Source organism: Lolium perenne, chromosome 4 (genome assembly GCF_019359855.2).
Source record: "Lolium perenne isolate Kyuss_39 chromosome 4, Kyuss_2.0, whole genome shotgun sequence".
In the NCBI taxonomy this organism is placed as follows: Eukaryota; Viridiplantae; Streptophyta; class Magnoliopsida; order Poales; family Poaceae; genus Lolium; species Lolium perenne.
In genome coordinates this window covers 68,084,770-68,156,858 of record NC_067247.2, presented here as the reverse complement: position 1 = coordinate 68,156,858, position 72,089 = coordinate 68,084,770, and the positions used below count along the sequence as shown (strand labels likewise).

Here is a 72,089-nt window from a genome sequence, read left to right as displayed (position 1 = left end):
CCGCCGAAGCGGTGCCCTCGGTGCAGACTCGCTACCAGGCGGGCCTGGTGGAGACGCGAGCGGACACTTTGCGCGTCCGCGCAGCGTCCGCCGAGACGCAAACCTGGCCCACATATTTGGGCCAGGTTTGCGTCTCCGCGGACGGCCCGGTAACTTTGCGTCGCGCCGCTGGAGAGGGTGACAGACGCATTTTCGGTCAAAGCGGACGCAAACTGTCGCTCAGCGTCCATTTGCGTCGCGCCGCTGGAGATGCCCAGCGGCGCGACGCATTTCGGACGTCCGAAATGTCCGTTTGCGTCGGCCCGCGGACGCGTTGTGGCCCAGGGTGACCGTTTGCGTCGGGGGTAGCTCCAGCGGTGCGGACGCATATTTTATCCGGGGACAGCGTCAAGGTCGCTAATGGCGTTTTACGTCCCGTCGAGGACTGCCGCCGGCGATTAACTGTTCCCGCGCGACGACGATCGTTCCCGCGCGCGCCCAATACATTCGCAAGTTTCGCCGGTGTTTCGCGCGCGCGGGAAACACCCTGCGCGCCAACGCCGTTTCCCGCCCCGCCGTGGCTATATACGGTGGACACCGCCGGGTGCGACGGGCACACCTCACACTACCATCCATCCATGGCGGACCACATGAGTTGGGAGCAAGTTGTTGACATTTGCCGCCAGCTCCACCCGGAGGAGGAGGAGGACGAGGTAGCTGCCGCCGGCGTTGAGGCCCAGCAGCTGGACCTGGAGGTCGCGGAGGCGGAGGCGGAGGTCCCGGAGGCGGAGGCGGCAGAGCGCGCGGAAGGGCGCCTCGCGGCGACCAGGGCGGAGATCGCCAACGCCATGGCCGAGCTCGCCGACGCCAGGGCCGAGCTCGCGGAGGCGCGGGCGGCCCTCGCGGCCCCTCTGGCCGACGCCGTCATCCACGACATCGCGGACGACGACCCCCCCGTGCCCAGGCGCTTCGAGTTCGCCGGTGACCAGCGGGTTCTGCTCGCGTCCTTCGAGTCCAGGGGACGCCCAGCGCCGCCAGGCTTTGGTGGCGGAGGAGGAAGCCGCCAGCTATGCGACGGCCATGGCTAGGGGGTTAATGTGCTCCGACCTGGACTCGCTCCAGCGTAGGGGCCGTTCTCCCGCGCGGGTCGAGCAGGAGAACCGGGAGCTGGAGGTCGCCATCGCCGCCATGGACGAAGCTGTGGCGGTGGCGGCTAGGGACAGGGCCCGCTTCGTCGCCGACGTGGTGGCGATCCAGGCGGCGGTCCAGGCGGAGGAGGACGCGGCGGCGGCGGAGGAGGAGGCCCGGGCGGCGGCGGCGGTCCAGGCGGTGTGTCAACACCCGGATTTTTAAGTCCAGATGCCTATTATGCCATTCATCGCAATCCCAGGAATATTGTTTTTGCGAGACATAATAGATTAATATCACAACACATCATTTATTACAACATCGTACTTGTCTTACAATAAGGGATCACATGATCCAGTCTCATTACAATAGCTGATGATCTATTGATCAAATACAAAACACATAGCGGAAGCGAAGTAGCGTAGTAGTAGTGGTCACGGTCCATCTGTTCCACAGGCAACTGTTGACGTCAGGAGTGATCCTAGTTGTCGTAGACGTCCTGCTGTCCTTCTTCCGGGTTCTGGTACTCCTCTTCATAGTCTGGCCATTTGAATAGCCAGGGACAAAGCCATGAGTACTTTAAAGTACTCGCAAACTAATACTAAGGTAAACACTATCAACTATAGAAGGGGAGGCTAAGCTCTAGTTTCATTTGCAGAAAGCCAGTTTTATTTCATAAACATTTTAAAAATCAAAAACCTTCATTTGCTCAACTAACTCAAGTGGGAACATTTGTGTCATTCCCACAACTCAGTTGTGATTCAAAGTCAAGTTCACCATTCACCTTTCAAGTTCAAAACTCAAGTCACCCTTCACATGTCACATTTTGAAAATGGTCTGATGACGGAACAGTATGGCCTTTCCAACCGTCCATAACCGTGGACGCGGCTATTCGAATAGATCTACACTCTGCAGAGGTCGTACACTTGTGCCACAACATTTGCAATAATCCGTCGTGGTTAATCGGCCCTGATTTACCACACTCCGTGTGCGGACTACCAACCATAACCTTTCACTTACATATCCTAGTATAGGCATCTCTCCCCATGAGCTTGGCCTCCCGGTGAAAACCAACTGTTAACCCGGGAACTGCACAGGGCTTGGGCCGGACATTCACCTCATATTCACGTCATATCATATCACTTCACTTTTGTAGAGGCAGCCTCCAGCATAACCCCGATGACGCTTGTTTAGAGGGAACCCATACTAAGATACATAAACTTCTAGTTAAGCCCTACCCATATCAGGTATTGTGGGGGTACTTGCAAAATTGGAATGGTATCGCATCCAAACCCAACCATCAGTTTTTGGTAAAATTCACCAAGTCATTCACCAGTCACATTCACCTTCAAAATCTTTCAATAGAATGACTCATCATTCCAAGGTTTTCAAAGTCATTTCAATCCACAAGTTCCCATCTAGAGTAGCCACTTTTGATATCGAGCACTAGCAACTAATCATGAGGGGTGCTAACTAGCTTATAGCCTTCTAGGCTAAGTTTGATACTCTTGTAGTATTCTATCTCTAGACCAAAGTTAACTATAAAAGCAAGTTATAAATCAATAAAAACAAAAACTTGTAAGAGTAAAACTGGGAGATAGGCTCATAGGCATAAAGTAAATTGGTGAGGGTGCCTTGCTCTAGTAGAGCTTTGCACTTGGGTAGTCTTGCAAGAATAATTGCTGGCCATAATATGGTTGGCAAGGATGTTAGCTTGCATTGGTAAATAGCATGCAAGATTGTTAGCTTGCCTTGAGTGGTGTACTGATCAAAGTGGTCTTCTTCTCCTTCTTCTTGGTAGAATACCTCTTCTTCTTGATAGTCTCCGGTACTAGCGTCTATAAACGAATACGAGGATACAATCACCAAACAATTCATTGGCTATTCCAAACATCACATATATTCACACAAACTATTCTATTCACACTATTAATACAATTTGGTGCCCTTGGTGGTATTGCTTTGAGGAAAAATAATTTCCTCTTATTTTATATGTCAAGATAGTTTCCATATAGTTCTTGAGGAATAATTTCCTCTCATTGAATCTTCTTTAAGATTTAATTTCTCAAATCATCACACATGAATTTATGTTGACCTAAGTCAACCATTCATCATCATCATTTGAGAAAATGATTTAAATGAGGTAGGAATACCTCATACCATTTAATAAGGCCTATTATGATTTAAAATCTCCAAGTATTTCATGTGAGAGTATTTGACCAGGGGTTCAAACTTCATATGAAAATACTTGGGACAAGATTTAAATGAAGCGAAACACTTCATATAATTTACACAAGTAAACTAGCATCACTCATTACTATTAAGTGGGTAAAGGTGTTGTTTTCTTATTTAGGAAAAAAATTTCCTCTCATTATCTTATTAAGATTTAATTTCTTTTATGCATAATATGTGACCTAGGTTGACCAAAGTCAACCTCTTCACACTTATCATTCAAGAAAAAGATTTAAATGAGGTTCCATACCTCAGGCTATTTAATTCCTATTAATAACCTCAAGAGAGCATATATGAGACCAAACCAAAGGATCATCACATTACTTTAGGCCACTTGGTAAGCTGATTTAAATGAGGTGCTACACCTCATAGATTTGAATCCTAAATTTGAACATAAATTAAATGAGGTGGTGCACCTCATGCATTTTAATAACACAAAGTAAAGATTTAACATCATCAACTAATTCAATATGAGATTTAACAAACCAAGGTATCTACCTCAGGTTGAATTAGTTGAGACAAGATTTAAATGAGAGGGAAACTCTCATACAATTTAAATACTATTTTTGAAAAAGTTTAAATGAGCTAGAAATGGCCAGATAGCCATTATTTGAGTTTAGCCCATGATCATATGAAACAACTATAGTATTTTATTACATAATAAATTAGACAACATCAAATGTGATTTTTGAGAGGTGGAACCACCTCAAAATAGTTTATGGTTGATTTTTAAGATTTATTTGAAATTTGAAAAGTTACTGATTTGTTATTTTTACTATTCAAATTCTATAACATATTTTGATTTGAATCCAGTGGGGTTGGAAGGGGCCTTTCATGAGCTTTCTAAAAATATAAAATTTGTCGAAATTTTGCTCAGTAGATTTTGATCTATTGAATTTTGAAACTAGCATCAGATTGCAAAATAACTGAAAAAGAAATAAACCAGTTTGAATTCAAACGGGGGCGGGAAACTAGATTGGGCCGGCCCAGCTACGCTGGCGATGCGAGCGGGCCGCCTGACAGTGGGGTCCACTGTCAGGGCGTTTTAAAAACGCCGAAGCGGTACGCTAATGGAGGCCGTGGGATTAGAAGAGATCGGGCGGCTGAGGTTTGTCCTCATCGTCGAAGAGCTCCGGCGAGACTGGGCGTCGGCGGCGTTCGAAGTTGTCGAGGACGGCGAGTCGAACGGTGGTCGAGGGGGAGCTTGAGGAGGACGCAATCGACGGCGAGCCTCTCAGCACCTCCGCGGCTCCGGTGATCAAATTGACTGGCTATGGTGGTGAATCGAGCAAGAGGTGAGGTCGAGGAGCTTGAGGAGAGGAAGGAGAGCAAGTTTGATGTGGAGGGTGAAGCACGAGGAGGTCTCCTTTTATAGCGTCTGGAGGTGGCCGAAGTGCTGCGACGGTGGTGGTCATGGTGATGGTGCTACAGCGGTTCTGGGGCTCTGGCGCTGACGCTCCTGGCTCGGCGACGTCACGGCGGAGACGTGGGGCTTGAAGGCGATGAAAAAGAGGCAGAAACGAGGACGAGCGCGTGCGGTCTCTGTCGCGGGTACCGGCGCACGTCGTCGACGGTGGTGTCACGTACAGGGTTCCCGCGGCGAGATGGCGTTGTCTGGGAGGTTGCAGGGTCCACGGTGAGTGCGTAGGAGAGAGGGAGAGGACGGGAGGAGGTCAGCACGACGGGGCACAGCGGCGTCCTGTCGCGTCCAGGGTGGCCAGCGTGCGCGTCCTGGCGCGCGTGGACGTTGCTGGGCGCGTCTGGGCACGGCTCGGGCCGGTCAATGCCGACGGCGTCTTGGTCAGGGGCGTGCAGGGTCAACATCAGGAGGGTCAGGGGAAGCTAGGGGACATGTTGATGTGGCCTGGATGGGAGAGGAGAGGGGTGAGCATGGTGAGGTGACAAGAGGCCGGCATGGTCTAGGTTTTTGGTCATGGTGACCAAAGCAAGGGCAGGCAAGTGGTGGCTCTGGTGCTGCAGGGTAGGGATGGTCTCCAGAAGTGCAGAGGTGGCCAGAGTTGGACTTGGTCCAAGGTAAAATGGAGGTATGGGCAACATTCCACACCCTGCCTGCAAGGTGTTTGTGGTAATGCCCGAAAGAGAAAAGTTTTCGAAATTTGAAAATTCCTTTGGTGGGTCTCAACCATATAATCATAGAAAAGGAAATGTGGTGGTGGTGGTCAATTTGGTGAAGAATTGCAAAATGGCAAAAGTGAGATGATCTTCTCTTTAATCCAAAGTCTCCACTTGGCAACACTATACTGGTCAACCTGGTCAACCTGAGGTGGGGTGGTCAACATGAAAGTTGTTGACCTTGACATGGTCTTGGATGACATGGTCAGAGTTGACCAAGTTTGGTTTGGGAAGGGTCAAAGCCAGGGGTGCAAAGTAGGGAAGAAGTTATAGAAGTGGCATATGACCATTATCATATGTGAGAGGGTTTTGAGATTTCCTTTGATTGGATCCTTGTTTCTTTGATGCAATTGTGTTTGTTTGTCATATATAAGTATTCTACAAGCAAGAGATCAAGCCATGGTGGCCTTGCTTGAAGATTTGCAAATTTGGCTCTATGTGTATTTGAGTGAAAATGGGATTTTCTCACCAATTGATTTCTCTCCATTTGTTTTGACTTTTGTTGACTCTAAAGTGATTCTTATTGGTTTTGAAACATTTTCAAACCATTGAATCCATTTCGAAAGGTCTTGGTCAAAGATTTGCAAAATTGGCCATAACACATAAGAGGTGATGTGTTAAGTTTTATTATTTTTGAAAAGGGTTCACCTTGCTTCACTTGGACATGGGTTAGGGTCAATTTAGGGTTATATTAAGTTTGGAGAAGGTTTCACACCATTTGGTCAAGGTAGAAAAGCATAGGTCAAGGTTTGGTGAAAAGGGCTATGTGTCTCATATGCTTCTATGCATATGTTGTATTGATTTTTGATTTGAGTGTTCTTGGCCCAATTGATGTTGTTGAGTATTGAAATGGTATTTGGAAGTGATCCAACCATTCACAACAAGTCCTAGGGTCAAACTTCTCAAATTCACAAATTTGCATTTTTCTCTCATATGCCTCTATGGCATTTTTAGTTTCTTTTTAAATTCTTTGGAAACCACTTGGGTTTGGTTTGATAAGTACTAGGTAAGGTGTGTGAAGGTTTTTTCCAAACCTCTAAGCAAAGTAGCAAAGCTTAGGGTAAAGTTTTATAAAAATAGCCATAGGCACATATACCTTTTTCTTATTTAATTTCTTTTTATTTCAATTTATCTAGTAGTGGTGAAAAGAGGGGTGAGGTCTAGGGTTTAGTGGGGTTCACAAAGGTTCACCACCATTTAGCAAAATTAAAAAAGATAGGGTTCAAGATTTACCTATTAGGGTTATAAGTTCCCATAGGTCTTTTATTTTATTTTGGGTTTCTCAAAATAGATCCAGAAGGATTCTGGAAAGGATTAGGGTTTAAGGTTCTTCTTATTTGATTTCTTTCTCCTTGGTTTTATTGGGTTGGTGATCTTCACTTGATCACTTTAGGGTTTTAGCTCACTTCAAATACTAATAACAAGCAAACATGGCAATAGCACAAGTATCAAGCAAGATCACTATGTATCAAGCTAATTTTAATAAAAGTTTTTGTTGGTTCCAAAATTTGGAACTAGGGAAATTCATTTTGTTTGTTTTGAAATTTTTGGGTTGTTACAAACCCTTCCCCCTTAAACAAATCTCGTCCCGAGATTTTAAGAAAAGTTAGGTTCCTAAGAGAGATTGAGTATTTTCTTAATAGGAAGACATACTTGGCATGGTCTGGGGTGCTTCCTGAGCTTCGGTGGCAGTCATGTGGTAGAGACGGCCGTTGTGGTTGTTCTGGTTCCTTCTTCCTGCAAAGCGGCGTTGTTGCTGAGCAGGTGCTGCTGTATTGGCGGCAATCCTGGCAAGCTTTTTGGGGCACTCGTTGGAAAAGTGACCCACAACTCCACATTCGTAGCAGTTGACGGTGGACTTGTCTTTGGGGTTGACGGGGGTAGCATTGCTTCCAGTCCTTGGGGCAGTATTGGGGTTGTTGTTGTTTCCATTGTTGTTGCTGTTGTTGGGGCGGTTGTTGTTGTTGTTGTTCCCTCCGGGCTTCGGGGGTCCTCCGTTGTTGTTGGTGTAGTTGGGGCGATAATTCTGGGCAGGGGGCTTGTTGTATCTTGGGGTGAATCCTCCAGAGGAGTTGTTGCGATACTTCTGATTATGGTGGGGTCCATTCTGGTTCATCATCCTGCGCTTGCGGTTCTCATTGGCCTGATGCAGCTTTCCTTCCATCTGTATGGCTGAGTCCACGAGGGCTTCTAAGTCAGCGAACGGAATGTTCACTAACACAGTCTGCATCTCGTCGTGCAGTCCGTTCAGAAATCTTTCCTTTCTCTTCTCATTGGTGTCGGTCTCATCCGGGGCGTACCTTGACAGAGTAAGAAACCTGTCGCGGTATTCCACCACGGACATCCTTCCTTGTTTGAGTTCACGGAACTCATCTCTCATCTTCTTGATCAGTCCTTGGGGCACATGGTACTTGCTAAATTTCAGCTTGAAGTCTTCCCAGGTCATCATCTGTCCTGCATTCATGGCACGGGTGCTGGTCCACCAAGCTCTGGCTGGTCCTGCTAAGTAGTGCGTGGCAAACAGCACTTTCTCTGCGGCTTCAACTTGCGCAACTTCTAGGTTGTTCTCCATTGTCTGGAGCCAGTCATCAGCGTCTAGGGGTTCTTCAGTCTTGTTGAACATCGGAGGGTTGGTGTGCTGAAAGTTCTTCAGCCTTGATCCAGGGTGATCGTGGTTTCCATGGCCTTGGTTGTTCTGAGCTATCTGTTGCAGTGCGGTAATGTTGGCTTGGCGTTCAGCTCTCTCGACTTCTCGGTCTGCCATCATCGTCTGCAGCAGTTGCATCATGGCATCCTGGGTGGTGTTGCGGGTTGGTGGGGCCATCTGAACATTGAGGTAGATGATAAGATAAGAGGGAAATTTCTATGGTTTGTTTTGTTAAATTTTTAAAAGTTCACAAATTGAAAATTTTGAGTAGTGTTGCGGGGGTAAAAACCAACAACACTTTTTCATTCATACCAAGCATCATACATTACAAGGCTAACACACCGTTGGTTTGAAGAACCATTCATCGTTCTACGATACAAGGGGGGATCCTGATACAACTCACACCTACTTAAGTGCTTGGGTGATACTATTCTTCAGGGTGGATTCTTCTTCTTCACGGGTGAGGTGCTTGGCGAGAGGCGAGGGCGTTGTCCAAATCCCTGCGGGTTTTGTACTGCCTGAAGTCCTGAGGCGCTGCATAGGGGTTCATCTTTGGTTGTGGTGGGGGCATGGTCATCGGTCTTCCCATGGAGTCATGTCTTGGGTAGTAGATGAAGCGAGTGTTCTTGATCTTGTCCTCATTTTGTCCACACAGACGGGAAATTGCTTCTTGCATAGCTTTGTCTAGTCCTTCCTTCCAAGTGTTTCCCGTTACAGAAAACCATATGGTTTCCCATACTGGGGCATCAAGCTTCCTTCGTAGATCAGTAGAAACGTCCCACCGAGGTGGTTCTCCTAACTGAGCCTTGAGGGGTATTCCGAAGAACTCGGGATACGGGTGTCCTAGATAGTCTACCAGTTGCTTCAACTCCTTCTCGAAACTTTTGTCGTCTCCGGATCCAAGCTTATAGGACTCCCATTGGTACTTCATCTGTGAGCAAAGAGGAGGAGTGAATTAAAGAAGTAGTCAAGTGTGCAAAATTTTAGATAGTGCTACAACGAAAGCAGAGTATGAATTTCTCATTTCGAAAAAGATTTCAAGGATAAGGGTGAGAATAAGTTTTTCACAATTATTCACTTCTTTGGTTTTGAAACTAAGTTTTTCAGACGTCCATTCTAACTAGGGTCTCCTAAGGTCAACAATGGCTCTGATACCAACTTGTCAACACCCGGATTTTTAAGTCCAGATGCCTATTATGCCATTCATCGCAATCCCAGGAATATTGTTTTTGCGAGACATAATAGATTAATATCACAACACATCATTTATTACAACATCGTACTTGTCTTACAATAAGGGATCACATGATCCAGTCTCATTACAATAGCTGATGATCTATTGATCAAATACAAAACACATAGCGGAAGCGAAGTAGCGTAGTAGTAGTGGTCACGGTCCATCTGTTCCACAGCAATCGTTGACGTCGGGAGTGATCCTAGTTGTCGTAGACGTCCTGCTGTCCTTCTTCCGGGTTCTGGTACTCCTCTTCATAGTCTGGCCATTTGAATAGCCAGGGACAAAGCCATGAGTACTTTAAAGTACTCGCAAACTAATACTAAGGTAAACACTATCAACTATAGAAGGGGAGGCTAAGCTCTAGTTTCATTTGCAGAAAGCCAGTTTTATTTCATAAACATTTTAAAAATCAAAAACCTTCATTTGCTCAACTAACTCAAGTGGGAACATTTGTGTCATTCCCACAACTCAGTTGTGATTCAAAGTCAAGTTCACCATTCACCTTTCAAGTTCAAAACTCAAGTCACCCTTCACATGTCACATTTTGAAAATGGTCTGATGACGGAACAGTATGGCCTTTCCAACCGTCCATAACCGTGGACGCGGCTATTCGAATAGATCTACACTCTGCAGAGGTCGTACACTTGTGCCACAACATTTGCAATAATCCGTCAGGGTTAACTGGCCCTGATTTACCACACTCCGTGTGCGGACTACCAACCATAACCTTTCACTTACATATCCTAGTATAGGCATCTCTCCCCATGAGCTTGGCCTCCCGGTGAAAACCAACTGTTAACCCGGGAACTGCACAGGGCTTGGGCCGGACATTCACCTCATATTCACGTCATATCATATCACTTCACTTTTGTAGAGGCAGCCTCCAGCATAACCCCGATGACGCTTGTTTAGAGGGAACCCATACTAAGATACATAAACTTCTAGTTAAGCCCTACCCATATCAGGTATTGTGGGGGTACTTGCAAAATTGGAATGGTATCGCATCCAAACCCAACCATCAGTTTTTGGTAAAATTCACCAAGTCATTCACCAGTCACATTCACCTTCAAAATCTTTCAATAGAATGACTCATCATTCCAAGGTTTTCAAAGTCATTTCAATCCACAAGTTCCCATCTAGAGTAGCCACTTTTGATATCGAGCACTAGCAACTAATCATGAGGGGTGCTAACTAGCTTATAGCCTTCTAGGCTAAGTTTGATACTCTTGTAGTATTCTATCTCTAGACCAAAGTTAACTATAAAAGCAAGTTATAAATCAATAAAAACAAAAACTTGTAAGAGTAAAACTGGGAGATAGGCTCATAGGCATAAAGTAAATTGGTGAGGGTGCCTTGCTCTAGTAGAGCTTTGCACTTGGGTAGTCTTGCAAGAATAATTGCTGGCCATAATATGGTTGGCAAGGATGTTAGCTTGCATTGGTAAATAGCATGCAAGATTGTTAGCTTGCCTTGAGTGGTGTACTGATCAAAGTGGTCTTCTTCTCCTTCTTCTTGGTAGAATACCTCTTCTTCTTGATAGTCTCCGGTACTAGCGTCTATAAACGAATACGAGGATACAATCACCAAACAATTCATTGGCTATTCCAAACATCACATATATTCACACAAACTATTCTATTCACACTATTAATACAATTTGGTGCCCTTGGTGGTATTGCTTTGAGGAAAAATAATTTCCTCTTATTTTATATGTCAAGATAGTTTCCATATAGTTCTTGAGGAATAATTTCCTCTCATTGAATCTTCTTTAAGATTTAATTTCTCAAATCATCACACATGAATTTATGTTGACCTAAGTCAACCATTCATCATCATCATTTGAGAAAATGATTTAAATGAGGTAGGAATACCTCATACCATTTAATAAGGCCTATTATGATTTAAAATCTCCAAGTATTTCATGTGAGAGTATTTGACCAGGGGTTCAAACTTCATATGAAAATACTTGGGACAAGATTTAAATGAAGCGAAACACTTCATATAATTTACACAAGTAAACTAGCATCACTCATTACTATTAAGTGGGTAAAGGTGTTGTTTTCTTATTTAGGAAAAAAATTTCCTCTCATTATCTTATTAAGATTTAATTTCTTTTATGCATAATATGTGACCTAGGTTGACCAAAGTCAACCTCTTCACACTTATCATTCAAGAAAAAGATTTAAATGAGGTTCCATACCTCAGGCTATTTAATTCCTATTAATAACCTCAAGAGAGCATATATGAGACCAAACCAAAGGATCATCACATTACTTTAGGCCACTTGGTAAGCTGATTTAAATGAGGTGCTACACCTCATAGATTTGAATCCTAAATTTGAACATAAATTAAATGAGGTGGTGCACCTCATGCATTTTAATAACACAAAGTAAAGATTTAACATCATCAACTAATTCAATATGAGATTTAACAAACCAAGGTATCTACCTCAGGTTGAATTAGTTGAGACAAGATTTAAATGAGAGGGAAACTCTCATACAATTTAAATACTATTTTTGAAAAAGTTTAAATGAGCTAGAAATGGCCAGATAGCCATTATTTGAGTTTAGCCCATGATCATATGAAACAACTATAGTATTTTATTACATAATAAATTAGACAACATCAAATGTGATTTTTGAGAGGTGGAACCACCTCAAAATAGTTTATGGTTGATTTTTAAGATTTATTTGAAATTTGAAAAGTTACTGATTTGTTATTTTTACTATTCAAATTCTATAACATATTTTGATTTGAATCCAGTGGGGTTGGAAGGGGCCTTTCATGAGCTTTCTAAAAATATAAAATTTGTCGAAATTTTGCTCAGTAGATTTTGATCTATTGAATTTTGAAACTAGCATCAGATTGCAAAATAACTGAAAAAGAAATAAACCAGTTTGAATTCAAACGGGGGCGGGAAACTAGATTGGGCCGGCCCAGCTACGCTGGCGATGCGAGCGGGCCGCCTGACAGTGGGGTCCACTGTCAGGGCGTTTTAAAAACGCCGAAGCGGTACGCTAATGGAGGCCGTGGGATTAGAAGAGATCGGGCGGCTGAGGTTTGTCCTCATCGTCGAAGAGCTCCGGCGAGACTGGGCGTCGGCGGCGTTCGAAGTTGTCGAGGACGGCGAGTCGAACGGTGGTCGAGGGGGAGCTTGAGGAGGACGCAATCGACGGCGAGCCTCTCAGCACCTCCGCGGCTCCGGTGATCAAATTGACTGGCTATGGTGGTGAATCGAGCAAGAGGTGAGGTCGAGGAGCTTGAGGAGAGGAAGGAGAGCAAGTTTGATGTGGAGGGTGAAGCACGAGGAGGTCTCCTTTTATAGCGGCCCGGAGGTGGCCGAAGTGCTGCGACGGTGGTGGTCATGGTGATGGTGCTACAGCGGTTCTGGGGCTCTGGCGCTGACGCTCCTGGCTCGGCGACGTCACGGCGGAGACGTGGGGCTTGAAGGCGATGAAAAAGAGGCAGAAACGAGGACGAGCGCGTGCGGTCTCTGTCGCGGGTACCGGCGCACGTCGTCGACGGTGGTGTCACGTACAGGGTTCCCGCGGCGAGATGGCGTTGTCTGGGAGGTTGCAGGGTCCACGGTGAGTGCGTAGGAGAGAGGGAGAGGACGGGAGGAGGTCAGCACGACGGGGCACAGCGGCGTCCTGTCGCGTCCAGGGTGGCCAGCGTGCGCGTCCTGGCGCGCGTGGACGTTGCTGGGCGCGTCTGGGCACGGCTCGGGCCGGTCAATGCCGACGGCGTCTTGGTCGGGGGGCGGTGGTCAACATCGGGAGGGTCGGGGAAGCTAGGGGACATGTTGATGTGGCCTGGATGGGAGAGGAGAGGGGTGAGCATGGTGAGGTGACAAGAGGCCGGCATGGTCTAGGTTTTTGGTCATGGTGACCAAAGCAAGGGCAGGCAAGTGGTGGCTCTGGTGCTGCAGGGTAGGGATGGTCTCCAGAAGTGCAGAGGTGGCCAGAGTTGGACTTGGTCCAAGGTAAAATGGAGGTATGGGCAACATTCCACACCCTGCCTGCAAGGTGTTTGTGGTAATGCCCGAAAGAGAAAAGTTTTCGAAATTTGAAAATTCCTTTGGTGGGTCTCAACCATATAATCATAGAAAAGGAAATGTGGTGGTGGTGGTCAATTTGGTGAAGAATTGCAAAATGGCAAAAGTGAGATGATCTTCTCTTTAATCCAAAGTCTCCACTTGGCAACACTATACTGGTCAACCTGGTCAACCTGAGGTGGGGTGGTCAACATGAAAGTTGTTGACCTTGACATGGTCTTGGATGACATGGTCAGAGTTGACCAAGTTTGGTTTGGGAAGGGTCAAAGCCAGGGGTGCAAAGTAGGGAAGAAGTTATAGAAGTGGCATATGACCATTATCATATGTGAGAGGGTTTTGAGATTTCCTTTGATTGGATCCTTGTTTCTTTGATGCAATTGTGTTTGTTTGTCATATATAAGTATTCTACAAGCAAGAGATCAAGCCATGGTGGCCTTGCTTGAAGATTTGCAAATTTGGCTCTATGTGTATTTGAGTGAAAATGGGATTTTCTCACCAATTGATTTCTCTCCATTTGTTTTGACTTTTGTTGACTCTAAAGTGATTCTTATTGGTTTTGAAACATTTTCAAACCATTGAATCCATTTCGAAAGGTCTTGGTCAAAGATTTGCAAAATTGGCCATAACACATAAGAGGTGATGTGTTAAGTTTTATTATTTTTGAAAAGGGTTCACCTTGCTTCACTTGGACATGGGTTAGGGTCAATTTAGGGTTATATTAAGTTTGGAGAAGGTTTCACACCATTTGGTCAAGGTAGAAAAGCATAGGTCAAGGTTTGGTGAAAAGGGCTATGTGTCTCATATGCTTCTATGCATATGTTGTATTGATTTTTGATTTGAGTGTTCTTGGCCCAATTGATGTTGTTGAGTATTGAAATGGTATTTGGAAGTGATCCAACCATTCACAACAAGTCCTAGGGTCAAACTTCTCAAATTCACAAATTTGCATTTTTCTCTCATATGCCTCTATGGCATTTTTAGTTTCTTTTTAAATTCTTTGGAAACCACTTGGGTTTGGTTTGATAAGTACTAGGTAAGGTGTGTGAAGGTTTTTTCCAAACCTCTAAGCAAAGTAGCAAAGCTTAGGGTAAAGTTTTATAAAAATAGCCATAGGCACATATACCTTTTTCTTATTTAATTTCTTTTTATTTCAATTTATCTAGTAGTGGTGAAAAGAGGGGTGAGGTCTAGGGTTTAGTGGGGTTCACAAAGGTTCACCACCATTTAGCAAAATTAAAAAAGATAGGGTTCAAGATTTACCTATTAGGGTTATAAGTTCCCATAGGTCTTTTATTTTATTTTGGGTTTCTCAAAATAGATCCAGAAGGATTCTGGAAAGGATTAGGGTTTAAGGTTCTTCTTATTTGATTTCTTTCTCCTTGGTTTTATTGGGTTGGTGATCTTCACTTGATCACTTTAGGGTTTTAGCTCACTTCAAATACTAATAACAAGCAAACATGGCAATAGCACAAGTATCAAGCAAGATCACTATGTATCAAGCTAATTTTAATAAAAGTTTTTGTTGGTTCCAAAATTTGGAACTAGGGAAATTCATTTTGTTTGTTTTGAAATTTTTGGGTTGTTACACGGTGACGGCCCTGTGGGACAGCTCCCTGGCCGAGGCCCTCGAACGCCGCAGGCGGCAGGACGAGATGTCCGTTCGCCGCGCGGAGTGCAAGAAGCGCTCCCGCTTCGACGACGGCGCCGGCCCATCCGGCGGCCAGTAGTAGGGCGCGCGACTGCGAGTAACCGAGGCCGGTGTAGGCCGCGCGACGGCGAGTAGATACGGCCGTTGTAGTTTTAGGTTAACTCGACTAACCATCTCTGTAAAGATGGTCCTTTTGGCCAATCAATAGTAATGAAAAAATATTTTGCTTATCTAGTCACTGCCGACCGGGCCTGGATGTACCCAACGCGGACATTTTCCGCGACCGCCGAGCCTCCGCGGAGACGCAAACCTGGCGCATATTTGGGCCAGGTTTGCGTCTTCGCGGACGGGCCGGTCACTTTGCGTCGCCCCGCTGGAGCAGAGCCCAGACACATTTCCGGTCACGGCGGACGAAAACGGTCGCTCAGCGACCATTTGCGTCGCGCCGCTGGAGATGCCCTAAGACGAAAAGAGTTGCCCTTCTCAAACGTCATATGGAGAATATACATCCATTCGCCATAACAGAAAAGCTTTTACTCTGCCGGCTGTAGCAACAGCCCCTCCGCAACGGTCCGAGTATTTCTAAAAAAAATCAGCTAAAAGAAAAAGAATCGCAGATTATCACCCCAATTAACATGACGGAGAAAATATTTAAACTCTTTTGATTCATAGGATAGAAAATATATAGGAATAGGAAAAAACTTATGATTGAAATATCATGCCTACTTGTATCCCATGGAAAGATGAAGTGTGTTTGATGGTAGCAATTTTTTTTCATGAGGTATATATAACCTAATGTTTTTTATAGGATTTACAATACAAGATTTCTGTAGGATTAGTTCCTATAGAAGATATATAAGTTTCTATAAATCAAACAAATTATGTAGGATTATTTTCATAAAATCCAAATCCAACATAATTCCTATACAAATTATATGAATCATAGGAGGTAACTTGTGAACCTTATCAGCCTTCCTTACATGCTGATTGGGAAGAAGAAAAAGAAAAGGAGATTCAATCCAGATTGGTCTGTTGCTTATGGGGAGCGGATTTTTGTAGCCAAAGCTACATGCAGCTCGTTTTTTTTTTTTGCAAAATTCGAAAATTGGATTTTAATGTTTCAAAAAAATGTTGATGTAGACAATGATGTGGTATACCAATATGTAAAATTTTAACACGAGATACCTTATATTTGAGGCTCCACAAAAATAACAAATCTGACAGATTTAGAGATTTTGAAATCTTACACTGTTCACTAGTATAAATATTAGAATTTGTCATTTTTGCACAGCCCCAAATGTAAGGTACCACGAATTGAAATTTTCCATATTTGTAGACGCGGTATTATCACTATGTAGATTAAATTTCATTTTTTTTGAAACTTTGAAAAAATCATTTAAAAAAAAGTACAAGCTACGTGTAGCTCGAGCTACGCTTGTGGTTTTCGATTGCTTATGTTGCTACTTATTTAGGGACAACATTAACTACTTGTGGTTTAGCGACGCTGCTGGTCCGCTTCGCTTCCGGTGGCCTTGGGTCTTGGAGGTGTGGTGGACCACGGCCTCTCATTGGCGGGAGTTTTTCCGTTCTTTGTTCAGTCAATTTTCAGTGTCTTGTTCGTGATGTTGAGGCGGCGCCTACCTACCGAAGTCAGAATAAGATCTACCCCGCTTTGTCCTCGCTCTAGTGGTGCATCTAGCACCGCTGGAGGGCGCGTGGAATCGTATGTCCGGCGGATCTCACATGATCTAGCCATTTTTCGTGCTCGTTTGTGTGTTTTCAGATTAGTCTCTTCAATCTACGGTTATCATTAATGGTGATGGTTGATGCTCTGGTGCGCTGGTCGTTTGTTATCATTAATGGTGATGGTTGATGCTCTGGTGCGCTGGTCGTTTGTGGCCTTAACTCGACGAGTTCCCGTCTGTCTGTTAGAACAAGTTCTACTACGACAAGTTTTTTCCGGCTCCAACGATGGAGGGGCGAGGACGGCTTCGGCTCATGCTAGTGATTGTAGTCGTCGTTAGTGATCCAAAGATCTATTTATAATTTCTATTACTTTTGGGCTTCGCTGTACTACTACTGTTGATGTCTTTTAATAGATTGGTGGAATTTCGCAAAAAAAATCATTAAAAATAGCCACCATGTGCATTTTATTTACATATTATGGTAATATTAGCTTCAACAAATGAACTATTAAAAACCTTGCAGGAAAAGGGATAAAGACATTACAAATACTACTATTTCAGATGTGGAATCAAATAAGGAGTTGCAAAAGCTTAGAAAGTACATTATTTCTGTGAGATGTATGGCATTTCAGTAGCCGACATGAAATACGGAAATTCAATTTGGCTCCCGGGTGCGTATGCTCCCTATACCGAAAAATCATATTTCGAAATGTCGAAAAAATTGGACAAAAAATTCTACATATACATCTCCATAATATACGTGCGTTCGTCAAATTTCACGAAAAACCAATATTTTGTGTGGTCTATATAAAAAAGAGAAAGTTTATCCTGTGAAAAGCATTATTTTTAGTACTGAATTTTGTCTTTTTTACACACGTTACATGATAAGTCGATTTTTTATGAAACGACTTTGTGAGCACGTAGGACGTGAAGATGTACGTGCGAATTTTTAGTTTTAATTTTTAAAAAACTTTAAAATGTATGTAAGATGTATTTTGAAATATAGGAGTATAACACCGCTCCAAAATATGAAAATTCAATTCGGCTCCCATTTCGAAATATAGGAGCATATGCACCCATGTTCCAAAACACCACTCCCAAATAAATATGTTTATATGAATCCAAAGAAGCCAAGATAGGAGATTGGGGTTAACAACGATGTGGATTGTTTGTTTGCTGTTTTGGATTTATTACGACAAGATTTCAATGACAGATTTAACGAGGTGTTGCTTCTATGTATATCTGCTTTGAGACCACGTGATTTATTTTTTCGTTTTGACAGGTTGTGGAGTTAGCTAACTTTTACCCCGGTGACTTTGATCACAGAGATATGGTAACTCTTGAGCATGAACTTGGCCTAAAACACTCGTGTTATTGCTTCCACTGCTGGTTTCACGTATATTACAGAGAAGAGACGACTAGACGGGTAGACACCATTTTATTCGTACAAACCGAGAGAACCGCTGCGTGCTCTGCTCCCTCAGACGTTCGCTCGCTGTGCAGCTCTAGATAGAGAGAGGGCGCTACGCGTCTACGCCTACGGGCGCTCCTGGTTGAGCCGCGCCGCCGTGGTCACCGCGTCCGCCACGCCGCCTGGGGTTGTCGCCATGTTCAGCTTGTTCCTTATCTCCGCCGACACGACCCTCTCGGCGTCCTCCCTTGTCGCTCCCTTGTCCGCCGGCAGCTTGCTCCTCGCATCCTGGTTGCCATGGAGTCATTGATGAATCATGAACAGATAAATCACCAAGATGAAGAGTATATAGCAACACAATGAGCGGCAGAGTTTGGTGGAGCGAGCGCACCGAGAGGACATCCCGGAGCTTGACCTTGTCCTCCTCGCGCATGATACGCTCGTTCTGGTCCGCAGCCGCTTGGGCTGCCGCGGCGACGCCGCCCGGGACGGTGAGGTTCTTCCCCGTGGCGCGCATCTCGGCGGCCTGGACGGCCGCCGCGTCGCTCTGGTCCACCACCTTTCCGCCCGCGCCGGCCGCCGCCGCGGCCTCCAGCGCGCGGCCGATGGTCACGGCGTCCTGCTCCAGCGCGCCCGACGGCTCCTTGGCCGCCACGGGCGGGGGCGCGACGAACCGTCCCACGACCTGGCCCGCGACGGACTCGGTGACGACGCGGTGGCTCGGGAACTCGGTCTCCGTGACGGCGACCCCCGCGTCGGCGACTGGGCCGGAGAGCTGGGCGCGGCCCACGTGGCCGGCGCGCGCGTTGAGGGTGGCGGCGGACTGCATGACCGCCGCGGGACCGCCCTTCTGGGTCTGTCCCAGCCCCTGCACGGTGTCCTCGGCGGACTGCAGCAGCGCGGCGTCCCTGGGCGCCACGGGCTGCGCCGCCAGGTCGCCGGAGACGTCGAACACGTCGCCGTACTTGATTGGTCGGTCTTGCTGCTGCAGGGCCGCATCGCCCTCGGGCCTCCTCGGCTGCCCCTGGCTCATGACGGATTAGTTCTTCTGCTGTCGCTCGCGCACAGAACGTACTTCTTCTGTTTTGGGCTTGTTGTATGAGCGAGTGGCGGCGCGCTGTGGCCTGTGCTGAGCTTTTATCGGGGCTGCGTAGGCGGCGCGGCGGAGGAGAAGCGGGCACGTACGTGAGGACGAGAGGTGCACGTGGAGTGGTGGTCGAGTTACACCTGATCGAGCGTGACCATGGTTGCCAGCATGCTATCGTTTCGATCGGCGCGCGTCGGCAGATACTTTTTATTGCGAATGAGGGTCGATTTCCATAAATTTGATCTTTTTTCAAAAGTTCAGCATATCTTTATCCTATTTTGAAAAATATTCAAAATCTGACTCTTTTCAGTAGCGTATTTCCTTGGAGCGTTACCCTCTTCAGTGCAGCGTTCTTCGGGGCGGCGCTGAATTTCTGAAAGAGTGGTAGGGGTCTCACTATTTGCGACCTCAATTTCTTTAGCAAGGGCGCTTCCCTTTTAAATTTCAAGGCGCTACCCTTTTAAATAAAATATATTAAGTCGCGTGGACCGTCCAATCCCTCCACCTTCCACTTACCACTTAAACCCCGATCAAGAACTAAGCAGGGCACGCCCATCACTCCCTTCTCAAATCTTTCCCCCAAATCCTCCAGATCTGAAGCTTTCTTTGGTGGATTTTGGTCTCCCCTTGATGTAAAGAGGTGTTCCCCCCATCCACTTCATTTTGTCCGATTGAACTCATGATTTTTGGTTCCATTTAATCTTGGTAACCCTAGGAATTGGATTTGACCACCATTCTATGATCTATTGTTGTTTTATAATCCAATGTTGTTTTTTATGATGTCTATGTAAGATTTGTAGGTTAGGGTTATCCCTAGATCTATTTAGTGACCTAGATGTAGTTAGGGTTAAGCTTAGTGGTTAGGATCAGGTGTCAAACTTTTCATTAGTAGTTACATCTCAATTTTTTGTTGAAATGCATATGTTATGATGGAATTACATATAGTTGATGCGATTGGTAATTTGGTTATAGATGGTGGGAATTGTGAGTGTTCACTATGTGGACAAAAGGACGTGTTCATGAAAGGCAATATCGAGTTAGACTCTGAGGAGGTTGTGATGGTGTTTGAAACAAGTCCCAACTATGTGGAGGTTGTGGAGAAAGTGAGGATTGAGTTGGAATGGATGAACCCAAGCGATGAAATAGAATTGGAGGGAATGTTTAATGTTTCCTTTGGTATGCACAACCATTGGAAGACAATGAAGCTCAACTCTGAGGAAAGATGGAGTGCATACAAGGAGGCAGTTGCCGAATCACAAGACAAGGCTCTCGAGTTATTTGCCACAAAGAAGGTTTCATCGCTCCCATACTTGGACTTGAACCGGCGTGCCTCCCCGTATGTTCATGGTAGGAGCCTGTTTGGAAGGGATCAATTTGTTGAACCCGATATGTGGACAACTCAACAAGTAGTCCTCCTCTGATGATTCATGACGTCATGACCCAACAAGAAATGAACCAACTACCGAGCCTGATTTCGTAATGGCCATTATGAAGCAATGGAAGAAGATAATGATGACTACGAGGGCGGCGAGTCAGAGGGTGATCTGAATGACAATGATGTTATCCGTAAGAGGAAATGGACCTTGTAAGACTATGGCACTCCTTTTCTTTAATTAATTAAAAATTACCGTGCGGGCCTCAAAAAAAGGACATGGACCGTGACATCCCTTATAACTGACGCTATGCATCAGAATCAGAGCGCGAAGGTCCTGAGGAGGATTTTGATGAAGAGGGGTTCACGTCTAAAGAATTCGAATTTTTCAAGAAGGTAGTTGGCCGGGATCATCAGATACCATTGTTCCGTGATCTTAGTCTTGAGGATAAATCCATGCTAGATGGTGGTGAGACCATTGTGCAAGGCCAAGTTCGAAGCGGGATATGAATCACAAAAGGTATGTGATCGAATAAGGAGTGAAGTTTTAAACCTTGTCTTAATTTCAAATATGGATTAAGGAATTTGCGGTTAAGTATTTTCGACCGTACAAGGTGGACCACTCGGACGTGAAGAAGCGTTACACGATTAGATGCGAGGATGGCCAGTGTCCATGGGTTGTGCGTGCAAGACCATTTAAAGGAGGGCCACAATCGCACATATCTAGTTGTGTTTCAACTCACATGTGTGAGGGCAAGGATCTCGATGACACGAAAGTGCAAGATGTTCACCAGAAGTTATCATCCGATTTCATCGCTTACAAACTTTCCAATAACATTAATACACTCCCAACGATGACGATCAAGCAATTCATTGATACAGTGAATTCACATTTCGATTATGAGATGAAGTATGTGAAGGCATGGAAATCAAAGCAAGCCGTATTTAAGATGATGTATGGTGATTGAGAACATGCATACAACCGACTCCCCTAGTTGTTGGGAGCGATGACAGCTACTAACCCGAGGATGTATATCATGCGGTTGAGCCTTTTGGGCATAAAACTAGAGACTACAAATGTGCCGTCCGAGTATCTGGTTGTGCATTTTGGGATTTTGAGCAATCCGTAAGGGCATGTCAACACTATCGGCCGGTGGCACTTTTATGACCGGACAATTCAAGGACATACTATTGGTTGCAATAGGTAATTATGAAAACAATCCGTTGTTGTCAGAGGGTAGCTGCATTCTGTGCAGTGCTACCCTTTTCTCTGTTCAAAGCCTAGCTCAGCAAGATCTCTAAAAATTACGATCAATAATAATTCAAACGCAAATATATAACATCTTTAAATCCATAAGGTTGACGACAACAAATTTTCCGATTTTAAGATTTTATAATAACAAAAATCCAAACTTCAAGGTTTACAACATCAAAGTGCATGACACCAAAAAGTTCATCAAATAGGTGACATTGAGCCTTAAAGTTGACAATAACAAATTCTAAATAATTAAAGTTCAAGACATGACTCTATTGAGTCCAACAGGGGTACTTACCGTTCTGCTTGGTCGTATCTTCTTCCGCTTCCACATCTTCCATTGCATGACGATGCCTCTCTCTATCTCTCTCCTTTTCTCCTGTTCCGCCTCACGTAGATCCTTCTCTTCTTGCTCCCTTTTCACTTTCTCCAAGCGTTATTCTCAAGCCTAGTCTTCATTTGTTCTTTCGCTCCTCCCCACGAATCAACTGGAATGTGTAGTTCCAGTTCCTTTGCTCCTGATATGCGATCTCTTTCTTGTGATATCTATCTTGCTCCAAATCTATCCACTTCATGAATTGATAAAGAGGTGGAGGAGACTACAAATACACACTTAATATTATTAATGTCAAGTATTCGAGAAATACTCATTACAACTGGAGACACGTATCGGTGGGTAGTCGTATGAGTTTCTTGGCTTGGACTTTTCATGTGCATAGTTAGGACACATCTAAAACCTCCTTCCGTGTTTGTCATCCCAATCATCACATCGCTTGGAGACACAAAGGTCACCGCACCAGCAATGAGCCCGTTCCATCCCTTTGGGAAAATTGGATAGCCAAAGGTCAGTGGTATACTTCCAATTCCTCGGTTTCTCCTTCGGATCCGACGACGCCATACCTACAACTATTTTAAAATAAAGTTACTAAGAACGATATTTGAAAACTAAGCTAAGCAAACAATAAGCAAGCCAAATGCCCACAACAATGTGTTAAAACTAAGATAAGCGAACAATTGTGACATCTACAAAATCATTAACTAGATCTACAACAAGTTTAACTAGATCTACAATGAACTAAATCTATAAATATATTATGCATTTGAAAATGACAATCGATAGCTCAAAATTTTGCACCTTTTTACTGAGATTTTTAAGTATACTATTACTCATATTGTCACTCATTTCATACTCCACCTAGCTACACCTATGCCTATTTTGCATACTTACGACTTCTTGTTCACTTTCATACGAGCTTTGCAAATTTAGTAGTTTTAGTAGGATTTTATTATGTTTTCCTTGTCTTTGACATGTATATAGGTGTTATCGACAGTCATGGAGAAAGGGAGGCAAAAGGGACCAAGATGGTAGAATATGGGAGAATTATAAGCACCAGACTTAGCCATATGAGGTGTGGGAAAAGTGATATTTTCCAAACATCTTATATTTAAGATCTAAGTCCATGGTGTTGTAGACCTCTTCCATACTAGTTCAACGAGCCAAAGAACACCCAAATCAGAATCCGTATGAAGAAATGACGAGCAAAATACGAAAGCATCGGCGAGTTTAGCAACCATCAGTACGTCTGTACCATCCACCCGTACTGGGCTCCGTTGGCTTCGTTTCATCAACCGGAACAACATTTGTGAAGACCCGATGGGCATATTCAGCCCCGAGCTCCGTCGGTTCGCGAAACCGACCTCGAGCGCCTATATAAAGAGGGGAGGAGCCAAGGAGAGGCATCATTCATCCACACCCTAGGAGCAGAGCCCTGCCGTCGTCTCCACAGCCGCCGCGCCAACACCATCTCCACCAACACAGAAGAGTAGGAGGAGACTAGGATCTTGAAGGGCAACACATCGATCTCCATCATCATGATCATCATTAACGTCTCCAACGCCAATCCCCTTCGTCTACTTGGTTGTAATCCAAGCCTTAGTGTGGATCTTCACTTTTATTCGGTTGTACTCTCATATCCCATCCATATTAATTCTATGATGTTGATCTCCTTCATGTATGGGTAGTTCCTTTGTTCTTGGAGAGATATGGAGAAACCCTAGTAATACTATGATGTGAAATAAAAATGATCTACATCTTTGTATAATGATTATGTGTTAGTTCTCTCTCTTGATGTTATGCGAATTGCACCACATAATATTTGCCTCCGGAACAAGAGAGGGAATTACCCTTTGAAGTATGCTAGAGTGTACACCGAAAAGTGACATTACCGTATGACACTTTATCATATGGATGGGGGATAAGGAGGGACTCACTAATCTCATATCGATAACCATGGGGGTAAAACCCTTAATTGCGATGGTCAATATGTGGTTTGCAGAAGGCTAGCCGCAAAGTTTATTTAGAGATGTGATGACGGATGGCTTTCTGGGCGCATCTTGTTATGGAGCTCTCCCCACACATAACATATCTAAAGACATAGTTCATCCTAATCATAAGTAGTACCAATACTAGTGGTGGAACATACACTCCTTGAGAACCCCTCAACCATATCACAAACACACTCCCAATACTCTCTTGGTTTAGTTTACTTTTATTATTTACTTTGCTTTTAGTTATTTTAAACTCTCAAACTATTTCCATCTTAGCAATTTATAGTATAGGCTATTTCTAAACCACGGTTTGGGTGCAAATGTGGCTGCACCTGACAAAGTAGTTATGGGGTTGTGTTTATTGCCATTTGCAAAACTTCTCAGGGACGAACTTATATAAATAATATTTTCTGCTACAAGTACTGCACCAACCCTGTTGTTGATCGTAGAAACCCAGTCATCAACAATAAAAATACCAAGATCTACCTACACATGACAATATTAACACGAAATTAGAGTCACATACCAGAACTCTAACTAGCAACCTAACACAAATCCCACAAGACCAAATAAATTTCGACAGTTGGGATGAACTAGTGTTTCACCAATACTAGAAAAAATAGGGGCCAATGCGACAATATTTGTGGATAAATTTCATGAGATGGAAGGAGAATACCTAAGGGGAGAGATGGAGACTGAAATCCACCAAAGAAAGATTTAGATCTAGGGGATTTTGTGGAAGGATTTGAGAAGGGAGAGAAACATAGGCGCGCCCTGCTTCGTTCTTGGTCAGGGTCTGATCGATAAGTGCTATGTGGAGGGGTCGGGGGCAGCCTACGCGACTTAACATATTCCAAGAGGATAGCGCCCTTGCGAAGGGAGTTGAAAATTAAAATGGTAGCGCCCTTGACAAGGGAGTTGATGCCACAAATCATGGGCACTTAACAAGGGAGTTGAGGTCGCGAATCAACGAGCTTCTTCTTTGTTCTCGCCTCTCGGTCCACCTCCTACGCGGCGAGACCAGATTTAGCTGAAGAGGAGAGGAGGGCAACAAATCATTCTGCCTTCGCACGGAGGATCCATTCTCTCGTGTTGGAATATGACACGAGAAACAACTACGTCACTACGACCCCCTTCGCCGCTAAGAAGCATTCAGATGTGGGATAGAGTGGGGTAGGTTTTTTTTCTGAAGGTCGCTGGGCTGTATATAAAGATCATGGAACCATCGACAACAGAGCAATTTCCAGCTACACTTATACATAGGCCTCTATTGGAAATGAAGTATTGTAGATATATGTTTGCACTATATCAGTAAAGGACATTTGGGACAACCGTGGCCCATGTTGGCTTTACGTCAGCGACCCATTTGTGGTAGGTGATGGCGTGTATTTCACACGTTCGTTGGGCAACCCCAAGAGGAAGGTATGATGCGCACAGCAGCAAGTTTTCCCTCAGAAAGAAACCAAGGTTTATCGAACCAGGAGGAGCCAAGAAGCACGTTGAAGGTTGATGGCGGCGGGATGTAGTGCGGCGCAACACCAGGGATTCCGGCGCCAACGTGGAACCTGCACAACACAACCAAAGTACTTTGCCCCAACGAAACAGTGAGGTTGTCAATCTCACCGGCTTGCTGTAACAAAGAGTTAACCGTATTGTGTGGAAGATGATTGTTTGCGTAAAACAAGAGAACAAGATTGCAAGAGATTGTATTTCAGTAAAGAGAATTGGACCGGGGTCCACAGTTCACTAGAGGTGTCTCTCCCATAAGACGAACATCATGTTGGGTGAACAAATTACAGTTGGGCAATTGACAAATAAAGAGAGCATGACCATGCACATACATATCATGATGAGTATAGTGAGATTTAATTGGGCATTACGACAAAGTACATAGACCGTCATCCAACTGCATCTATGCCTAAAAAGTCCACCTTCAGGTTATCATCCGAACCCCCTCCAGTATTAAGTTGCTAACAACAGACAATTGCATTAAGTATGGTGCGTAATGTAACTAGTGACTACATCCTTGAACATAGCACTAATGTTTTATCCCTAGTGGCAACAGACAACACAACCTTAGAACTTTCGTCACCGTCCTGTGTCAATGCATGAACCCACTATCGAGCATAAGTACTCCCTCTTGGAGTTACAAGCATCTACTTGGCCAGAGCATCTACTAGTAACGGAGAGCATGCAAGATCATAAACAACACATAAGCATAACTTTGATAATCAACATAACAAGTATTCTCTATTCATCGGATCCCAACAAACGCAACATATAGAATTACGTATAGATGATCTTGATCATGTTAGGCAGCTCACAAGATCCGACAATGATAGCACAATGGGGAGAAGACAACCATCTAGCTACCGCTATGGACCCATAGTCCAGGGGTAGACTACTCACACATCACACCGGAGGCGACCATGGCGGCGTAGAGTCCTCCGGAGATGATTCCCCTCTCCGGCAGGGTGCCGGAGGCGATCTCCCGGATCCCCCGAGATGGGATCGGCGGCGGCGGCGTCTCCGGGAAGGTTTTCCGTATCGTGGCTCTCGGCATCGGGGGTTTCGTCACGGAGACTTTTTATAGGCGGAAGGGCAGGTCAAGAGGCGGCACGGGGGCCCCACACTACGTGCCGGCGCGGCCAAGGGGGGCCGCGCCGCCCTATGGTGTGGCCCCTCCGTGGCCCCTCTTCGTCTCTCCTTCGGACTTCTGGAAGCTTCGTGAGAAAATAGGCCCCTGGGCTTTGATTTCATCCAATTCCGAGAATATTTCCTTACTAGGATTTCTGAAATCAAAAACAGCAGAAAACAAAGAATCGGCACTTCGGCATCTTGTTAATAGGTTAGTTCCGTAAAATGCACGAATATGACATAAAGTGTGCATAAAACATGTAGATAACATCAATAATGTGGCATGGAACATAAGAAATTATCGATACGTCGAGACGTATCAGCATCCCTGCTTAGTTCTGCTCGTCCCGAGCAGTAAAACGATAAATACGTATAATTTCTGGAGTGACATGCCATCATAATCTTGATCATACTATTTGTAAAGCATATGTAGTGAATGCAGCGATCGAAACAATGTATATGACATGAGTAAACAAGTGAATCATAAAGCAAAGACTTTTCATGAATAGCACTTCAAGACAAGCATCAAATAGTCTTGCATAAGAGTTAACTCATAAAGCAATAATTCAAAGTAAAGGCATTGAAGCAACACAAAAGAAGATTAAGTTTCAGCGGTTGCTTTCAACTTGTAACATGTATATCTCATGGATATTGTCAACATAGAGTAATATAATAAGTGCAATAAGCAAATATGTAGGAATCAATGCACAGTTCACACAAGTGTTTGCTTCTTGAGGTGGAGAGAAATAGGTGAACTGACTCAACATTGAAAGTAAAAGAATGGTCCTCCATAGAGGAAAAGCATCGATTGCTATATTTGTGCTAGAGCTTTGATTTTGAAAACATGAAACAATTTTGTCAACGGTAGTAATAAAGCATATGCATCATGTAAATTATATCTTATAAGTTGCAAGCCTCATGCATAGCGTACTAATAGTGCCCGCACCTTGTCCTAATTAGCTTGGACTACCGGGTCATCACAATGCATTGTTTTTACCAAGTGTCACAAAGGGGTACCTCTATGCCGCCTGTACAAAGGTCTAAGGAGAAAGCTCGCATTGGATTTCTCGCTATTGATTATTCTTCAACTTAGACATCCATACCGGGACAACATAGACAACAGATAATGGACTCCTCTTTTATGCATAAGCATATACCAACAATTAATAATTTTCTCATTTGAGATTTGAGGATTGTTGTCCAAAACTGAAACTTCCACCATGGATCATGGCTTTAGTTAGCGGCCCAATGTTCTTCTCTAACATATGCATGCTTAACCATATGGTGGTAGATCTCTCTTACTTCAGACAAGACGGACATGCATAGCAACTCACATGAAATTCAACAATGAATAGTTGATGGCGTCCCCAGTGAACATGGTTATCGCACAACAAGCAACTTAATAAGAGATAAAGTGCATAATTACATATTCAATACCACAATAGTTTTTAAGCTATTTGTCCCATGAGCTATATATTGCAAAGGTGAATGATGGAATTTTAAAGGTAGCACTCAAGCAATTTACTTTGGAATGGCGGAAAAATACCATGTAGTATAGGTAGGTATGGTGGACACAAATGGCATAGTGGTTGGCTCAAGTATTTTGGATGCATGAGAAGTATTCCCTCTCGATACAAGGTTTAGGCTAGCAAGGCTTATTTGAAACAAACACAAGGATGAACCGGTGCAGCAAAACTCACATAAAAGACATATTGAAAACATTATAAGACTCTACACCGTCTTCCTTGTTGTTCAAACTCAAAACTAGAAATTATCTAGACCTTAGAGAAACCAAATATGCAAACCAAATTTTAGCATGCTCTATGTATTTCTTCATTAATGGGTGCAAAGCATATGATGCAAGAGCTTAATCATGAGCACAACAATTGCCAAGTATCACATTACCCAAAACATTTATAGCAATTACTATATGTATCATTTTCCAATTCCAACCATATAACAATTTAACGAAGGAGAAACTTCGCCATGAATACTATGAGTAGAAACCAAGGACATACTTGTCCATATGATACAGCGGAGCGTGTCTCTCTCCCATAAAGTGAATCCTAGGATCCATTTTATTCAAACAAAACAAAAAACAAAAACAAACCGACGCTCCAAGAAAAAGCACATAAGATGTGATAGAATAAAAATATAGTTTCAGGGGAGGAACCTGATAATGTTGTCGATGAAGAAGGGGATGCCTTGGGCATCCCCAAGCTTAGACGCTTGAGTCTTCTTGATATATGCAGGGGTGAACCACCGGGTGCATCCCCAAGCTTAGAGCTTTCACTCTCCTTGATCATGTTGCATCATACTCCTCTCTTGATCCTTGAATACTTCCTCCACACCAAACTCGAAACAACTCATTAGAAGGTTAGTGCACAATATAAATTGACATATTCAGAGGTGACACAATCATTCTTAACACTTCTGGACATTGCATAATGCTACTGGACATTAGTGGATCAAAGAAATTCATCCAACATAGCGAAAGAGGCAATGCGAAATAAAAGGCAGAATCTGTCAAAACAGAACAGTTCGTATTGACGAATTTTAAAATGGCACCAGACTTGCTCAAATGAAAATGCTCAAATTGAATGAAAGTTGCGTACATATCTGAGGATCATGCACGTAAATTGGCTTAATTTTCTGAGTTACCTACAGGGAGGTGGACCCAGATTCGTGACAGCAAAGAAATCTGGAACTGTGCAGTAATCTAAATCTAGTACTTACTTTTCTATCAACGGCTTAACTTGGCACAACAAAACACAAAACTAAGATAAGGAGAGGTTGCTACAGTAGTAAACAACTTCCAAGACACAAAATAAAAACAAAGTACTGTAGTAAAATAACACATGGGTTATCTCCCAAGAAGTTCTTTCTTTATAGCCATTAAGATGGGCTCAGCAGTTTTGATGATGCACTCGCAAGAAATAGTATTTGAAGCAAAAGAGAGCTTGAAGAGGCAAATTCAAAACACATTTAAGTCTAACATGCTTTCTATGAAGAGGAATCTTGTAAATAAACAAGTTCAAGAAGCATAATGCAACAAGCATAGAAAGATAAAACAAGTGTAGCTTCAAAAATTTCAGCACATAGAGAGGTGTTTTAGTAACATGAAAATTTCTACAACCATATTTTCCTCTCTCATAATAACTTTCAGTAGCATCATGAGCAAACTCAACAATATAACTATCACATAAAGCATTCTTATCATGAGTCTCATGCATAAAATTATTACTCTCCACATAAGCATAATCAATTTTATTAGTTGTAGTGGGAGCAAATTCAACAAAGTGGCTATCATCATATATAGGAGGCATATTGTAATCATAAAAGAAAATTTTCTCCTCAATGCTTGGGGGACTAAAAAGATCATTCTCATCAAAGCCAGCTTCCCCAAGCTTAGAATTTTCCATAGCATTAGCAACAATGGTGTTCAAAGCATTCATAGTAATAACATTCCCATTAGCATGCATATAAAGTTCCATGGGTTTTTTAATTCTCTCTTCAAACACATCATGTCCTAATTCAAGATAAAATTCATAAAGATCTCTCATATTTTTGTTGTTTTCCATTATGCTTAACTAGTGAAATAAAAACATGCATGATATTAAGTAAAGTAAAACAAGTAACTAATTTTTTGTGTTTTTGATATAGCAAACAAGATAGCAAATAAAGTAAAACTAGCAACTAATTTTTTTGTGTTTTGATTTAGTGCAGCAAACAAAGTAGTAAATAAAACTAAGCAAGACAAAAACAAAGTAAAGAGATTGAGAAGTGGAGACTCCCCTTGCAGCGTGTCTTGATCTCCCCGGCAACGGCGCCAGAAAAAGAGCTTGATGGCGTGTATTTCACACGTTCGTTGGGCAACCCCAAGAGGAAGGTATGATGCGCACAGCAGCAAGTTTTCCCTCAGAAAGAAACCAAGGTTTATCGAACCAGGAGGAGCCAAGAAGCACGTTGAAGGTTGATGGCGGCGGGATGTAGTGCGGCGCAACACCAGGGATTCCGGCGCCAACGTGGAACCTGCACAACACAACCAAAGTACTTTGCCCCAACGAAACAGTGAGGTTGTCAATCTCACCGGCTTGCTGTAACAAAGAGTTAACTGTATTGTGTGGAAGATGATTGTTTGCAGAAAACAGTAGAACAGTATTGCAGTAGATTGTATTTCAGTAAAGAGAATTGGACCGGGGTCCACAGTTCACTAGAGGTGTCTCTCCCATAAGACGAACATGTTGGAGATATGCCCAAGAGGCAATAATAAAATGGTTATTATAATATATCTTCGTGTTTATGATAATGTTTACATACCATGCTATAATTGTATTAACCGAAACATTGATACATGTGTGTTATGTGAACAACAAAGAGTCCCTAGTAAGCCTCTTGTATAACTAGCTTGTTGATTAATAGATGATCATGGTTTCGTGATCATGAACATTGGATGTTATTAATAACAAGGTTATGTCATTATATGAATGATGTAATGGACACACCCAATTAAGCGTAGCATAAGATCTCGTCATTAAGTTATTTGCTATAAGCTTTCGATACATAGTTACCTAGTCCTTATGACCATGAGATCATGTAAATCACTTATACCGGAAAGGTACTTTGATTACACCAAACCCCACTGCGTAAATGGGTGGTTATAAAGGTGGGATTAAGTATCCGGAAAGTATGAGTTGAGGCATATGGATCAACAGTGGGATTTGTCCATCCCGATGACGGATAGATATACTCTGGGCCCTCTCGGTGGAATGTCGTCTAATGTCTTGCAAGCATATGAATGAGTTCATAAGAGACCACATACCACGGTACGAGTAAAGAGTACTTGTCAGGAGACGAGGTTGAACAAGGTATAGAGTGATACCGAAGATCAAACCTCGGACAAGTAAAATATCGCGAGACAAAGGGAATTGGTATTGTATGTGAATGGTTCATTCGATCACTAAAGTCATCGTTGAATATGTGGGAGCCATTATGGATCTCCAGATCCCGCTATTGGTTATTGGTCGGAGTGAGTACTCAACCATGTCCGCATAATTCACGAACCGTAGGGTGACACACTTAAAGTTGGATGTTGAAATGGTAGTACTTGAATATGGAATGGAGTTCGAATATTTGTTCGGAGTTCCGGATGAGATCCCGGACATCACGAGGAGTTCCGGAATGGTCCGGAGAATAAGATTCATATATAGGATGTCATTTTATGTGAATTAAAATGTCGCGGAAGGTTCTATGGAAGGTTCTAGAAAAGTCCGGAAGAAACCACCAAGGAAGGTGGAGTCCACATGGGACTCCACCTCCATGGCCGGCCAGCCCTAGGTGGGGAGGAGTCCCAAGTGGACTCCCCCTTAGGGGGCCGGCCACCCCCACATGGGAGGTGGAAATCCCACCTTTTGGTGGGAGTCCTAGTTGGGCTAGGTTTCCCCCTCTTATGGAAGGTTTTTGGTTCGGGTCTTATTCGAAGACTTGGACACCAACACTTGGGGATCCACCTATATAATGAGGGGCCAAGGTAGGGGGCCGGCCACCCCCTAAGACCACAAGCTGGCCGCCCCATTGAAGTGGCCGGCCACCCCCTCCCAAACCCTAGCCGCCCCCTCTCCTCCATATCTCCCGCGTAGCTTAGCGAAGCTCCGCCGGACTTCTTCACCGCCACCGACACCACGCCGTCGTGCTGTCGGATTCAAGAGGAGCTACTACTTCCGCTGCCCGCTGGAACGGGAGGTGGACGTCGTCTTCATCAACAACCGAACGTGTGACCGAGTACGGAGGTGCTGCCCGTTCGTGGCGCCGGAACCGATCGTGATCAAGATCTTCTACGCGCTTTTGCAAGCGGCAAGTGATCGTCTACCGCAGCAACAAGAGCCTCATCTTGTAGGCTTTGGAATCTCTTCAAGGGTGAGACTCGATACCCCCTCGTTGCTACCGTCTTCTAGATTGCATCTTGGCTTGGATTGCGTGTTCGCCGTAGGAAAATTTTTGTTTTCTATGCAACGTTATCCTACAAAGTGGTATCGTGAGCCGTGTCTATGCATAGATGGTTGCACGAGTAGAACACAATGGTTTGTGGGCGTTGATGCTCTTGTTATCTTTAGTTTGAGTACTTTGCATCTTTGTGGCATAGTGGGATGAAGCGGCTCGGACTAACTTTACATGACCGCGTTCATGAGACTTGTTCCTCGTTCGACATGCAACTTGTATTGCATAAGAGGCTTTATGGTGTGTCTGTCTCTCCTACTATAGTGAAGATTCAACTTACTCTTCTATTGACAACACTAGTATCACCGTTGTGGTTCATGTTCGTAGGTAGATTAGATCTTACACGAAAACCCTAAACCACGTAAAATATGCAAACCAAATTAGAGACGTCTAACTTGTTTTTGCAGGGTTTGGTGATGTGATATGGCCATAATATGATGATGAATATGTATACGATGATCATTATTGTATTGTGGCAACCGGCAGGAGCCTTATGGTTGTCTTTAATTTTCATGTTGAGTAGTATTTCAAAGTAGTTGTAATAGTTGCTACATGAGGTGAACAACCATGAAGACGGCGCCATGAACCTTGACGCTACGCCGATAATGATGGAGATCATGCCCGTTGATGATGGAGATCATGTCCGTGCTTTGGAGATGAAGATCAAAGGCGCAAAGACAAAAGGGCCATATCATATCACATATGAATTGCATGTGATGTTAATCCTTTATGCATCTTATTTTGCTTAGATCGCGACGGTAGCATTATAAGATGATCCCTCACATTAATATCAAGATAATAAAGTGTTCTCCCCTCGTATGCACCGTTGTAATAGTTCGTCGTTTCGAAGCATCTCGTGATGATCGGATGTGATAGATTCAACGATTCACATACAACGGGTGTAAGCCATGTTGCACACGCGGAATACTTGGGTTTGCTTGACGAGCCTAGCATGTACAGACATGGCCTCGGGACAACGAAAACCGAAAGGTTGAACACGAGTCATATGGATGATATGATCAACATGTTGATGTTCACCATTGAAGCTACATCATCTCACGTGATGATCGGTTTTGGTGTAGTGGATTTGGATCGTGTACCACTTAACAACTATGAGGGATGTTGTATTAAGTGGGAGTTCATTAGTAATTAGATTAAAACATGAACTAATTATCATAAACATAGTCTGAGTAGTATTTTGAATTAATTTTGTAGTATTGGCATCCGTTTACTTCTATGCGCTAGTCTTATAATTGAGATAGAAATACTGTTAAAATCTGACAAGAAACTTTACGGTTTAGTACCGTATTGTTAAAGAATCAAGAATTAATTAAGTCCTATTGCAAACTTTTAGTAAACCTCACATTGTTGATTCAAAGAGCTATGGTTTCAATTAGTACCTAAAGTTATCTTGTCTCCGTGAAACTTGAAGTTCAAATCTGTTTGAAAAGTAAGGAGCTGAAAATTTAGTTTTCAGAAATAATCAAGGTATGAGATATATGTGATATCTAAGACCTTATTGCAAGATGATAGAATATAATTTGGTGAGACTACATGAACTCATAAGTTTTATGGGAATGTACGAAGGTTGAAGACGCAAGGCGTCACAATCCTCCAACTATTGGGGCACTAACGATATTCGCATATCCATGAAGTGACCATCCTTAAATATGCACCGTTACTAAGACTCGTCGTTTCGAAGCATCACGTGATGACCGGGTGTGATAGATTCTACGTGTGCATAAAACGGGTGCAAGCTAGATTTGCACATGCAAATACCAAGGTTAAAACTTTACGAGCCTAGCATGTACAGACATGGTCTCGAAAAGTCGTCATGATATGATGGATAAAATTATGAGTGAAATTGTTCATCATATTACAAAGTTACTAATAGTGAAATCTGGAACACTTGTCATATGATGATCAACTTCAAAGTAAGAACCTCAAGGTTATTGGTGTTTGACCAACAAACCTAGAAGTTATTAATGTTGAAGTGTTTTTCTGAATAATGAGGAAAGCTAAAAGAGAAACTGCAAAAGATATTTTGGCAAAAAGAAAAGAAAAGACTAGAAAGTCTAGCTCAGGTGTATATAAATGATATACATGTTATGGTTGTATTCCTAGTTAAGTCACACAATGAAATTCTAAGGTATTAGTACCATATTGGTTGGTATGAAGTGTCATACAAAACAACGCAATACAAGAATACAATGGCCTAAGTGACTGACAAGGAATATGATAGAAAAGCACGTCTGGAACAAAATAAAGTGTTATTATGTTCGTCGTTGGCATTCTATCTAGCCCTTAGAATTTATAATAAAGAACTTAATAATTGTTATTTTGCTCTGGTCAAATGAAAACAATGAGTTGTTCAAATTATGACATTACTCCATGTACGATGGATAAGTTATTATAAATCTTAATGGTGAAACACACATACATAAAATCGACGCTAAAATGCCATAAGGCAAATGATTTGAATTCCACTTATTTGTGGAACCGCCATTTAGGTCATGTTAGAAAGGAACGCATGAAGGAACTCCATGCAAATGGATTTTTGGAGTCATTTGATTTTTGAATCATTTGACGCTTGCAAATCTTTTCTAAAGAGAATGATTAAAATACCGTTCATAGGCCAAGAGTTGAACGGGCAACAAACTTAGTGGAAAAATACATAATGATGTATATGGTTCACTGAGCATAGTTGTGTGCGGGAGATTCTTCTACTTCATGAAAACTTTCAACAATGAATTGAGTATATATATGGATATATTCGATAAGGAAGAAGTTTGAAACATTTGAATGGGTTCAAATAAATTTCAACATGAAGTGGAAATCAACGTAATAGAAAAGTCAAATATCTATGATTGGATCATGGTGGAAATATTTAAATTACGAGTTTTAGCGAACATCTAAGAGAGTTATGAAATTATTCTACAACTCACATTTCTTGGAGTATCATAATGATGATATAGTATCCGAGATATGTATCCAAACCTTGTTGGATCAATGATGAGATAAAATATTGATGCCATTATATTTTTGTGGATTATGCTTTAGTGACTACCGCTTTTACACTGAATAGAGCATCATCATGATCCGATGAAATGACATCATACAAGTTATGACATGGGTATAAACCCTAATAGTCTTTTCTTTAAATTTTGGTCTAAGAGTTTACAACCAAAATCGGATGAATGTCTTCGTTGGTTATCCCGTAGATTTAATTGGGAATTCTTCCCACAAGACAAAGACAAAAGTGTTTGTCAATGTTCTTATTTCCAAGAAATTGTTTCTAGTGAAGTATTTGAGTGGGAGGACAATATAATTTGATAAGGTTTATGAACCTGAGCATAATGATCGAGTAGCGCAGCATCGGAATTGGTTTCGAAGCGGCCACGACGATCATGGCTCCCATGACTACAAAGTGTTTTAGCCATGGAGATCGAAGTACATATTGAACCTACTGTAGGTATGGTTTACTTTGTGATCAAATAAATGATTTGTGGACAAAGGATTGATTTTGAACAATGATAAACCAACTACAAACAAAGAAGTTATGATGGGCCCTGACTCCGTTAAAATGGCCATGCGCCTTGAAATCCATAATAGATGAATACTTTTTGAAAGTAAATGGATCTATAGACTTGGATGAAATATCCTTGAAGAAAGCTCGACTTGTTGAAAAATAGTTTACAACAAAGTTCAAAGAGTTGACTACGATAAGATTAGATCTTCCGTAGCAATGCTTATAGTCTATGTGGATTATTCTAGTAATCACTACATATTTCTTTTAGGAGATATGCTAGTAGGATGGCAAAATACATTACTTATCGTAAGTATGTATTAAAGGTGTATACAAGATACAACCAAGAGTTTTGCTGGTCTGTGGAATACTAGATAGGTATACGAACTTCAATTGGATGAAGTAAGTATTGCGGAGTAGGAATCTTCACCAGATGAAATAGTCAAAGAGTTTTTTGATTTCATCAGAGACGATGAAGAAGCTTGCATTTGCAAGAAATTAAGTGGGAGCGCTGAGACATATTTATAATACTTTATGTAGATGACATATAGTTGGTTATAAATAATGTAATTATATACTTGATTAAAATGTTTCATTGAAAATTAACTTCAATGAAAGGATATGGACTAAAACATATTTAGTGTCAAGATCTATGAAGATAGATTGAAACACATAATAAGTTTAAGTCAAAGTACATAGAATGGATATTGAAATAGTTCAATATAGAAATATTAAGAAAATGTTCTTGTCATGTGAAGGTTTAACAAGACTTGAGTGTATCTGACACTCGATGAGTAAAAAACACATGAGTGATTTTAGATCACGAATAATATGTACAAAATCAGATATCTTGTGCTCTAAAATGTTATGAGCATATACCGGAATGATTCATAAGATGATCATGGGACGACAGTAAGAATAACCTTGAGTACTTTAGAAGAACTAAGGATATATATATTTTTGTATGAAGAAATGACAAACAAATCGCTGTAAGGTGTTACACCGATATTGGTTTTGTCATATATAAAATATAATTTCAATCTCAAATTAGACTAAGTGTTGTTTTAAAAGTAGCACAATGAGCTAGAAGTTGTCTATGCTAGATTTAGAAAAGTTCTAAATATTGTGACGGAATCTACAAAAGAAGGCAGAGTATGTCATTGTTTTGACAATGACAAAGGATGTTAAGTCAAGAGGTTCTTTGAGAACTTGGTGTATTTCCGACAGAGTCAGAACTTTGAAGCTATATTGTGTGTGACAATATTAGTGACATATTTCAGACCGCGGAATTAAGGTTCCACCAGAAGACCAAACTTATTTAATGCTGACTCATTTGGAAATGAGTGATGCGTTGAGACGCAAATGAATTACAAAATACATACGGTTCTGAGCTTGTCAGATCCGTTGACTAAAAACCTCTCTCGTGAGCAATACATGATAAAACACCAGAAGACCAAGGTGTTATATCTTTACAAATGTAAACTAGATTATTGACTCTAGTGCAAGTGGGAGACTGTTGGAGATATGCCCAAGAGGCAATAATAAAATGGTTATTATAATATATCTTCGTGTTTATGATAATGTTTACATACCATGCTATAATTGTATTAACCGAAACATTGATACATGTGTGTTATGTGAACAACAAAGAGTCCCTAGTAAGCCTCTTGTATAACTAGCTTGTTGATTAATAGATGATCATGGTTTCGTGATCATGAACATTGGATGTTATTAATAACAAGGTTATGTCATTATATGAATGATGTAATGGACACACCCAATTAAGCGTAGCATAAGATCTCGTCATTAAGTTATTTGCTATAAGCTTTCGATACATAGTTACCTAGTCCTTATGACCATGAGATCATGTAAATCACTTATACCGGAAAGGTACTTTGATTACACCAAACCCCACTGCGTAAATGGGTGGTTATAAAGGTGGGATTAAGTATCCGGAAAGTATGAGTTGAGGCATATGGATCAACAGTGGGATTTGTCCATCCCGATGACGGATAGATATACTCTGGGCCCTCTCGGTGGAATGTCGTCTAATGTCTTGCAAGCATATGAATGAGTTCATAAGAGACCACATACCACGGTACGAGTAAAGAGTACTTGTCAGGAGACGAGGTTGAACAAGGTATAGAGTGATACCGAAGATCAAACCTCGGACAAGTAAAATATCGCGAGACAAAGGGAATTGGTATTGTATGTGAATGGTTCATTCGATCACTAAAGTCATCGTTGAATATGTGGGAGCCATTATGGATCTCCAGATCCCGCTATTGGTTATTGGTCGGAGTGAGTACTCAACCATGTCCGCATAATTCACGAACCGTAGGGTGACACACTTAAAGTTGGATGTTGAAATGGTAGTACTTGAATATGGAATGGAGTTCGAATATTTGTTCGGAGTTCCGGATGAGATCCCGGACATCACGAGGAGTTCCGGAATGGTCCGGAGAATAAGATTCATATATAGGATGTCATTTTATGTGAATTAAAATGTCGCGGAAGGTTCTATGGAAGGTTCTAGAAGGTTCTAGAAAAGTCCGGAAGAAACCACCAAGGAAGGTGGAGTCCACATGGGACTCCACCTCCATGGCCGGCCAGCCCTAGGTGGGGAGGAGTCCCAAGTGGACTCCCCCTTAGGGGGCCGGCCACCCCCCACATGGGAGGTGGAAATCCCACCTTTTGGTGGGAGTCCTAGTTGGGCTAGGTTTCCCCCTCTTATGGAAGGTTTTTGGTTCGGGTCTTATTCGAAGACTTGGACACCAACACTTGGGGATCCACCTATATAATGAGGGGCCAAGGGAGGGGGCCGGCCACCCCCTAAGACCACAAGCTGGCCGCCCCATTGAAGTGGCCGGCCACCCCCTCCCAAACCCTAGCCGCCCCCTCTCCTCCATATCTCCCGCGTAGCTTAGCGAAGCTCCGCCGGACTTCTTCACCGCCACCGACACCACGCCGTCGTGCTGTCGGATTCAAGAGGAGCTACTACTTCCGCTGCCCGCGGGAACGGGAGGTGGACGTCGTCTTCATCAACAACCGAACGTGTGACCGAGTACGGAGGTGCTGCCCGTTCGTGGCGCCGGAACCGATCGTGATCAAGATCTTCTACGCGCTTTTGCAAGCGGCAAGTGATCGTCTACCGCAGCAACAAGAGCCTCATCTTGTAGGCTTTGGAATCTCTTCAAGGGTGAGACTCGATACCCCCTCGTTGCTACCGTCTTCTAGATTGCATCTTGGCTTGGATTGCGTGTTCGCCGTAGGAAAATTTTTGTTTTCTATGCAACGTTATCCTACAGAACAGCATGTTGGGTGAACAAATTACAGTTGGGCAATTGACAAATAAAGAGAGCATGACCATGCACATACATATCATGATGAGTATAGTGAGATTTAATTGGGCATTACGACAAAGTACATAGACCGTCATCCAACTGCATCTATGCCTAAAAAGTCCACCTTAAAGTTATCATCCGAACCCCCTCCAACATTAAGTTGCTAACAACAGACAATTGCATTAAGTATGGTGCGTAATGTAACTAGTGACTACATCCTTGAACATAGCACTAATGTTTTATCCCTAGTGGCAACAAAGACAACACAACCTTAGAACTTTCTCACATCGTCCTGTGTCAATGCAGGCATGAACCCACTATCGAGCATAAGTACTCCCTCTTGGAGTTACAAGCATCTACTTGGCCAGAGCATCTACTAGTAACGGAGAGCATGCAAGATCATAAACAACACATAAGCATAACTTTGATAATCAACATAACAAGTATTCTCTATTCATCGGATCCCAACAAACGCAACATATAGAATTACAGATAGATGATCTTGATCATGTTAGGCAGCTCACAAGATCCGACAATGATAGCACAATGGGGAGAAGACAACCATCTAGCTACTGCTATGGACCCATAGTCCAGGGGTAGACTACTCACACATCACACCGGAGGCGACCATGGCGGCGTAGAGTCCTCCGGGAGATGATTCCCCTCTCCGGCAGGGTGCCGGAGGCGATCTCCTGGATCCCCCAAGATGGGATCGGCGGCGGCGGCGTCTCTGGAAGGTTTTCCGTATCGTGGCTCTCGGTACTGGGGGTTTCGTCACGGAGACTTTTTATAGGCGGAAGGGCAGGTCAAGAGGCGGCACGGGGGCCCCACACTACAGGCCGGCGCGGCCAAGGGGGGGGCCGCGCCGCCCTATGGTGTGGCCCCTCCGTGGCCCCTCTTCGTCTCTCCTTCGGACTTCTGGAAGCTTCGTGAGAAAATAGGCCCCTGGGCTTTGATTTCGTCCAATTCCGAGAATATTTCCTTACTAGGATTTCTGAAACCAAAAACAGCAGAAAACAGCAACTGGCACTTCGGCATCTTGTTAATAGGTTAGTTCCAGAAAATGCACGAATATGACATAAAGTGTGCATAAAACATGTAGATAACATCAATAATGTGGCATGGAACATAAGAAATTATCGATACGTCGGAGACGTATCAGTAGGCCGACCTCATTGGTCACGTGCAATCGTGTTTCCGCGTGGGCCTTATCGCTGTCGTTAGCGGCTCTATGTACTAGCATGCTACGCTTTTCTCAACAAAAAAAACTAGCACGCTTCGGGCGTCAGAACCTCCCGCATTCCCGGGGGTTTTCTTTGGATCAAAACCAGATGAGTGATGGCGACTCCTACGGTTGGGCATGGGCAGCCCGGCCAAAAAATCCCGGCCCGGGTCGGGCTTGCATGTTGGGCCGGGTTCGAGCTAGATTTTGGAGCCTGAACGTTAGGCCGGGCCGAGCTCGGCTTGAAAAAAACACGATTTTGGTTTAGTTCGAGCCAAGTTTGTCAGGCCGGGTTGGGCTTTTCTCTATTCGGACCGGGTTTGGACCCGATTTGTAAGCCCGAAGGTCAGGACGGGCCAGGTTCAGGCCTAGGAATATAGCGTCGGGCTTTTAAGGCCTGGCCTGAAACCCGGCCCCAGGAATGCCCAGGTGTAGCGACGCCCTCAACGTCGCCCTATGTTTGAAGCATCTCTTTGGAGAAACGACTTTGGTTGAGCACATGGCTTTTGGTGATGCGTTGCTTTGCTTGCTGCGGCTAAGTACATAATTTTTTTTAGAATCTGAACCTAGCTTGAAAGCCAATAGGAAGAGAGGAGTAAAGAGACACAATGGAAAGTACATTTTTTACGGTGCAAAATATCCGTATCAAGGTTCTAGGAAATTCCAAAAAAAACAAGCCCCGAGATAATGGATACATGTATGTGTGTGTGTGGAATTGACAAAATTCGCAAAGTTACTCAGGCTGGACACCAAGTTTCAAAATCTGCAACTTAACTTGGTAACTCAAATTGGTATGTAAAACGAGAATGAAAGGGCCAGGTGTTGGGGATCGCCGTTGTTGCGCTTTTTGGCTGGGTTTAAGTCTCCGGGAGTGTACATTATCGCCATTGCTTCCATGATATATATAGTGCATTTCTTCGAACCGACCAAGTTCTACCGTTCACTCATCGACTAGTTCAGGCACATAAGGATGGAGGTATGTCGATATAGTCGGACAACTCTATTGAGTTGGTCGTTCAAACGAGGTATATAGACAAGTGACACGTCCTTAATGCTCCCAAGATCGTTTTTGTGCGATTTTTTGATAAAAGGAATATATTAATATTGAGACAATATTAATTACATCCAGCCTCTGCACCAACACGGTATCCCAAGACGTCGATGATACATACACTCAAAAAAAGAGAAAGAAGAAACATGGTGATCAGTTTTTTTGATTGGCATTGTAAGCAAATAAGGCATCACTCTACCCCCAAGGCTACTTCTTGTATGAAAATGTGGAACAATGATGTATTTTAGCGTGAGGCAGCCATCCGCTAGGACGTCAAGAAGCATGAGGCGCTTCGCCAAGGTGTGGAGTCAAGCGCCACCTCAACCACACCCATCAGTATTGTGGGGGAAGGGCGCCGGCATGGTGTTGCACAACACGTCGATCAGGAGAAATGCAACTCCTGATGTAAGAAGGTTCCCCGGGACTATTTATAACATTAAATTATTGAAGATAATTGCAAAAAAATTCTCAGAATGCCCCTCCACAAAATTCTTAAGTCCAACCAATGTTGCATAACACCCCCTAACTTTTTTATATCCACATTTCAGACTCATGACAGACATCATTTTTTTCCCTTTCTTCCTAGTCTAGATCTCAAACATATTTTTGCACGACCTTGTTTCACTCAATAGTTCAGACAATATTTTCAACAGAATATTCAATAGTATTTATACAAATTTATACCAGTTTCTGTCCAAAATCATACACAATAATTCATATATTTTCCATATTATGAAATCTGCTATGTTCCATTCAAGATTAACAGTAGATTAATACTAGATCCATCGAAAATATGAAGATCGGTACAATTTGTCAAGAAAAAGTCCAAACAAAATCATTTCAATACTCATATACTACCATATTTAAAGAATACACCACAAATAATATGGTTCCATAGGAGATTCATAGGAGTTTGCTGGACGTTCCAATATGCAACACATATTTTTACAAGAATTTCTCCTGTTTTATACAAGACTCATAATCCTATTAACGGGGAAATCAACCTCACCGCACTGATTTCATAGGAGATTCACATTGTGCAATTGGCACCCTCACCGGCCGCGCTGATTTTTACAAGAATTTGTCGTTTCATACCATTGTGTCCAAGGCTCCAAGCTCTCCAACAAGTCCTTCTACTCCTACATGCATGCTTTCCAAGTCCAGCCTATTTATCTACTATCAGAAGATTGTGATCAAGACCTGTGGGACTATCATATGCTCTTGCTCACCATTCCAAGAATTCTTGAGCTTGCTGAAGAGCTGTGCATGCCTCTTCCTGCTATGAAGTGCTCGCGTCGGATGCTCATCTTCTCCGGTGCACAGCCTGCTCAACACAGGAGCTTCTCTGAGAAAGTTGGTGTCCTCAACGGCTACTTTGGTGGTCTGAAATCCGGTGGCATTGGCAATGTCTATGTGATTGTAGATCGAGTGAAGTCTGGCTAGATAAATGGCATATCTACTATGCCACCGAGCAACCATTGGTCACCCAAGAGATGTGCATGGCAACCTCTGTCTTGTTCAAAACTTCTGCCGAGGGCCACGTTTCGTGTGCCATTGCAAAGGTGTCGGGTATCTCTGACGACACATATGATCCCGGAGATATGGAGGCCTGCAATTTCGACTTTGAGCCATCTGTGGATGAACGCCATCCATGGAGGGATCGTCTTTCTTCACCATCCATGTGATCCCTGAGGACGGCTTCAGGTACGAGGTCATGCCGTCATGGGCATGACTGCATGAGCGCCTCTGCTCTGGCTTACGCCTTACGGCGACATTGCCAAGAGGGTCTTCCCGATCAGGTGCTTTGGCCTTCGGAGCTCTCTGTTGCTGTCACTCTCTTCGGTGGCCGTGGCCATGCCGCGACATGTGGGAAGAAGCTGGAAGCTGATGCATACGACTGGAACAACATGGGCATGCGCTCCCGTGTGGCGGCGTGCTCGTCTAGTAGAGCTTTACCGCGAACGAAGGAGTTGCTGTCTAGCTCCGTTGGGCCTGGGTCGCCCAGGTCGGTGTTCCACTTCCACTGCTTCGAGGGCGAGAATGGGGAGAACCATGCTCTTGCTAAGGAAGGCAAAGCTTGGAGGCCGGCCTGCTCGCGTGGCGCCGAACGGACGAGGATGCACGGGGCGCTGTACGGTACGAGTGAGGCGACCCCGGCTGTTTTGAGGAAGGCCGCCCGGCACCTAGCGCCCACGTACACCTCCCAAATGATCGGCGTTTCTCTTAAACCTCAGGTTTCTGGAAGGTTCATTCTCCGCCAAGCCACGGCCGGGCCTCCGCATAGACGGCTAGCTCCCTCCGACCTCCGTGCAACTACCTGACCTATAAAACACGCCGAGACCCGGCCGGTAGCCTTTTCACCGCCTCGCAACTCGATCCCTTCCCCTTCTCCTTCCTCTCCCTCCCCTTCTCCCATCAGCCTCTAATGGCGGAGCTCGCCTTCCAGCGACTGTGTCGGTTCCTGCAGTCCGCAGCTCGGGGATCGACCTTCGGTGATGCAGCAAGGGCATGGAAGAGCACGAAGGACCTCTGGGAGAAATACGGGAAACCCACGGAAAAAGCTGAGCGGGTTCCTGTGCCTACGCCCGCGCCCACCGACCCACGGAAAAAGCTCGTGGATGCGCCTGGGAGGTTGATTGGGGCGCGTGAGATGACGCTGGTGGTGCTTTTGGTGGTCGGGGCTGATGGGACCGCCTATTACGTTTACCGGAGGCGAGGTGGGAATGGCGGTGGCGGACCTGGCGGTGGCGGTGGCGGTGGCGGTGGCAGTGGCGGCGGCGGCGGCGGTGGTGGTGGTGGAGGAGGAGGAGGCGGTGGAGAAGATGGCGGAGGAAACCATCGCGATGAAGATGGAGAAGGTGGCCGGTGGCGAAGGTTTCGCCTCGTCATCGCCGTCGCCGGTACGGTGCTCGTTGTAGGAGCAAGCGCGGGCGGCTACCTACTCCGCCGTAGCGGCGACTTCCCTCCGGCTCCGCCTCGGGTACGTGTCCCCCGCGGGTCTGGCTCTGGCCATGGCGGCCCGTTTTCCGCTCCCGTCGTTTTTTCTCTCTCCGGCTGTCTCTCGTTTTTACGCTTTGCCCCCTACCTTCTTCCAAATTTGGAATTCACCACGCCGTCGAAATCTTGAACCCCCACCCCACCCACACCGCCGCCGCCGCCGGCCCCGACCCCGGCGTCTCTATGCACCCGCTGCCACCTCCATCTCCACTCCCAAGCCACCGCGACCGCCGCATCTACGGCTGCAGTCCACAGGGACAAGGGAACCGTTGCTTGGCGGAGGCATCCGGGTTGCCCTGGCTTCCCCGGCAGAGTCGTCGCGAGATCATGCGGTGACGGTGCAGACTGCGGAGTCGGCCGTCTCAGAATTAGTGACACCATATTACAAATACTAGTATATGTGCAGAGTTCCTTCTCAAGAACTCTGATGTATTGATGTTCTGATTTATCTTTTGCGCAGATATCCATCAACGAGGCGGGCCTGAAGTCTCTACTTCACGAGACCAGGGATATATCTCCTCCTCATGGTCATGGGGTGGATGTGGCTATGGAGATTCGAGCAGAAAAAGGTTCGGATACCCTCTAATCTTCACCAATTGTAATCCTGGCGATGATAGTTTCCCCTCTGAGATGATTGTAATTTTACCCTCATTTGTTATTCATCCCATCTAAACTTGTGGTCCGTTTGCTATTTCTAGAAGAGATGTGATATTTGTTCACGGGAAGGTTTTTCATCTTGTCTGATGTGGAGTATTTAGGGCAGAGTCATCTTCCCATTTTAGTATATGTCCTAAGATCACACTAGCTTTAACAAATACTAGTACAATACTAGTCAATTAACATCACCTGCTACTTGTATTGTTTGCTGATATCTTGCTAGTGCTCTTTTGAAGTAATTTAGAACCAGTGTGTAGTTTATATTATCCTTTTTATGTGACTTTGCAGTTGCCCCTGAATGAGGGACTTTCTCTGTGTTGTGAAGTGTATATGTGGATTGCCTAGCCCTTTCCATAAGTTCGGACTTTTGGTTCAAGTGGCTAGTGCATGAAGCTTAACATGGTATCAGAGCCCCAGGTCTCGAGTTCAAATCCTGGCTTTCATAATTTATTCTAAAAATTATCTCTTCTCCCCCCTCTTCTTGCAGCCGCAGCCGCCGCCCGCCCCGGCACCCTGCCGTCCCGCGCCCGGCCGCCGCCGCTGCCTCTTTGCCTCTCTACACGTGTTGACTTGTCTTCTCGTCTTCCTGTCACACGCGAGTGGGGGTGTTGTGAAGTGTATATGTGGATTGCCTAGCCCTTTCCATAAGTTCGGACTTTTGGTTCAAGTGGCTAGTGCATGAAGCTTAACACTCTGGTCTTCTCAGTTCGTTGACTGCCACTGAAGTTACTTAGATGAGTTAGATCTGTCTTTCAGGTCATGTATGTTGTAGTAATCATATGTAGTATTGAATAAGTCGATAATTTGTTTGCTATTACATGATTGTCAATTGTCAGGCAATAGAGCCTAAAGTGATCCATGTCCAGGAAGTGGAAATCGTGTACTCTTGAACACAACTGCACTGAGTTTAGGGATAGTTGCCAACACCAGGATTCAACTTTGGATGGGCAAATTTGAATCTACTGTTTTGTTGTTTACAGTTTTTGTGATTATGTACATGACAGAATTAATATTATTATTGTGGAAAAGAGCTAATGTTCAGTATTAGGCAGCTCATGCTAAATAATGAGAATGCAGAGCCACGTTTTCTGTGTTACATATTTGTGTGTAGATGTAAAAGAATTTACCCCTCCGGTTCATATTAATTGACTCTAATATGGATGTATCTAGAACTAAAATGTGTCTAGATACATCCATATTGAAGTCAATTAATATGAATCGGAGAGAGTATTATTTGTTTGATTGGATGCCACAGATTCTGCCTATTTCGATACAAACGATAGTGATGCTAATAGATGTGCTGGTTCGTTTATTGTAATACGCTAAATAGAATTGGTACAAACAAACCCTGCTAGTGATGACGTTTACAATTTAATTTGGTGCATGAGTTTTTGTACTTATGTAATGGTTATTGCCCTATGGTTGGAGCCTTTTCTTAACATGTCTATATTGAAGCATTTATGTATGCTTGTCAGTGTCCTTGATACAGAGAATCTATTAACTTGCTGATGATTTTTGTATTGTATAGGCATGGATGGAGAAGCTGATAAAAAGATCTGCCAGGTTTCAAGGGTGCCCTCTGCTTCTCTAAATGAGCGGATCCTTTCTTCTGCATTCCAGAATCTTGCTGCTTACCCATGGCACGACCTGAAGCTAGGTATTGTTCACTCTCAGTTGAAAGATATTATAGCATTTATATGCTTTGCTAAGATATGGTTTTGAATGTTTTGTTATTCCGTTATGTTCTATAAATTTTAGCATGCACAAAATTTATATCTGTGCTACAACTGTTTGGGTTTAAATTAATCTTACTGGCCACTATTTTTTCTTTTCAATGCAGGTCCTGGAGCTCCTGCTGGTCCCAACTGTGTAAGTTTACATTTAAATAGTTCACTTTTAGAAATAGTGATGTTCTGGTCAAATTGATTGATACCAGATTGGAGCTGTACCTTCATCTTGTATTAAGCCCCAAATTGTGCATAGGGACTGAAATTTATCTTCCTGGTTTGGAAGTCTTGAAATCCTCCTTCTCAAACTTGCATGGTTGTATTAATTCCGTAAAAAAGATATAGGGTCAGGTCTATCGAAACTTTCTCGGACAATCTAGAGTTTGCATTTCTTGCTACTAATTCAGGCATGTCTCAAGTGTACTAATATTCTTATATGCACCAATAAGCTGTTACATTGTGTAAATCAGCAAGATTTTCTAGTTGGGGTTCATTTACCTTTCTGCATTGTTATTAAGTTATATGCAGTGAATTACTGAAGTTACACAGACTTGTTTTTTCAATTGCCAGGTGATTGAGATTACTAGAGTCGGGAAGGTTAAGCATGATTTGTATAAAGACAAAGCTTCTGTTCTTATCAAGGTCAGCTAGCACTGAATCTTTTGTCTTCATGTGCATCTGAAGGGCGTCGCTGAAATCTTGTTGCTTAGTTCAGAATGTAAAAAAGGGAACTTAAACACTATTGAGTAACAGTGTTAGGTATGAATTGAGTAGTTTTATTCAACTATTAATATTTAATAAAGGGAATGTCTTAATAATGTGCCACTAACCGTTGATTGCTTAGTAAGTAGTAACACACAGGAATATAAAGGACTTTCTACTTGGTTTCTGCATTGACAAAAGAGAGCTTGAACGTTTTGATTGTGTTTCAGGTTGATCGTGTCCTTTACTCAGTTGCTTATGGCTTTATTCCACGCACACTGGTTGATGACAATGACCCCATGGACGTCCTTGTCCTGATGCATGTATGTGATGGATGCAGGGTCTAAATATGTGTACATTATATAAGCTTTGATATAACATCACTTCTCTTTCTCCCGGACAGGAACTGCTTGCTCATGTCTGTTTCCTGCGTGCACGTGCTACTGGTCTTATGCCTATGATTGAACAGGTTAAATTTTCTCCATCCCTTGATTACATTGAAGTTGTTTTGTTTCATGTCAGTAAGCATATGAATTGTAGGCTTCATTTGCTTCTGCTCTACAACAATTTTAAGACCCTTTGATGCTCTACGTGGGATTTGACAAATTCTGCAAAAAGTAGAGAATGAATTAGAGTACCATAACAAAAGTGGCTTCTAACTTCTGCTGAATTTACATAATCATTTGATGTCACTAGGGTGAGAAAGATGATAAGATCATAGATGTATGGGCTCATGACCCTGAATACCGTGGTATCGAAGACATCAGTGAACTTGTCCCCCAGTGCCTTCAGGAGATTCGTCGCTTCTTTGAAAATTGTACATTCCTAAAACTGTGATATCACTTCCGTTTACAAAATTGTATGTGCCAGTCCATGAACTGTAGTAACTGAATTCTGACAATTGAACTCTGCTGTTTTGGCAGACAACAAGAGTGAAAGCAATGAGGTTGCAGTGAATGATTTCCTCCCAGCAGAATATGTCATCAAGAAGTACTCAACGTGAGTTTTATGCCTTCATACTTCTACAAACATGATTTACTCTAGTCCATAGATTACTGAAATTGACGCCAAAACCAATTCTTTCAATCAACCGTTTGGAATGTTATACTGCAGGGACCTCTCGAGAGTCATGCGGTTGACGAAGATCTGCTGAAGTATTGGACATCCACACGTGAATCCTGAAAGGAGGCATAGTTCGGTATCATAGTGTCCTTCATGGAAATACTAGTTTGCCTTTTGCACTGTAAATATAACAGTTCAGGGAAATTCTTGCACATCAAAGAAGGTGCCAAAAGGAACTTGACTGGAAGCTCCGCTGACCTGATGCATCAACCTCATGTGATTGTGGATAATAGTGATGCTGTAAAGAAAAATGAGCTTGTCTGATTGCCAAATTTGTACAGTGCAAATTTTGCCTCAATTTCCCTATTCTGGGTAAAACTTCTGTCATCTGATATGTCGTTGTAGATATGGTTTTTTTACTGTTGAATTTGAATACCACTTTTCTCTATCTGATTGTTCATTGGTTTGATGACTGAGTCCTTTGTGCCCAATAATGCTGTGGGTTATGATATGAGTAGGATAACAGAAAATCTTTAAGGAAATCAATGGTAGGATGTTAAATTTGGGGTGTGGAGTAGGAATGCAGGATACAAACTGTTTGAAATGTTCGGTTGCCAAACTTGATTTGGTAAGGTGCAATTTTGGTTTAGAATTTCCTTGTCTGGGTGAAGATTACTTCACCATCCTAACTGAAGTTCAAATATCGCTCAGGCATGGACGCGGATATGGATTTGACCTTTACATGTGAATAACAGTTTTGTGGCATACATCTGAATTCCTTGGGAGTTATTTACCGTGCTCTTTGCATACTATGGACTTATATTTTTTGATGAAATACTATGGGCATATTTGAGCATGTGTATTCAGTTTCACGCCAATTATGATTCCTACGTGGGAGGGGCCACGTGGTATTTTTGATAGAGGGGGGTACAACATGTCACACCTGATGCAGAGTCGAGCAAGACGTAAAGTCAAGGGGCGCCTTCGACGTCATGTGTGCGAAGGCGCAAGTGGGTGGGCGTGAGTCCCTGTCAGGTGGGGCCTACGGGTGTTGGCGTGGGTGTGTGTCCAGCCTATATGAGCTGGAGGTTGTAACCGAAGGAAGCATCGAATGAATGAACTGGAACAAGCCGTGTTGCTTGCGCTATCCTCTCTTCCCCTTTCTCTCTGTGTGTTCCACCGAGATCTGCATCTGTTCTAGGGTTAGCTCACGTCCTGATCCTCATCAGGGCAAGGGGTAGTTACAGTGGTATCAGATTCCAGTTCGGTTCCGAGAATTCGCTGGTGGAGTGCAGCCGCGATTTCGGAGATTGAGCGGTTAAATTGCCTGGTGGAGGGGTGGATTTTGCTTGTTCTTCGATTTCGGTCGATTGACGAGCGAGATCCTGTAATTCCCGAGACTGGTTCGCTCGATCTACGAAGGCTAGCACCACGGCGCCCGCGAAACCGTCCCCGCAGACCCAGTTCGTGTTGGCGGCAATGGGAGAAGCAGGGGATCGCACGGAGGCGGCGCTGGCGGCGATTCGAGAGAGCTTGGACATCGTCCATGCTCAGATGGGCTCTCTGGACGCGCGGATGGGGCTGCTGGACACCGCGTACCAGCAGGTGGCGTCCCAGTTGGATCTCCACTCGCGCGCCGTCTCGGAGCACACGCGCATGATGGATGCCGTGGAGCAGCGTCAGGATTCGTTGGCCCAACACATGGCGGCCACGGCGGAGGCGGTGGCGCGGCTCGGCAACAACAGACCCCTATACAGTGAGGGGGAGGATGATGAGGTCCACGTGGGGCACCCGCCTGGCAAGGCGGTGGCGACGGGAGGCAGTCGAGGAGCGCCTATCGGTGCGAGTTCGCGACCCTCCACTTCGGCAACTCGGCCTCCGGATCCGGGCGGTCCGACAGGCGGCGGCGAGACGGGACGCTCAGGCGAGTACCAGGGCAAGGTACCACTGAAAATCCATTTTCCCTCATTCAGTGGTGAGTTTCCCCGCATTTGGCGCGACAAATGCCTTGATTACTTCAGAGTTTGCAATGTGCACCCCACTATGTGGCTTACGGCGGCAACCATGCATTTGGAGGGAAATGCTGCTCATTGGTACCAGGCTTATAAATTGAAGCATACAGTTCAGGGTTGGCCGGATTTCATTACGGCGGTTGAGGCTAAGTTCGGTGTTCATGATCACCGGATGTTTATGGACGAACTGTTGGAACTGAAACAAACGGGGACAGTGGATGAGTACAGTTTGAAATTCCAGGAGTTAGTGTACAAAATCTCCGGGCACAACCCACATTATGATGAGACTCTCTTCGTCTCTCAATACTTGAAGGGCCTGAAAAATGAGATCAGACTACCGGTGGCTTCACAAATCCCGGAGTCGTTGGACAGAGCTATTCTGCTGGCACATGTGCAGCAAGATCTCCAAGCCAAGAGCAAACCGTGGGCACACAAATCTCTGTCTCACTCTAAAGCAGAGCAACCGACACAGCGCCAGGAAAGTGCTAAGGCAGCTGTCAAACTGGGTGGTGGCTCCCTTTGGAAAGACAGACAACTTCGGGAATGGAGACGGGCAAATGGTGAATGTTACCATTGTGGCGAAAAATATAGTCCAACTCACAAGTGTGCCCAGAGAGCTGAGATCAATGCACTGACCACGGAATTGGACACCCCTGTGCACATTGCTGAAGAAGTTCTGGAGCTGCTGGAACTGCAGGACATTGCTAATTCTCAGGAGCTCTCATTGTCTCTTAACGCAATCGCAGGTTCTCAGGGAGATGGCACTATCAGGATAAGGGCATTAGTGGACAATCAAGTCATGCTCTTATTGGTGGATTCAGGCAGCAGTAACACCTTCGTCAGTGATAAATTTGTTCAGCGACTGCACTGTGAAACGGTGTCTATTCCTGCTGTCTCTGTGAAGGTGGCCAGCGGGGATGTACTTCAATGTGATCGCATGGTTCCTCAGTTATCTTGGTGGGCTCAGGGACACACCTTTGAAACAGACATGCGAGTTCTTCCGCTAGGTGCATACGATGCTATTCTGGGAGTCGATTGGCTTAAACAATGTGGAGAAATGAGGTGCAGTTGGGTCACCAAAACCCTGAAGTTCGAGCACAGAGGCAAAGAGATCACACTACATGGCATTCCAACAAAAGAACAAGGTCCATTACAAGAAGTACCAGTCGAACAGTTGTGGAAATGGTCTGCAGGCAATGACGTGTGGGCTGTAGCAGTGTTGACACAAGACATGGTGTTTGCAGCTGCCGAAGGAGTCCCTGCTGAGATACAAGCTGTGCTCAAGCGATATGAGCCCGTGTTTGCAGAATCTTCAGAGTTACCGCCACATAGGGAGTACGACCATGCCATTGCTCTGCAACCAAATGCAGTGCCGGTTAATGCGCGACCTTACAGATATTCCCCTCTCCACAAGGATCAAATTGAAAGACAAATCAGGAACATGCTGAAAGCTGGCATAATTGTGCCCAGCATGAGCCCGTTCGCTTCGCCGGGCTGAATGAGCTCACCATCAAAAACACATTTCCCATGCCGGTCATTGATGAGCTGCTCGATGAATTGGTTGGTGCCAAATATTTCTCCAAGTTAGACCTTCGCTCCGGCTACCACCAAATTCGCATGAAACCAGAGGATGAAGCAAAGACTGCCTTCAAAACACATCAAGGTCATTATCAGTTCAGAGTAATGCCTTTTGGATTGTCGAATGCTCCGGCAACATTTCAGTGTGTCATGAACTCTATCCTCAGTCCTTGTCTCAGGAAATTTGTGTTGGTATTTATGGATGACATCCTCATTTACAGCCCAACTTTAGCTGACCATGCACAGCATCTCGCAACGGTACTCCAGATTCTGCAAGACAATGAGTTCTATGTCAAAACCTCGAAATGTTCGTTTGCACAAACTGAGCTTGAGTACCTAGGTCACATTGTGTCAGCACAAGGAGTAGCAACTGATCCCAAAAAAACTCAAGCCATGCAAGAGTGGCCGCGACCTACTAATGTGACTGAACTTAGAGGTTTCTTGGGGCTTACCGGATATTACAGGAAATTTGTGAAGGGATATGGTATTCTGGCTCGCCCTCTCACTAATTTACTCAAGCATAAAGCCAAGTTTTATTGGACACCGGAGGTGGAGACTGCGTTCCTTAAACTGAAAGAGGCAATGATAACAACACCGGTGCTGGCACTACCAGATTTTCAGAAGCAATTCGTGGTAGAAACAGACGCTTGCGATTCAGGGGTTGGAGCAGTACTCATGCAGGAGGGTCACCCAATTGCATTCTTGAGCAAACCATTAAGTGTACAGCATAAGTCCCTATCCATCTATGAGAAGGAGTTCCTGGCTCTGATTATGGCAGTAGAAAGGTGGCGGCCATACTTACAACGAGGTGAATTCCTTATCAAAACTGATCACCACAGCCTCACATATCTGGATGAACAGACCCTCCAGTCGCCGATGCAGCGCAAAGCAATGGCGCGCATGATGGGTCTGCAATTTAAAATCAGCTACAAAAAGGGAGCGGAAAACTCTGCAGCTGATGCTCTGTCCAGAGTGGGTCAAGTGTTCCAACTGCAGGCCATCTCTGAGGTGAGACCAATCTGGTTCCAGGAGGTGATTAACTCATATGTTACTGATCCAATAGCACAGGAGAAGCTCCAGAAGCTGGCACTTCACAGTCCAGATGATCAGGGATATGAACTGCAACAAGGGCTAATCAAAGTGCATGGCAAGATATGGGTAGGAGCGAACTCAGCCTTGCAGACAAAACTTATCCATGCTTTTCATAGCACTGCAGTGGGAGGACATTCTAGGGTTCTACCTACCTACACCAGACTTAAGCGGCTGTTTTCCTGGCATGGCATGAAAACAGGGGTGGAGGACTTTGTGAAGCAATGTTCAGTATGTCAACAGGCCAAGCACAGCCTCAGCAAGCCAGCCGGTCTTTTACAACCCTTGCCCATCCCTACAGGCATATGGCGGGAGCTGACCATGGACTTTGTAGAGGGGCTTCCTTTGTCTGCAGGTAAAAATGTGATCATGGTTGTGGTGGATCACCTAACCAAATATGCCCACCTGATACCTCTCAAGCATCCATACAAGGCTGATGGTGTAGCGCAGGCATTTCTGGATTCAGTGGTGAAACTTCACGGAGTGCCATTGTCCATAGTATCTGACAGAGATCCTGTGTTCCTTAGTAAACTGTGGAAGGAGCTGTTCTCAACAATGGGTACTAAGCTGAAATTCACAACAGCATACCACCCCCAGACAGATGGTCAGAGTGAGCGGGTAAATCAGTGCATTGAGATGTTCTTACGCTGCTATGTCCATGACACACCCACTCTCTGGCGTAAATGGCTACCTCTTGCCGAGTTTTGGTATAATTCCACTTATCACTCAGCTATAGGCTCCTCTCCATTCAAGGCTCTGTACGGGTGTGAACCAAATCTTGGTCTGATGCCAGTCATGGAAGAAGACAATCTGTCTCAGGCAGCCCTGATGCTACGCGATCGCAAGGAACAAATGGATATTCTGAAGCGGCACTTACCGTATGAAAATACAGGCAGATCGCAACAGGAGAGATAAGGAGTACTCGGTGGGAGACAGTGTGTATTTGCGACTCCAACCTCATGCTCAGTCCTCCGTGGTGAACCGGCCCTGTCGGAAATTGGCTTTCAAATATTTCGGGCCCTATGAAATTTTGGAGAAAGTTGGGACAAGGGCCTATCGTCTGCAATTACCCCCGAAGTGCGAGGTTCATCCAGTGTTCCATGTCTCCCAGCTCAAGGAGTTTATTCCTGATCACACACCTGTGTTCCATGACATTGATAAATTCGCAAAGCTGGATAGCATTGACACTTTCCCTGAAGCTATTCTGGAAAGGAGGCTCGTGAAGAAAGGTGGAACAGCCATTCCACAAGGCTTAATCAAGTGGAGCAACATTGATGCTGCAGCTGCTACTTGGGAGGACCTCACGGTGCTCAAGGATCGTTTTCCAGATTTCCGTGCTTGGGGACAAGCACAGTCTCAAGAGGGGGCGACTGTCACACCTGATGCAGAGTCGAGCAAGACGTAAAGTCAAGGGGCGCCTTCGACGTCATGTGTGCGAAGGCGCAAGTGGGTGGGCGTGAGTCCCTGTCAGGTGGGGCCTGCGGGTGTTGGCGTGGGTGTGTGTCCAGCCTATATGAGCTGGAGGTTGTAACCGAAGGAAGCATCGAATGAATGAACTGGAACAAGCCGTGTTGCTTGCGCTATCCTCTCTTCCCCTTTCTCTCTGTGTGTTCCACCGAGATCTGCATCTGTTCTAGGGTTTGCTCACGTCCTGATCCTCATCAGGGCAAGGGGTAGTTACACAATATCACCGAAATTGCGAGCATGAGGACTCGAACTCGGGTGGATGGGAAGGCATCAGCCCCGCCCCACCACTAGGCTATGCCTTAGTCTGTGTTTCACGCCAATTATGATCCACCGAACTTAGCTATGCCTGGTACAATGGCTGGTTGTCGTTTTATATATAGCTATTGGTTGGCCTGTTTGATGTATGGATGAAGTGAACGATTGAATGTACCAGTTCAGTCGGAATAAACGTCTGATCTCGTATTTGAGTCCGAGCAGGTCCTGTTTAAAATAGATAGCCGCTGCTCTATTGGTTGGATTCCATATTTGCACTTGGCACTGAACAATAAATCTATTAGAGGTCGTTTGGCACGATTCATTCCGAAATCGCGGAATTCATTTGAGATTCTGTAAACCAAGCTGTTTGGCCGTCGTGAAATTGAAGCGTCATTTCATTTGAGAATTCCACTGAAATGACACCATGCATTAAGTGGATTCCCGTCTCGTACCCCATCATTTGGTTGAAAATCAACAAGTCTATTCTCCCCAAACAAAATAGAAAGGATTTTTTTTTTTTTTTTTTTGAGGGGCATGACCGTAGGGGAATCCCCTACGGTATAGATTTTTTATATAAAAAGGATTTTTTTTTGCTACATGACACCATTATTTTTCTGTGGTTTTATAAAACAGACTGTCGATGAGCTTCGTATCAGGTATACCGGTGACAAGAAGAATCAAGATTAGATTTGATGATGGCAGGGTGGGCATTCGGTTTTAACCAAAATTTCGGTTCGGTTTTTGCGGTTTTTGAACAAATTCGGTTTTAGAAAATAGTAACCGAAATTGGCATGAAAATTTAGGAAACCGAAAATTCGGTTAACCGACAAATTCGGTTCGGTTTTCGGTTAAAACCGAATGAACCTACTCACTTGAACAAATAGTAGGCATCACCGAAGAAAGCAAATAGTGATTGACATATCAACACAAAAAGCATCAACTGCGCAAGAAATCGACAAATGAGCACCAATCATGGAGGGATGCTATTTGGTAGGCTGCGGCACTCGTGGTACATGTGCATCACTCGTGAGCGATTAAAAGGGATAGCTAAGACTTCGAGCGACGTGTTCTATTATGCAGGCTTCACGCTATATTCAAAAAAAACTAGTATATCAAAGACCAAAGTCATACATTGAATGAACAATTTTTGAAACATCAAACGCAATTGGGCTTCTATGGAATGATCGGTTTATGCACAAATTGATGGTAGGTTACTTAATTCGGTCTATTCGGTCTTGTTCGGTTGGTGAGGCTAAAAACCGAATTCTACCAAATTTAATTCGATTAGTATAAATGGAAACCGAAAAAATAGCGGTTAATAGAAAAAACCGAGATTTCGGTTTTGACTTCGGTTCGGCTTTCGGTTTCACGATTTTTATGCACACCCTGAGATGATGGCACCACCAGATATAAGATGGGTTGAGATAGGGCTAAACTGATTGTGGATGGACCTGAAATATACATATTCATTCATGTACTGTATACGTCTTTATTGGTATCGCATTCGAATTTCGAACTCTAGCCGTCTAGCGCCCACCGTATTGTACTCGTATCAGGATACCAACCAATATATGATCACGTGCCGATACGGCAGAGGGGATCAAATCGTGCAAACCTCTCCCGTGCCATCGGACCGGCTGGGGAGCAACCTTAGCGACCGATGACCCACCGAGATCCAGGGTTGCACGCGCAGAGGCCGCAGGCGCCGGCGCGGATACCGTTCCCGGACTGCATCCCGATTGACGCGGGCGCCGGCTTCATCCTCGGTGGCACGGGCGGGTCCGTGTTCCACTTCCTCAAGGCCCTCGGCAGCTCGCCCAGCGGTCGCCGCCTCGCCGGCGGCGCGCAGGCCGTCCGCGCGAACGCGCCCCGCCTCGCGGGGACTTGGACCGGCCTGTTTGTCGCCTTCTCCGCCGTCGAATCGGCCATGTACTACGCGCGCCGGAAGGAGGACCCGTGGAACGACATCGTCGCCTTCGCCTGCATGAGAGGCCTCCACCGTAGGCGCAAGGGGCTCAAGGCCGCCGCCGGATCCGCGCTCGTCGGCGCCGCTTTCTGGGGCCTCGTCGAGGTTGCGCAGATAGGTTTGGACGCCATCATCGCAGATCGGCACCGGAAAGATCGGCTACCTGCTGCTTGCTCGGACGAGGATGCCCGATGAGGCTGAGGAGGTCTCGGTCCCTTGGAGGCTGGAGAAGTGCCGGTCTGGACTTCTTGCAATTTTCTATTTTTTTTTTTCGGATGTATGTTCGTTGTTACGATAAGCAACAAGGTTTAACATGATCGCGAAATTGTTGTTCTGCCCACAACTATAGACATGCACGTGCTCTAAAAAAAGACAGAGTTTCCAAGTGATGAAAATATATTTTCTCCGATGAAAAGGGAACGCTATCTTCCTTGTGTTGTGATTTTGACATTTGAGAAGCGGGTGCGATCAGTGACTAAGTCCATCAAAATCTGATGATTCGCAAAACAAAAAAGGTCCATAAATCCGATAAATACTTTGCGGAAGCCATTTTTCTGATATACGTATCTGTTAAGAACTCTGCAGTTCTTTTTCTTAATTTTCATCAAACCTCCACCTGAATTGTATGCATTTGCTACCTATAAGGCTTTGCAGCCTATTACAAAATATGATTCAAGTGAACCGGAACACTGGAGGATACATGAGAGAAAGAGACACAACCAAAAAGCCACCCGCGCATACCAAACACCCACCCAAAAGACGTACACACATAACAAACTCATATAAGACACAGAGTAGATCCTTGATGAGGAGTACCTTGGTCCGCCACTTTAGCGAGATAACACAAAGCTATGGAAGGGAAAGTACGGCACATAAGAAACTCAATGCACAAAAAAACTCCTCATACCACAAGCAAGAATGCCGCTAAGATTGACGAGACAAACCAACAGGAGGCACATTGCGAGAGAAACATCACCACCGCAGACGAAGAGCTCCGTTCAACTAAGACCAAACCATGTCACCTCAATGCAACTGAGTCCACGCCTGAACACCAGCGAGCCGTAAGAGTGGTCGAAGGGAAACCGACAATCGAGACAAGGTTGAAAGGCCGCACCATTGAGACCATGTCGGGAAGGGAACATGTGCTGCCACCCGTACATGAAAGGCCACGGCACGACAACGATGCCGCCCGCGATATCGAAGGGAATCACATAGCCGAGTCTACACCTGGATAGCTTCGCAAGCACGCACACTTGCCCGCAATGTGAAAAGACACAGAGCAACCGAATGCCACAACATAGCCAAGACTACATTATCCGCCGACAGCACCGAAGAGCAACATTAGCCGAGACACCCTGGGATGCCACCTCGGAAATCCATTGGGGAAAAAACGTCAGCAAGCCCACCTCCCTAGCCGCGGCACTCCTCGGTAGGAGAACACCGCATCCATGGATGCCATATGCAAAACCATGGAGCTCGCCAGCCCGACGGATCAGGGCTCGCCACCGCTGGAAGCAAGACAAGGAGGTCCCCTCCACGGCCGGCCCTGATGTAGGGAGCGAAACACATACATACATACACGAATTTATGGTATCAATACACAAGTAGTAGACAAAAGGAGAAGTGGCTAAATTATTGGTTCATCATGTTACAACCGAAGTGGATCACATGCGACAAAGTTACTACATGATCATATAGCTAACTACTTAGGTATGTAGCTGCGTACTACTTGTCCGGCTCCGCCTCCTCTGTTGCTAGCTCTATGCTTGTGACGGTAAAGCACACGTCCGTTGGGAACCCCAAGAGGAAGGTATGATGAGTACAGCAGCGAGTTTCCCTCAGTAAGAAACCAAGGTTATCGAACCAGTAGGAGATGAAGATCACGTGAAGATTGTTGGTGAAGGAGTGTAGTGCGGTGCAACACCAGGGATTCCGGTGCCAACATGGAACCTGCACAACACAATCAAACTACTTTGCCCCAACTTAACAGTGAGGTTGTCAATCTCACCGGCTTGCTGAAAACAAAGGATTAAACGTATGGTGTGGAATATGATGTTTGCTTGCAGAAAACAAAAGAGAACAATGATTGCAGTAGGTTGTATTTCAGATGTAAAAGAATGGACCGGGGTCCACAGTTCACTAGTGGTTTCTCTCCAATAAGATAAATAACATGTTGGGTAAACAAATTGCAGTTGGGCAATTGACAAATAGAGAGGGCATAACAATGCACATACATATCATGATGACTACTATGAGATTTACTTAGGGCATTACGACAAAGAACATAGACCGCCATCCAGCATGTATCTATGCCTAAAAAGTCCACATTCGGGTTAGCATCCGCACTGATAACCCACAAGTATAGGGGATCGCAACAGTCTTCGAGGGAAGTAAAACCCAAATTTATTGATTCGATACAAGGGGAGGTAAAGAATACTTATAAGCCTTAACAACTGAGTTGTCAATTCAGCTGCACCTGGAAAAAACACTAGTAACAGGGGTGATGTGAAAGCAGCAGTAATATGAGAGCAATAGTAACAGTAACACAGCAGCAGTAACAGTAACACAGAGGCAATGGCACCAGAAAATAGTTGATAGTACTTCCAATGACATATAGAACGAGTATATGATGATGAGAGATGGACCGGGGTTCCCAGCTATCTTCACTAGTGGTAACTCTCCAATAACAAGTGACAAGTGTTGGGTGAACAAATTACAGTTGGGCAATTGATAGGATTGAAATAACATTAAGATAGAACATCAAGATTATTAATCATGTAGGCATGTTTTCCATATATAGTCATACGTGCTCGCAATGAGAAACTTGCATAACATCTTTTGTCCTACCAGCCGGTGGCAGCCGGGCCTCAAGGGAATCTACTGGCAATTAAGGTACTCCTTTTAATAGAGCACCGGAGCAAAGCATTAACACTTGGTGAAAACATGTGATCCTCATATCACAGCCTTCCCCTCCGGTTGTCCCAATTTTTGTCACTTTGGGGCCTCGGGTTCCGGACAACAATATGTGCAAACAACTTGTAGATACAATCTAAGCAATAAGTATAGAGCTTATATCTAAGATCATGCCACTCGTGCACTAGTGACAATCATTAAACACAACAAGATTGCAGCAACAATAACTTCACAAACTTATATAGATAGACTAATCATAATGTAACAATCCATCGGATCCCAACAAACACAACACCGATTACATTAGATGAATCTCAATCATGTAAGGCAGCTCATGAGATCATTGTATTGAAGTACATGGGAGAGAGAGTACCAACTAGCTACAGCTAGAACCCGTAGTCCATGGGGGAACTACTCACGGAGCATGATGGAGGCGATGGCGTCGATGGAGATGGCTTCCGGGGGCACTTCCCCGTCCCGGCGGCGTGCCGGAACAGAGATTCTGTCCCCCGAATTGGACTTTCGCGATGGCGGCGGCGCCCCTGGAGTCTTTCTGGAGTTTCGTCAATTGGTATTGCGTTTTTAGGTCGAAAGGGCTTATATAGGCGAAGAGGCGACGCAGGAGGGCGCCTGGGGGTCCCACCCCATAGGGCGGCGCGCCCCCCTTTCAGGCCGCGCCGGCCTATGGTCTGGGGGCCCCAGGCCTCCCCTCTGACTCCCCTTCGGTGTCCTGGTCCGTCTCGGTGAATTATGATGTTTGGTCTTCGTTTCGTCGAATTCCGAGAATATTGCCCGAACAACCTTTCTGGAACCAAAAACAGCAGAAAACAGGAACTTGCACTTCGGCATCCTGTTAATAGGTTAGTGATGTCTACGCACGCTTCTTCTCCTGTAGACAGTGTTGGGCCTCCAAGAGCAGAGGTTTGTAGAACAGCAGCAAGTTTCCCTTAAGTGAATCACCCAAGGTTTATCGAACTCAGGGAGGAAGAGGTCAAAGATATCCCTCTCAAGCAACCCTGCAATCACGATACAAGAAGTCTCTTGTGTCCCCAACATACCTAATACACTTGTCAGATGTATAGGTGCACTAGTTCGGCGAAGAGATAGTGAAATACAAGTAATATGGATGGATATGAGTGGCAATAGCAATCTGAAATAAATATGGCAGTGAGTAAACATGCAACAGAACAGTAAATAAACAGCGATTCGATGCTTAGAAACAAGGCCTAGGGATCCTACTTTCACTAGTGGACACTCTCAACATTGATCACATAACTGAAACTACTCTACACTCTCTTGTTGGATAACAAACACCATTCATTGTGTAGGGCTACAAGAGCACCTCAATGCCGGAGTTAACAAGCTCCACAACATCCGGAGTTCATATTTAAGTAACCTTAGAGTGCATGATAGACCATTGCAATTTAGACCGAGTACTAACATAGCATGTACACTGTCAACATCAGCTATGAAAGGGGGAATAGATCGCATCAATACTATCATAGTAATAGTTAACTTCATAATCTACAAGAGATCACAATCATAGCTTATACCAAGTACTACATGATGCACACACTGTCAACATTACATCATGGAGGAGGAATAGACTACTTTAATAACATCACTAGAGTAGCACATAGATGATTTTCAACTAGATCACAAAGAGAGAGATGAACCACATAGCTACGGTAGAGCCCTCAGCCCCGGGGGAGAACTACTCCCTCCTCATCATGGAGACAGCGATGGCGGTGAAGATGGCGGTGGAGATGGCTTCCGGGGGCAATTCCCCGTCCCGGCGGCGTGCCGGAACAGAGACTTCTGTCCCCCCCCCCCCCGAATTGGAGTTTCGTCAATCCGTATCGCGTTTTTAGGTCGAAAGGGGTCTTATAGGCGAAGAGGCGGCGCAGGAGGGGCACCAGGGCGCCCTCCCCATAGGCCGACGTGGCCAGGGGCCTGCCCGCGCGGCCCTGTGGTGTGGGGGCCCTGGGCCTCCTCTCCATCTCCCCTTCGGTGTTCTGGTCCGTCTCGGTGAATTATGATGTTTGGTCTTCGTTTTGTTGAATTCCGAGAATATTGCCCGAACAGCCTTTCTGGAACCAAAAACATCAGAAAACAGGAACTGGCACTGTGACATCTTGTTAATAGGTTAGTTCCGGAAAACGCATAAAAACATTATAAAGTGTGATCAAAACATGTAGGTATTGTCGTAAAACAAGCCTGGAACATCAGAAATTATAGATACGTTGGAGACATATCAGCATCCCCAAGCTTAGTTCCTACTCGCCCTCGAGTAGGTAAACGATAAAAAGAATAATTTCTGTAGTGACATGCTACTTACATAATCTTGATCATACTATTGCAAAGCATATGAGATGAATGAAGTGACTCAAGGCAATGATCTATAGTTGCTAACAAATAGATAACATATAGCAAAACTTTTCATGAATAGTACTTTCAAGACAAGCATCAAAAGTCTTGCATAAGAGTTAACTCATAAAGCAATAAATTCAAAGTAAAGGCATTGAAGCAACACAAAGGAAGATTTAAGTTTCAGCGGTTGCTTTCAACTTTCAACATGCATATCTCATGGATAATTGTCAACATAAAGTAGAATAATAGGTGCAATAAGTAAGCATGTAAGAATCAATGCACAGTTGACACAAGTGTTTGCTTCTAAGATGGAAGGAAGTAGGTAAACTGACTCAACATAAAGTAAAAGAATGGCCCTTCACAGAGGGAAGCAGGGATAAAATTATGTGCTAGAGCTTTTCAAGTTTTGAAATCATAAAGAGAGCATAAAAGTAAAGTTTTGAGAGGTGTTTGTTGTTGTCAACGAATGGTAGTGGGCACTCTAACCCCCTTGCCAGACAGACTTTCAAAGAGCGGCTCCCATGAAATTTTTATTTTTGGGTGACACTCCTTCCAACCTTTGCTTTCACAAACCATGGCTAACCGAATCCTCGGGTGCCTTCCAACAATCTCATACCATGAAGGAGTGTCTTTTTATTTTAGTTTTATTTAGATGACACTCCTCCCCGCCTTTGGTTTCTCAAGCCATGGCTAACCGAATCCTCGGGTGCCTTCCAACAATCACATACCATGGAGGAGTGTCTATTTGCAAAATTAAGTTGCTTACTGACGAATCAGAGCAAAACATGTGAAGAGAATTATTAATGAAAGTTAATTAATTGGGGCTGGGAACCCCATTGCCAGCTCTTTTTACAAAATTAGTGAAAGTTTGCCCAACAAGATTGAAAGATAAAACACCACATACTTCCTCATGAGCTATAAAACATTGACACAAATAAGAGATGATAAATTTTGAATTGTTTAAAGGTAGCACATGAAGTATTTACTGGAATGGCAGGAAATGCCACATAGTAGGTAGGTATGGTGGACACACATGGCATAGGTTTTGGCTCAAGGTTTTGGATGCACGAGAAGCATTCCCTCTCAGTACAAGGCTTTGGCTAGCAAGGTTATTTGAAGCAAACACAAGTATGAACCGGTAAACAAAACTCACATAAGAACATATTGCAAGCATTATAAGACTCTACACTGTCTTCCTTGTTGCTCAAACACTTTTACCAGAAAATATCTAGACCTTAGAGAGACCAATCATGCAAACCAATTTCAACAAGCTCTACGGTAATTCTCCACTAATAGGTTTAAACTACATGGTGCTTGAGCTTAATCATGATCTACTTGAGAGCTCAAAACAATTGCCAAGTATCAAATTATTCAAGACAATATGAGGCATTTTCTGTTTCCAATCAAATAACAATAAACGAATCAGTTTCAACCTTCGCCATGAACATTAAAGTAAAGCTAAGAACACCAGTTTTCATATGAATGAGCGGAGCGTGTCTCTCTCCCACACAAGCATGAATTTATTAAGAGAATAACAAAACGAAAATAAAAGCACACAGACGCTCCAAGTAAAGTACATAAGTGATACGTCTCCAACGTATCGATAATTTCTTATGTTCCATGCTACTTTTATGATGATACACACATGTTTTATACACACTTTATGTCATATTTATGCATTTTACGGCACTAACCTATTAACAAGATGCCGAAGAGCCAGTTGATGTTTTCTGCTGTTTTTGGTTTCAGAAATCCTAGTAAGGAAATATTCTCGGAATTGGACGAAATCAACGCCCAGGGTCTTATTTTTCCACGAAACTTCCAGAAGTCCGAAAGGGAAACGAAGTGGGGCGACGAGGCGGCGACACGCCAGGGCAGCGCGGCCCTGTTGTGTGGGCCCCTCGCGTCGCCCCCTGACCTACCCTTCCGCCTACATATAGTCTTCGTCGAGATAACCCCAGTACCGAGAGCCACGATACGGAAAACCTTCCAGAGACGCCGCCGCCGCCAATCCCATCTCAGGGGATTCAGGAGATCGCCTCTGGCACCCTGCCGGAGAGGGGAATCATCTCCCGAAGGACTCTTCATCGCCATGATCGCCTCCGGAGTGATGTGTGAGTAGTTCACCCCTGGACTATGGGTCCATAGCAGTAGCTAGATGGTTGTCTTCTCCTCATTGTGCTATCATTGTCGGATCTTGTGAGCTGCCTAACATGATCAAGATCATCTATTTGTAATGCTACATGTTGCGTTTGTTGGGATCCGATGAATATGGAATACTATGTTATGTTGATTATCAATCTATCATATATGTGTTGTTTATGATCTTGCATGCTCTCCGTTATTAGTAGAGGCTCTGGCCAAGTCGTTACTTGTAACTCCAAGAGGGAGTATTTATGCTCGATAGTGGGTTCATGTCTCCATTAAATCTGGGACAGTGATAGAAAGTTCTAAAGTTGTGGATGTGCTGTTGCCACTAGGGATAAAACATCAATTCTTTGTCTAAGGATATTTGTGTTGATTACATTACGCACCATACTTAATGCAATTGTCTGTTGTTTGCAACTTAATAATGGAAGGGGTGCGGACGCTAACCTGAAGGTGGACTTTTTAGGCATAGATGCATGCTGGATAGCGGTTTATGTACTTTGTCGTAATGCCCAATTAAATCTCACACTACTCATCATAATATGTATGTGCATTGTCATGCCATCTTTATTTGTCAATTGCCCAACTGTAATTTGTTCACCCAACATGCTATTTCTTATCGGAGAGACACCACTAGTGAACTGTGGACCCCGGTCCATTTTTTACATCGAATACAATCTACTGCAATATTCGTTCTTACTGTTCTCTGCAAACATCATCATCCACACTATACATCTAATCCTTTGTTACAGCAAGCCGGTGAGATTGACAACCTCACTGTTACGTTGGGGCAAAGTATTTTGGTTGTGTTGTGCAGGTTCCACGTTGGCGCCGGAATCCCTAGTGTTGCGCCGCACTACACTCCGCCGCCATCAACCTTCAACGTGCTTCTTGACTCCTACTGGTTCGATAAACCTTGGTTTCTTACTGAGGGAAACTTACTGCTGTACGCATCACACCTTCCACTTGGGGTTCCCAACGGTCGCGTGTTGTACGCGTGTCAAGCTAAATTTCTGGCGCCGTTGCCGGGAAGATCAAGACACGCTGCAAGGGGAGTCTCCACTTCCAATCTCTTTACTTTGTTTATTGTCTTGCTTTACTTTATTTACTTCTTTGTTTGCTGCATTATATCAAAATACAAAAAAATTAGTTACTTGCTTTACTTTATTTACTATCTTGTTTGCGTTCTCCATATTAAAAACACAAAAAATTAGTTACTTGCATTTACTTTATCTAGTTTGCTTTATTTACTATTGCTAAAATGGGTAATCCTGAAGTTGAAGTTCGTTCGTTTAAGCAACAAGGGGGAGAATGTTTAAAAGATGCTTGGTATAGAATTAGTGATGCTCACAATAGGTGCACTAAGAAACACTCCACCACTATCCTACTCAGGAATTTTTATGTTGGTATTTCTAGCTGGAATAGGTATGTTCTTGATTGTCTCGCGGGAGGTAATTTCCTAGGCACTCCTGCTTTAGAAGCTAGTTGCATTATTGAGAGTCTATTTGGAATACCACCTGTCAATGAAGTTAAAATTGAAATCTCTCTTGAAGATGTCATGAAAAAGTTGGAGACCATAGAGCAAAATCTTCCAAGTATTGAGACTAAATTGGGAGTATTACTTGATAGCACTGATAAACTTGATAAATCTCTAGCTGGAATTAATGAGAGAATTTCCATCTTAGAAGCTTGTGCTATTCATGATAATCAAACCCAAAGGATTAGTGAACATGAAGAAGCTATGGGAACCTTGGGGTCAACTTTTTCTTCTATTAAGTTTAAAGAGAAAGCTTATGTGGGTAAGGAGCAAAAGTTCATGTATGTCTCTAAAGTGCCTAAACCAAAAAAAACTATTATAGGCCTAAAATTGACAAAGCCCTTGATACCACTATAGATAATGGAGCATCTAAGATACCTACTGTGACAAGTTGTGAAAATTATGATGTTGATGCTTCGTCTCTTGATGTTACTTGATACACACTTTCTGCGCCTAGCTGAAAGGCGTTAAAGAAAAGCGCTTATGGGAGACAACCCATGATTTTACTTCTGCACTTTTATTTTATATTTGAGTCTTGGAAGTTGTTACTACTATAGCAACCTCTCCTTATCTTAATTTTGTTGCATTGTTGTGCCAAGTAAAGTCTTTGATAGTAAGGTTCATACTAGATTTGGATTACTGCGCAGAAACAGATTTCTTGCTGTCACGAATTTGGGCAGTGTTCTCTGTAGGTAACTCAGAAAAATCTGCCAATTTACGTGAGTGATCCTCCGATATGTACGCAACTTTCATTCAATTTGAGAATTTTCATTTGAGCAAGTCTGGTGCACCTAAAAATTCGTCTTTACGGACTGTTCTGTTTTGACAGATTCTGCCTTTTATTTCGCATTGTCTGTTTTTCTATGTTTGATGGATTTCTTTGTTCCATTAACTTTCAGTAGCTTTGTGCAATGTCCATAAGTGTTAAGAATGATTATTTCACCTCTGAACATGTGAATTTTTGATTATGCACTAACCCTTTAATGAGTTTGTTTTGAGTTTGGTGTGGAGGAAGTTTTCAAGGATCAAGAGAGGAGGATGATACAATATGATCAAGGAGAGTGAAAGCTCTAAGCTTGGGGATGCCCTCATGGTGCATCCCTGCATATTTCAAGAAGACTCAAGCATCTAAGCTTGGGGATGCCAAGGCATCCCCTTCTTCATCGACAAATTATCAGGTTCCTCTAGTGAAACTATATTTTTATTCCATCACATCTTATGTGCTTTACTTGGAGCGTCTGTATGTTTTTGTTTTTGTTTTGTTTGAATAAATTGGATCCTAGCATTCATAATGTGGGAGAGAGACACGCTCCGCTGTTGCATATGAACACATATGTTCTTAGCTTTATTCTTAATGTTCATGGCGAAGGTTGAAACTGCTTCGTTAATTGTTATATGGTTGGAAACCGAAAATGCTACATGTGGTAATTGGTATAATATCTTGAATAATGTGATACTTGGCAATTGTTATAGCTCATGTTTAAGCTCTTGCATCATATACTTTGCACCTATTAGTGAAGAAATACCTAGAGCTTGCTGAAATTTGGTTTGCATGATTGGTCTCTCTAAAGTCTAGATATTTTCTAGTAAGGGTTTGAGCAACAAGGAGGACGGTGTAGAGTCTTATAATGCTTGCAATATGTTCTTATGTAAGTTTTGCTGTACCTGTTCATACTTGTGTTTGCTTCAAACAACCTTGCTAGCCTAAGCCTTAAATTGAGAGGGAATACTTCTCGTGCATCCAAATCCTTGAGCCAATAACTATGCCATTTGTGTCCACCATACCTACCTACTACATGGTATTTTCTGCCATTCCAAAGTAAATTGCTTGAGTGCTACCTTTAAAGAATTCAAAATTTATCATCCCTTATTTGTGTCAATGTTTTATAGCTCATGAGGAAGTATGTGGTGTTTATCTTTCAATCTTGTTGGGCAACTTTCACCAATGGACTAGTGGCTTCATCCGCTTATCCAATAATTTTGCAAAAAGAGCTGGCAATGGGGTTCCCAGCCCCAATTAATTAACCTTCATAATTTTACAAAAAAATAGACACTCCTCCATGGTATGTGAAAGGTTGGACGGCACCCGAGGATTCGGTTAGCCATGGCTTGAGAAAGCAAATCTGGGGAGGAGTGTCATCTAAATAAAACTAAAATAAAAAGGCACTCCTTCATGGTATGAGATTGTTGGCAGGCACCCGAGGATTCGGTTAGCCATGGTTTGTGAAAGCAAAGGTTGGAAGGAGTGCCACCCAAAAATAAAAATTTCATGGGAGCCGCTCTTTGAAAGTTTGTCTGGCAAGGGGGTTAGAGTGCCCACTACCATTCGTTGACAACAACAAACACCTCTCAAAACTTTACTTTTATGCTCTCTCTATGTTTTCAAAATAAAAGCTCTAGCACAAACATAGCAACCATGCTTCCCTCTGCGAAGGGCCATTCTTTTACTTTTATGTTGAGTCAGTTTACCTACTTTTTTCTATCTTAGAAGCAAACACTTGTGTTAACTATGCATTGATTCTTACATGCTTGCATATTTGCATTCATCATATTACTTTATATTGACAACTATCCATGAGATATACATGTTACAAGTTGAAAGCAACTGCTGAAACTTAATCTTCCTTTGTGTTGCTTCAATGCCTTTACTTTGAATCTATTGCTTTATGAGTTAACTCTTATGCAAAACTTATTGATGCTTGTCTTGAAAGTACTATTCATGAAAAGTCTTTGCTATATGGTTCAGTTGTTTAACCATTGTCTTTACCATTGCTTTGGATCACTGCATTCATTAGATATGCTTACAATAGTATTGATCAAGATTATGATAGCATGTCACTTAAGAAATTATCCTTGTTATCGTTTACCTACTCGGGGACGAGTAGGAACTAAGCTTGGGGATGCTGATACGTCTCCAACGTATCGATAATTTCTTATGTTCCATGCTACTTTTATGATGATACACACATGTTTTATACACACTTTATGTCATATTTATGCATTTTCCGGCACTAACCTATTAACAAGATGCCGAAGAGCCAGTTGTTGTTTTCTGCTGTTTTTGGTTTCAGAAATCCTAGTAAGGAAATATTCTCGGAATTGGACGAAATCAACGCCCAGGGTCTTATTTTTCCATGAAGCTTCCAGAAGTCCGAAAGGGAAACGAAGTGGGGCGACGAGGCGACGACACGCCAGGGCGGCGCGGCCCACCCCCTGGCCGCGCGGCCCTGTTGTGTGGGCCCCTCGCGTCGCCCCCTGACCTACCCTTCCGCCTACATATAGTCTTCGTCGAGATAACCCCAGTACCGAGAGCCACGATACGGAAAACCTTCCAGAGACGCCGCCGCCGCCAATCCCATCTCGGGGGATTCAGGAGATTGCCTCCGGCACCCTGCCGGAGAGGGGAATCATCTCCCGGAGGACTCTTCATCGCCATGATCGCCTCCGGAGTGATGTGTTAGTAGTTCACCCCTGGACTATGGGTCCATAGCAGTAGCTAGATGGTTGTCTTCTCCTCATTGTGCTATCATTGTCGGATCTTGTGAGCTGCCTAACATGATCAAGATCATCTATTTGTAATGCTACATGTTGCGTTTGTTGGGATCCGATGAATATGGAATACTATGTTATGTTGATTATCAATCTATCATATATGTGTTGTTTATGATCTTGCATGCTCTCCGTTATTAGTAGAGGCTCTGGCCAAGTCGTTACTTGTAACTCCAAGAGGGAGTATTTATGCTCGATAGTAGGTTCATGCCTCCATTAAATCTGGGACAGTGACAGAAAGTTCTAAGGTTGTGGATGTGCTGTTGCCACTAGGGATAAAACATCAAGGCTTTGTCTAAGGATATTTGTGTTGATTACATTACGCACCATACTTAATGCAATTGTCTGTTGTTTGCAACTTAATACTGGAAGGGGTGCGGACGCTAACCTGAAGGTGGACTTTTTAGGCATAGATGCATGCTGGATAGCGGTCTATGTACTTTGTCGAAATGCCCAATTAAATCTCACACTACTCATCATAATATGTATGTGCATTATCATGCCATCTTTATTTGTCAATTGCCCAACTGTAATTTGTTCACCCAACATGCTATTTCTTATCAGAGAGACACCACTAGTGAACAATGGACCCCGGTCCATTCTTTACATCGAATACAATCTACTGCAATATTCGTTCTTACTGTTCTCTACAAACATCATCATCCACACTATACATCTAATCCTTTGTTACAGCAAGCCGGTGAGATTGACAACCTCACTGTTACGTTGGGGCAAAGTATTTTGGTTGTGTTGTGTAGGTTCCACGTTGGCGCCGGAATCCCTGGTGTTGCGCCGCACTACACTCCCCCACCATCAACCTTCAACGTGCTTCTTGACTCCTACTGGTTCGATAAACCTTGGTTTCTTACTGAGGGAAACTTACTGCTGTACGCATCACACCTTCCACTTGGGGTTCCCAACGGTCGCGTGCTGTACGCGTGTCAATAAGGTGTGACGGAATAAAAATATAGTTTCAATAGAAGAAACCTGATAAATTGTTGATGAAGAAGGGGTTGCCTTGGGAATCCCCAAGATTAGACGCTTGAGTCTTCTTGAAATATGCAGGGATGAACCACGGGGGCATCCCCAAGCTTAGACTTTTCACTCTTCTTGATCATATATCATCCTCCTCTTTTGACCCTTGAAAACTTCCTCCACAACAAACTCAAAACAAACTCATTAGAGGGTTAGTGCATAATCAAAAATTCACATGTTCAGAGGTGACACAATCATTCTTAACACTTCTGGACATTTTCCAAAGCTACTGGAAGTTAATGGAACAAAGAAATCCATCAAACATAGCAAAACCGGCAATGCGAAATAAAAGGCAGAATCTGTCAAAACAGAACAGTCTGAAAAGACGAATTTTTCTGGGGCACTTAGCTTGCTCCGATGAAAATGCTCAAATTGAATGAAAGTTGCGTACATATCTGTGGACCACTCACGTAAATTGGCATATTTTTCTGAGTTACCTACAGATAACTGTCGTGGTGTCGTCACGGCATATGCCATAGGGTGGCTAATCGAAGTGGTTCCTGAGGGATCTCACGGCGGTATCCGGATGCGGGTATGGGCACGAGCGACACGGCGACGTACCCAGGTTCGAGGCCCTCCGATGGAGGTAAAACCTCTACTCCTGCTATGAGTGTATATGATGATCACACAATACAATGGTGCTCCTAGAGCTGTGTCCGGCTGCTCCTGGGAGGCTAAGGGAGATGTTCGTCTCTCTCTCAGGGCAGCTCTGTGAGTGGAGTGAAGTAAGAATGATCGATCCCCTGCACGAGAGGGGGTAGTGCGGCTTATATAGGCGCCGGCACTTTACATATAAGACCCTATAGTTTACTGGCCGGCTTGGCCGGCCTCGGCTTCTGCTCCTTCCCGAGGCGGTGACGTCAGGAGCCGTTGAGGCATCGTGGCCTGTCCCATCCGGCTGCCACGGTCAGCGGTATGGAGAGGAGGTGTCCCTGTCGCCGTCAGCCACTTTAGCCAGTACGGATCGTCGTAAGCCCTGACGGCCTGTCCGGCGCGTGGCACTATTGCTCCACAGTGCCCCGCGTTTTACGGAAGATGGAGTCAGCGTGGAC

The 72,089-nt window shown here is 44.1% G+C and overlaps 3 protein-coding genes and 1 pseudogene across 5 annotated transcripts; 3 read left to right on the top strand and 1 right to left on the bottom strand.

Moving 5' to 3' along the window:
- Positions 1-18,144: 18,144 nt before the first annotated feature.
- Positions 18,145-19,240, bottom strand: LOC127348416 (late embryogenesis abundant protein D-34-like). The gene is made up of 2 exons (XM_051374451.2): positions 18,546-19,240; positions 18,145-18,442 (listed from the first exon to the last, which is right to left on the bottom strand). Exons 1-2 carry the CDS (start codon positions 19,185-19,187, stop codon positions 18,281-18,283), a joined length of 804 nt encoding a protein of 267 aa, XP_051230411.1. The 5' UTR covers positions 19,188-19,240; the 3' UTR covers positions 18,145-18,280.
- A 1,497-nt stretch (positions 19,241-20,737) lies between these two features.
- Positions 20,738-43,918, top strand: LOC127346861 (S-adenosylmethionine decarboxylase proenzyme-like; annotated as a pseudogene).
- A 1,143-nt stretch (positions 43,919-45,061) lies between these two features.
- LOC127292865 (soluble inorganic pyrophosphatase) lies at positions 45,062-49,566 on the top strand. 3 transcript variants are annotated; one of them, XM_051322378.1, is made up of 10 exons: positions 45,063-45,308; positions 45,431-45,539; positions 47,156-47,284; positions 47,468-47,496; positions 47,925-47,996; positions 48,287-48,379; positions 48,460-48,525; positions 48,753-48,873; positions 48,980-49,055; positions 49,170-49,566. In XM_051322378.1, the coding sequence occupies exons 2-10, from the start codon at positions 45,518-45,520 to the stop codon at positions 49,207-49,209; spliced, it is 648 nt and encodes a 215-aa protein (XP_051178338.1). In that variant the 5' UTR covers positions 45,063-45,308; positions 45,431-45,517; the 3' UTR covers positions 49,210-49,566. The 3 variants fall into 3 exon arrangements, with proteins under 3 accessions (XP_051178339.1, XP_051178338.1, XP_051178337.1); XM_051322377.1 differs by having other exon boundaries at positions 45,063-45,341; XM_051322379.2 differs by lacking the exon at positions 48,287-48,379 and having other exon boundaries at positions 45,062-45,539.
- A 7,613-nt stretch (positions 49,567-57,179) lies between these two features.
- Positions 57,180-57,680, top strand: LOC127346860 (mitochondrial import inner membrane translocase subunit TIM17-2). Its single transcript, XM_051373112.1, has one exon. The coding sequence runs from the start codon at positions 57,180-57,182 to the stop codon at positions 57,678-57,680; it is 501 nt and encodes a 166-aa protein (XP_051229072.1).
- Positions 57,681-72,089: the final 14,409 nt, after the last annotated feature.

Excerpts from the sequence above, each read along its gene's own strand:
- LOC127292865 (XM_051322378.1), top strand. The coding sequence starts at position 45,518 with ATGGAGATTCGAGCAGAAAAAG. Across the intron at positions 47,997-48,286 it reads AAGCTTCTGTTCTTATCAAG|GTTGATCGTGTCCTTTACTC; the intron begins GTCAGCTAGCAC and ends ATTGTGTTTCAG. Across the intron at positions 48,380-48,459 it reads ACGTCCTTGTCCTGATGCAT|GAACTGCTTGCTCATGTCTG; the intron begins GTATGTGATGGA and ends TCTCCCGGACAG.
- LOC127348416 (XM_051374451.2), bottom strand. The coding sequence starts at position 19,187 with ATGAGCCAGGGGCAGCCGAGGAGGCCCGAGGGCGATGCGGCCCTGCAG. Across the intron at positions 18,443-18,545 it reads AGCTCCGGGATGTCCTCTCG|GATGCGAGGAGCAAGCTGCC; the intron begins GTGCGCTCGCTC and ends CATGGCAACCAG.
- LOC127346860 (XM_051373112.1), top strand. The coding sequence starts at position 57,180 with ATGACCCACCGAGATCCAGGGTTGCACGCGCAGAGGCCGCAGGCGCCG.